General features: G+C 42.9%; 2 protein-coding genes across 4 annotated transcripts; both read left to right on the plus strand.

Annotated features, from left to right (window-relative positions):
• The first annotated feature begins 20747 nt into the window (after positions 1-20747).
• On the plus strand, positions 20748-26115 carry LOC139289416 (keratin, type II cytoskeletal 8-like). 2 transcript variants are annotated; one of them, XM_070911019.1, is made up of 9 exons: positions 20748-20983; positions 21083-21294; positions 22971-23179; positions 23794-23854; positions 23968-24063; positions 24195-24359; positions 24600-24725; positions 24860-25128; positions 25305-26115. In XM_070911019.1, the coding sequence occupies exons 1-9, from the start codon at positions 20878-20880 to the stop codon at positions 25516-25518; spliced, it is 1458 nt and encodes a 485-aa protein (XP_070767120.1). In that variant the 5' UTR covers positions 20748-20877; the 3' UTR covers positions 25519-26115. The 2 variants fall into 2 exon arrangements, with proteins under 2 accessions (XP_070767120.1, XP_070767119.1); XM_070911018.1 differs by having other exon boundaries at positions 20749-21294; positions 24860-25124; positions 25256-26115.
• A 16932-nt stretch (positions 26116-43047) lies between these two features.
• On the plus strand, positions 43048-48356 carry LOC139288608 (keratin, type II cytoskeletal cochleal-like). 2 transcript variants are annotated; one of them, XM_070909936.1, is made up of 10 exons: positions 43048-43311; positions 43366-43675; positions 45522-45730; positions 45840-45900; positions 46026-46121; positions 46280-46444; positions 46566-46691; positions 46827-47047; positions 47162-47220; positions 47414-48356. In XM_070909936.1, exons 1-10 carry the CDS (start codon positions 43163-43165, stop codon positions 47617-47619), a joined length of 1602 nt encoding a protein of 533 aa, XP_070766037.1. In that variant the 5' UTR covers positions 43048-43162; the 3' UTR covers positions 47620-48356. The 2 variants fall into 2 exon arrangements, with proteins under 2 accessions (XP_070766037.1, XP_070766036.1); XM_070909935.1 differs by having other exon boundaries at positions 43048-43675.
• The last annotated feature ends 3614 nt before the right edge of the window (positions 48357-51970 follow it).

Raw genomic sequence — 51970 nt, forward strand, 5'->3', positions numbered from 1 at the left:
GATTAGTTATGCAAATAAAATGAAATGAAATTAGTGCAAATTGTTGGACTGAAGGCAAATCAACTGTTCATCATGATTCAGTTTAAATGCAAAGTCCCGTATTGGATGAGCAACACTTTCAGCGTATAAAGGCAAAATGTAAAGTCATGAGAGTTACATAATTTTGTTACACAACGAAACCCAGCCTCTCAAACTCAAACCCAGCGTTAACAAACTCAAACCATGTGGAGACAGTGTGCGCGCTCATCTTGTCTTGTATGTCAGTTCTCTAAAGCATTGCTCGGTAGTCAACAATGAAAAAAAATATTATCTTCCTAAATCTAAACAGGAAAATGATCCTGGACGTTAACCTTTTTCCCTTTGACACACAAACACACATACACACACACTCACTCGACAATAAGCAAACCCAGTGTTGATCCAATTCAGACAGTTTGTTTAACCTGTTAGTTGACAAACTTAAATAGATTCACGTCTGTCATCGTCGCTACAACATCATCACCTGTGTGTGGGTGTGTTTCATATTAGCCTGTGTGACCGGATGTGACAGATTACACTCAGCACAGTTCAGTGTTTGTCTGCGTTGGACTAGTTTGGTCAAGCGCTCTTGTTATGTGTTTGTGTCTGCATGTGGTTTTTGGTTGTGAAAGAAAGTTAGTTCCTTGATGGACTGATGGCTTTACTTGTTGCTTAAGTAATAGGTAATTACTGGTAACTGTAGCTGCCGTTAGCTCAGTTAGCCGTGTAGCTAGCGTTCCTATTAGCTAGCTGACTCTAACCATGTGACTCTCTGTGCCTGGGCCTGAAAACTCCCCGGTGGTCCAAGCTCCCAGCCTGGGCAGAGTCAGCTAAGCTAATAGGACTGCTAGCTGCACGGCTAACTGAGCTAACGGCGGCTACAGTCAGCGGTTACTTTAAAGCTATCTGTCCATTAGGAAACTTGGCAGTGCGTGCTGGCCCTCCGTAGGCTTCAGGGAGCTGGCCAATCAGAAGAAAGTGGGCTGTTAGGGAGCGGGGCCTTAAAGTGCAACACATACATACATATACATTGTTATTGTATATATTTTTACCTCATTTCACTTAAATACTGTAAATGTGTATATTTTGTATTTTCATTTCATTTTTCATTTCACCTCATTTCACTTAAATACTGTAAATGTGTATTTTTTGTATTTTCATTTCATTTTTCATTTCACCTCATTTCACTTAAATACTGTAAATGTGTATATTTTGTATTTTGTATTTCTTATTTTTATATTTTGTACAAACTTTTAGTTCTAAATTATGCTACTTTCTACTCTTGAATGGGAGCACAGGTACTGTACAATTTCCCCCCGGGGATCAATAAAGTATTTCTGATTCTGATTCTGATTCTGATTCTGAAAGAGACAGGAGCTCAAACGGCTTGTTTCAGACAGAGGGTGAACTGAGGGGCAGCATGAAGGGCCACTATAAAATGGACTTTTTTTTTGAACTGTGAATCATGCAAAGCTACTCTAGTGGAGTCCCAGAATAAAAATGTAGAGCTGGAAATGAGCATAACAGGTCCCCTTTAAAAGAATGGGACAGACGATTCGCCAGAAATAGATTAGATAATGCCCATAGTCCAGCACAGGTTTCCCCTCTGAATGCGCCCCCCCCCACCCACACACACACACACTCACACACACAGGCCACTCCCTGACAGGCCCTCTTTGTGTGGGTCAGGCCATAATTCACTCCAAATGTCTGACTGAATTATTGAACCGGGTGTGGTAGTTCACTGAAAGTAAGCAGTTATGTAACAAATGATAAGATAAAATACAAAATAAGTAAGGAAAATTAAATAGAATAGAGCAGTGCCAATATGAAGATAATTCATAGAAGGACTGGTATTTTACTTATTATTTTACAGAATAAAGTAGATTAAATATTACAAAAGAAAAAAAATTGTAATAAAACAGTAAGAAAACAATATTTTGTTTAAGACTTGCACGTCTTTATTTGAAACATATTAAAGCAACACCAGATTTCACACACTATCCCGGGACTTATTTTCTTGATTGAAGTCCTCCAACAGTATGTTTCACCCTGGACCAACAGGAGTGAGAGTGCTGTTCCGGCAGCACAGACTTTCACCGGCAAACGTGCATCCAAAGAGGAGATTTTCTGTGTAGAAAAGTACTTTTTCCCTTTCCTTTAGATAAAGTGACCAGTGGCTTTGCGCACAAAGCTTTGGCACTGAAGATGAAAGGCCATATAGCAAGCAAGTCTGATCAGGTTAAAATACCTCCTTTTCAGCCAGCTTCTGAGAGCAGGATTATGGGTTGTGGACAGAAGACAAGTGAGGAATTGGACACCTCACATTCTTCCCCGAGACCCATAAATCTGACTCTCCCTCCACACTTAAGCTCTTGTTTGGCTCTGACTCTCGTTTTTTTTTTTTTTATTGCACTTTCACTTCATTCTACTCCTGCTGCTTAGCCCATAATCCACGTTTGTATTCCCTAACTCACTGTTTGCATGAGAGACAGTTTGTGAGGTTGTGAGAGCTCTCTCTCTCTCTCTCCACTCTCTCTCTCGCCTTGCAGTTTTCTCTCTGCTTATGGCGCTCTGTTGCACCCCCTATTGCCTGTGATTAACTGCTGTTGTCATGCTAAAACCTCTTGTCTTTAAAGGAATGGTTTTACACTTTGGGAGACGGGCTTAATCTACTTCTTGCTGAGTCAGATGAGACGATAAAACGGAAGGTATTTGAAGTGTAGAAATACTCTTCCGAGCACATTTAAACCTGTATAGTGCAACTGAAAAACGCTGCTGAAACCACTCGTATTGAGACGCTGTAACTCTCGGCTGCAAATGAGTGTATTTCCCAAAATGCTATAATACTTTAAATATGCTTTCATCATTTTTTTCCGAGTTATTTTTGTCTAACAGAACTTTTGCACCACCCCTTCACCTCCCCAGCTCTCCCACCACTCACCTATCACCACCACTGTCCTGTTGCCATGCCTCTCTCTCCTATTCACCCTGCAAACGCCCTCTCTTTCCCTATCTGCACGCCTCCACCCTTTTACAGTCACTCCCCTCCCGTTCCTTGTCTTTCTTTGCTCCATTTGCCCATTTTGGCGCATTCCAATCCTCTGCCATCATACCTGCTTTTCACAGGCCCTGCAGTCCACAAGTTTTCCTCTCTGCAGTAAACCAAGTTTTGGACAAAGACTCTTTGGTGTTACTCTGGACTCTTTGCCCACTGTTCCCAGCTACTGCACAGAGAGAAAGAGCATAAAAAGTGGGTGGACTTGCCAGTAAACGCAGTTTATTAGTACATTTAACATGTATTTTTTGGAAGGTTTTTGAGCATGCTCGTTGATCCATCGCGTTTATTCCAATGCTTGAGATTGTTAGGCTTGTGGGCTCATTTTCATTGGTTTTATTTTATTAAGCATCAGAGTCCAGCGCCTACAGAGAGCAGGCACCGAACGTTATCCTCTCCCCATGTAATAGCCTTTTGTGAGTCATTCGTGGTCAGGACAGGAAGCACAGATCCAGATTTGAGGCTTAGATTTGGAGATGTTCATATGATTTTTTCCCCCCCCGCCACTTCTTTTTTCTCTTCCTCACGAGGAGTAGCCAAGAGGGAGTGAGTCATGTCAGCTATACTTCCCTTTCGTGAGTGCCTGCTGTTTGGCTACACCATTGTGTTTGTCTTTTATTGTTCCCCTCTCATCATGCCAATGTACAATTTTGCTTACTTTGGAAGGTGTTAAAAGCATAAACCCATTTCAAGTTATGTTTTTTGGATGAATGTAGTGTTTGAGATGCCAACATCCAAGTTTTTTACGCTTGGGAAAGTGGTAACGTTTTGCAAATACAGACTGAATTGTGATGTTTGAACAACCAAGCTTGGGACCAAATGGGAATCAAAAGTGCTAAAAGTGCTTAAACACAGTGAACACGTCAAAGGCCAAATATTGGCTGTTTGATGCAGCTAGTGTTCCATCAACCGCTAAAAAAATACAGGTTATCAGTGTTACCTTACCGTACTGGTGCCAAAGTGACACACCTTGGCATGAGTACAATAGCAGTTGGATTACCCTATACCCCTCCGTTCATGTTAATTCTCTGATCTCCCTCGTTACACCAGATGGCATATATTACATATTACAAAGTGAAATTCAATCAACAGTTTCAAAAGAACCACAGGGAATTCAGCTCTAACTGGGACATCCCAATTTTCCCAACTTTCACCACAGATAGTCCATTAGTTTTCCACACAACCATGATACATTCCTGACACTGCAGTAAACAAACGCAACCACCGTCAGAGTCACGTATGTTTGGATTTAAATTTGGTGCACACTGCTGCTGACTTTGAAGCACATGTCCAAAATGAAGTCATACTCTCTTGTCTCCCCTCACTGGATTTCCAAAGTGGAGCTTTGTGCTTTTATGGTGAACAGACTGGGAGCCCGACTTGACCTTTTTGGCATTTTTCTCATATCTCTGTTATCCTCTTCGCTCAGTGAGGAGGGCTTGTAAGAAAGTATGCCTCTGCAACCCAACACTCAACCTTTATGGTTTGAGGGGGCTACACACAGAATTTTAACATCCATATCGTCACAATGGAACATCTTACCAGTTTTTGCGCGCCATACTCCTGTGTTTCATGGCTCAACATACTGCACAGTAGGGCATTACAAAGAATGCCAGAGCAATCCTGTTTATTAATCATTAGAAATCTCACACTGTCACACATTCACTGCAGCACTGGCATCGGAGTAGAGGTGCGGTTTAAGCAAAAGGAAATAAAGTTTAATGACACCGGTGGCGGTTAAGTAAACAGCAGGCAGCATCCTGTTGCCAAAACAGTGAAATGACACACACCAGACTGATTTACTGTGATTTATAATCATATTTAGAAGAACGTTACTTCCTGTATTCTATTTGGACCATTGGCTCCGAGATACAAACTAGCTTACCGTTTGCAAGTAACAAACTAAAACTCACCAAAACCCTCTTGGTAACTCTTTCCACTGTTCCAACAATCGCCAACTCCGTTTTGGTCGAAATAAATCCATAATCCACCGAGTTAGGTGTGAAAATATTCTGGCTGTAACGTTACACACCGTACGGATGTGATTTGGCGCTATATAAATTGCAGCGGCTCTCAATCAGCCAAATAAAATGACAAAAATCACTCCCAAAAAAACCAACCCTATAACGTTACTACACATTTGCTTTGCATCGTTTAATGTTGCCTAAAATCAATATCAATTTGTCAAAATACATAAGTTAGTATCATGGACGTTAACTAGTGGAGTAACTTGGCAAGCTAGCCAACTAACAGATCCACTCAGGTAGTCTTTTTCTAGCCATAACGTTAGCGAGCAAGCTAAGGTTAGCCAGCTAGCTGAAACTTAGCTACACTGCATAGATCTGGCGTTGGTTGCTTCGTATCATCTGCTGACGAAGTGATTTGCAAACGGTAAACTAGCCAATTTTTTTAGATTAGCCCAGGGAGTCTGGGTGAATTAGCTGACGTTATTCACTCAAAACAGTATTTTGCTAGTTAGCTAGCTAGCAATTTGTTCGTGTTAGCATGCAAGCTAAGTGGACTTTGTGTTGGGCTCTGTGTTTTAGTTGGTGCCGGCCGTTTGTTGACAGTAGCGGATTGAGCTGAATATGGAGCTGAAGAAAGGCTAAGCAATCACAACGTCACCTCCTTTGGATTTCCCGGGGAAAAAAGGCCCCAAGTTCTTTGTATAGAAATCAGTCCACAGGCAACCAAGGATGTGGGGGAGAGTCTCATTTTTTAAGTGATGTTACACTCCATTCACACGTTGGCAATAAAAAGCTATGAATTCATGTGAATTGTTGCTTACTGTTACATATATAAACTCACTGATAATGTCTATCTATTAAATATGACGCTGTAGTCTCCAGGAAGTCACTGCACCCAAACAACAAATACCAGCGCGTAGCTCTCCATTAAACCGCAGGTCTTGTTTTTACACTTTAGTTTTTGTAGAGACTAAACAATTAAGATTTGATGTGTTAATAATGAGCTTTAGAGGCCTTGGTTGGCAGATTTTGGCAAACTAGACTGAGCCAAGCTAGCTGATTGCCCTTGCTTCCAGTCATTATACAAAGCTAAGCTAACCAGCTGCTTACTCTATGGTTTCATATTTACAAAACAGACGTGAGAGTGCTATTGACCTTCTGATCTAACTCTCTACAAGAACGCGAACAAGACTATTCCCCAAAATACTGAACTGTTATTTTAAAAGCTTCAATAAGCTTTACGTATGCATTTTTTTTTTTTGCTTTATTTTCAACCAGAATATTTAAAACATGGGATATTTCACATAGACCAACTAACGGTGCCTACTGTACTTGTAAACATTATATAATCACTTCGCTCACGACCATAATTGTTGTGTAACTCTGTTCTTGCCCATGCCACCCACATTAAGTTGCCACTATTTTGTCTTTAAACCTAAATTACCCCACAGTACACCAGCATGAAGAGGGCCTCACTCATCAGTCCAACATTAGAGTAGGCCCAAGTTAAACACGACAACCAGGCATTGTATATCATACACTTTTGTGTGAGTTTAAACACAGACACACCCAGCTACATACAAAGGCCAAAGCACGAGCCAAGACCCAAGCTGGGACGTGAAAATATACTTATATTACTTTGGGTTACCAGAAAAAAAATGGTTTGTTTGATGAGAAGAGAAGAGGAAAAAAAAAGTTTTTGTATTTGCATTTTTGTCCACCCACTCATACAGCTTCCCTGTGACAGACCGACCCACCCCTCCAAGATCAGACAGTCATATAGTCCATGTACATATTGTGGTACTGAGATTGCACATGGGCTCCTATACTCTGCACAGTATTAACTTACTGCATGCTGGCTGACGGCTGCCTGCAGTATACTGTTACACAAAAATACCTGGCTGTTAGTGGCATATCCTTAACTCATACATGCCAATTCCTTTCTTTGCACCATACATGTACAAACATTCTTGTTGAATGGCATATTGTATTACTTTTAGGTTAAAAAAGGCTACAACTTGAACACCAGTTCACAAGACGGGTAGATTAATTTGTTGCATAACTACATGATGTAATAATTCCCTGTATAATGTATAAATATTTTGGGGGGATTTCGGAAAGTCTTGTTTCTTAGGAAGAGAGGGGCAGAGCTAGTTGATCACATGGACTGACAGGAGGAGACTCAGTCGTGTTGTGTTATAATAACTCTTGAGAATTATAAATCTACTAAAAAGCAATAACGGTGACCAAAGACAAGCAAGATGACATATGATATAATCCCCATAGACAGTGAAATCCCCACTGCCCTGTGATTCTTATTTCAAAGTGAAATATGCTGACTCCCATAATAGTATTGTGGAGAGTGAGGCAGAAGGTGAGACACCTTGTTAGGTACATGGTGAGGTGGAGCCACAGTAGAAGGAGGGGGAGGCATGTCACTCCCTGTGTTTGAGTGGCCAAAGATTTGATCTCCATAGCAACATACTGTGCCAGCTAATTTCCCTCTATCTGTCTCTATCTGACTGCAGCAGATAGTGAGCAAAATATATGATTCGAGGGGGAAATGCTGTCATGCTGTCATAAACTAATACATCTTTCTGTTGAACACTTGATTAATGAGGTCTTTTGTGAAGGCCAGCTCAAAGAAAGTGAATTACAACCACATTAGAGTAAACATCTACAGTACATGATGTCTCGAGGTGTATATACACAGGTGTATTCAGCATGTGCTGCTGTGTTGGCTTGTGTTTGACTGTCTCGGTGTATGTGATTGGATACTATGTATGTCAATGTGGATGCATGCAATTAGTTAGCATTTAGATATAGTAATTAGCAGTTCCTTTCAGTAGTAAGGTACATAGTACAGTACCACATGACGTACCTAAAAGCCTGCCTGAACAGATGGGTCCACAGAGTCCAAAGACCTCAAGCTTATTGGGAGACTATTCCAAAGCTTAGGGGCCTCCGACTGGAAAGCACAATCTCCTCGAGTCTTAAAACGTGTCCGAGGTACCCTTAGAAAACCCAGGGTAGAGGACCTAAGTGCTGGCAACATGGTGTGAGGTTGCAGAGGGTCCATGATATACTGTGGAGCCTGGCCACATAGCTTGTGTCCACATAGTGTTTTTCTCTGGCAGAAAAGAGCTGGCAGGGCGCTGGGGTGAACCGCTTGTGCGATGAGAGAAAAAAACGCTGCTTGGTTTTGTTTCTATGACAACAATATCTTAATGTTATGTTAAGGGGTTTACTAAACAGCTAACAACAAGCTAACAACAAGCTAACAATGTGTAGGGTGATAAAAGCACAACACTCACCAGCAACATTCAGTGTTCGGCTGATCTGCACCGACAAATGATTCTCACACAAAAAAAGACAGAGCGCACTGAAAAAAAGACACAGATTTATTAAGGCAGGTAAAAATAGAATGACGGTAGTCTAAACGTAATGAGATACAACAGAAGTTTGGCAATGTGAAGGAAACATAATCAAGTCAGTGTCCCAATGTGAGCATCGAAACTCATGGATTGGTCACACCAAAGAAAAAAAAAATATCACACCAGAATTACGCAGACTAGACCGAGAAGATGAGGATAAGGCACCAAGGTTCTGCCTGATCGCTGAGTGAAGGTTAACAGGAGCAGTCTTCAAGACTTACGTTTTATCTGCATTTAACTGCAGCAAATGATTCGCCATCCAGTTCCTAATTGCATTTAAATCAGTACAGAAAGTTAATGAGGCTCATCAGGTTTAAATGGAAAATACAACTGGATGTTATCAGCATACAAATGATAGGAAATGTTGCTTAAATTACTGAGAATCTGTGGCAGCATGTATAAGGAGAAAAAAAGTTCACCTGCAGATACTGACAAATTCAAATTTGTGAGGTAGGAGGGGAACCACTCCAATGCGGTCCCAGAAATGCCCACCAGGTGATTTAGCCTGTGGATTAGAACATGGTGGACAATAGTATCAAATGCTGCACTAAGGTCCAGTAAAACCAAAACTGAACAATCTCCAGCATTGAAACACCCTGTGAAGCTCCAGTATTGTTACAAGTATCAAGACTGTGTCGTCAGCATAAAAGAGAGTACTTAGTCGAGTTGGGGCCAAGTCAATAATAATAATTCTGCCAGAGAAGTGGTAAATATACATTAGAAAAAGTTGTCTTACTCTCTGCAACACATAACCCTGCTGAACATCACATGCTGTGGTATTCAATTAGGGATGTAAGCTATGCTTTGAAGATTTGGACTGGTAGATCTATAGCACATTATTTATGCCTCTATCAACAGAAAAAGTTTCAATCACAACATATAAGAAATATATGTTTTATCAAGATTACTGTAAATGAATGTGTTAGCTTTTGTTTATGTTCAAGTCCAGTGTCTGTGCTCATTATTATGATCGCTGCCATTTCATCAAAAATGTGTCTACAAAACAAGACAGTGGTCATTTTCTTTAACTTTTGACAGCAGATCAGTTTGAAATATTGCAGGGAGTAATGGAACAAGAAGGAGCAGCCACAGTGAGCTGTTAGATGAAGAGTTGCAGGTGACAGGCTGCACACCTCCAACTTCTCAGCAAGGTAACTCCTTTCACTATGCCCTGCTGTTTGCAGACTAACTAATGGTTAAAGGTCACTTATTGCCTGACTTATTTATTAAGGACAATAGTTAGTTTAGGACAGCCTGGAGACAGGACAGAGGCCGAGCAGGAGCCCTCAGGCGGATGGCCTGGGGGCTGGACAGATGGGTGGGGCAGCTCTGGATGATGGCCTGAATGCTGGCGACGTAGATGGAGCCACGCAGGAAGATGACCAGACAGGCTGTGCCGCTCTGGAAGCCGGTGACGTAGGCCGGCTGGAGCACAGGACCGGAGACTGGAGTGCAGGACTGAAGGTCGGTGGAGCCAGGGAAGCAGGAGAATGCTGCAACTGATTGTTGCAGCACAGAAACAGGAGTCCGCTGGGCCACCAACTGGGATGCAGGAAGAGGAGTCGGCCCGCCGCCGACAGGGAACCAGAAAGAGGAGTCAGCCGGGTTGCTGACTAGGAACCAGAGAGAAGAGTCGGCCAGGACGCCGGCTGGGAAGCAGGGAGAGGAGTTGGCCAGGCTGCCGACTGGGAGACAGAAGCTGGCGGAGCTGGTGTTGGCCGGACCACCGACTGGGAACCAGGCAGGACCGGTGGCATCTCTGAGGCGCTGGGCAGCGAGGAAACCAGGATGCTGGGCAGCTAAGTCTCTGGAACACTGGGCAGCTGAGTGTCGCAATGGTGTAAGGGTTCTGGGTAAGCTGGCTCAGGAAAGGCAGGTAGCAGACTAGCCGGCTCAGGAACGGCAGGCAGTGGATTAGCAGGCCGGGGTGAAGCAGGCTGGAAAGCAGGCTGGAGGTTAGCTGACTGGAGGCTAGGGGAATAGGACCCAAATGTAGACACAATAAAAACAGGAAACAAACATAAATGACTGAACTAAACACACATAGGAAGCACTGTGACATAAATATTAGTCGTCTGTTCTTGCGTCCGTTACTGTTTCATTGTTGCTGAGCAGCAGCTCGCTCATTCTGCAGCTCAGTGAGTGTGCTTTGCTACTGGGTTAGCTCACCGACCGTGAGTCTGTCGCTGAGCCGCTGCTCTTTGGTTCAGTGGGCATGTGCTCGTGAACGACTCGTTCTTCGGGCTCAGGGGGTCATGCTGGGTAGCTTGCTGAACGAGATTGTGTCACTGAGTCGTGGCTCTCACTCGTTCTTCGGCTTAGGGATTGTGTGCAGAACAAACAAGTCAAATCAAAGAGACTCCTTGCTCTTGTGCACAACTGCGTGTGCACCATACAGAAGCAGGATTTTGGATTTACTCTTGCTTGCGGAGTCGTTCAAAAAGAACACAGCTAACATCACTAGATCCTGGTGTACGCTTGTGTTGCATCAGCAGGGTGGAGTTGATTTTCACCGCGACAATATTAGTTAACGCATGGAGTGAAAGCATGTGAAAAATTGTAAATTGCGAGAGTTTCCAGCCTCTCCCACAAAAAAAAAGTCTTTATCTTTATCACATTTTATCTGCAGTGTAGCTAGACATTACCTCCATAAAGATGGCATAAGGATTGTTGAATGGATCTCTCACACATGTCAGTCAACAGCATCGTTGGACCATGAATCATGAGCATGCATGAGTGAACAACTGCACCAGATATGTTTATGCCTTTTACAGATTTAACCTGACACATGTAATTACAAATAGTCAAACACATAATTATTCAGACACACACTTGCAGAGGAAGAGAGAGAAACAGACACACACTATCCTCATAAAGCAACATAATATATGCCCATTATCCAAAGCCCCACATGCCCCCTTGTCCATCGCAGGCAGTGGTAGAGGAAATGTCCACATCCTCTTCTTAAAGGTTCTATTTGGAGTTTTCAGAAAGTCCTTGTTATTATTGACACTGGTGGCACGAGCAAGCATCCTGGGCATCAGCATGCTTCCATGCAGCGTAGCTAAGTTAGCTTAGTCTGTCCCAACTTCTTTACATAGAAATCAGTCTACAGGCTGACACAGGCATACCGAGAAAGTCGGAGGAATGTTGCATTGGCAATAAAAAACAATTAATATGTGTAAATTGTCACCTAGGTTTTAAGATTTTAAGATCTAAGTGCGAGTCTAAAAATGGCCTCCACCATAAGCCCTTTTGGAGAATGAGTTCATGCTGTATAAAGCATTAGTCAGCCTTTTGCTGAGTTGCATAACACTCAGTTATCCCTTCCATTATATATTTTCAGCATCTCTGGTTTAACTCAAACGTGAAAAGAAACCGTCACATAGGGAAACCACATTCCCCAACAGCTACCACCAGGGGAGCAGAATACACACAGTGGCACTCTGTCTTGTTGAAGTTAAAGCCTGAGGGAAGGGCTTTCGGCTATTTTCTGCCATAGTCTGTACAAAAGACAGACCATTCATCGATGTTGTTCTTTAGTCAATGAAGATGATCACGTTTGACCCACAAATCTATTTGTTACATTCCAGTCATTGAAACCACACACAAGCTAAAACAAGGGAGACTATTGTAAGCAGCACTTTTATTAGAAGCAGATTTGAACCACACAATTGTCTGTACTTGCACTCAGGTGAAAAAAAAGGAAAAAACCTAGGCAGACTCGAAATTGGCTGGGCACAAAAAAAAGCACAAATTCATAGACTTCCTCTTTCAGTTTCAAGCCTCTGCCGACGTTTATTTGTCTTTGTATTGTTCTACAGCCTGGAGGGACAGTTTGGGTTATCACATAGTCATTCCACTCCAAAAAAAAAGTGCCAAGGGAGCGCTCAGGCTTAGAGTATGAGCCTCAGAGCATTAACATGAATCTGTTTTACATGAGGACTACATCTGTGAATGAGTCTCCTTGTCCAGTCTATTGCCAGGAAGAGAGGCGACTTCAAATCTCCAGTGACACGCACGCTGCAGTGTTTCCACACATAACCACGCTCCATACAGTGCGTAATTACACATTGTATGGTTCCATGTGTCTCTGTATCCATGGCAACCACACTCAAAAGTATTTCCACGGCAGACACATATGCATCTGGCAAAGTCATCATTACGCTGTGGTAAACCCCGTTGCCATGGCGACCGTGGGTGTGGCAAAAGGGTAGAGTGACATGGGCGGTGGGCGGAGGAAAAACTGTTACAGAGAGATCACACAAGGACACACACATAGAGAAACATGAGAGGAACATGTGTGCGTGCGTGTGTGTGTGTTGATGGAAACGTGGTGTGTGTTGATAGAAACGGAGAAGACGGATAAAATGCATATGTGATCAATCTAAATAAGAGGGAAAGGTTCCCACATACACAAACACAGACACACACACGCTACAAATAAAGTCTTTGTTTTATAAATGAGGAAATGCTGCTGTTCAAAAGGAGAGCAGACAGAAAATCAAATAAGGAACCCAACTTTTTGTGGGCACTGGTAAACTGGGAACGGGGCCACCGAGCTGAGTAGGAGCAGTTTTTTCCATGGAACATGTTCATTTTCTCTCCTCCTCTTTTCCTTCTTTCTTTTTCTATTTTTTTGGTTGGTTTTTTTTGTTCAAGCTGCTGTGAGAGAGTTATAAATATCAAGCAGGAGGTACTGTAGTAGACAAATGGTTGACATCATAGTTGGTCGTTTGATCATTCTGCAGCATTGATATTGAAATATTGTCGTCTTTGGGTGAATTTCTAATGTTTCCAGATGACTAATCAAAACAAGAACCCTGTAAAAAAGGGGGTCTTAAATATGCTACATATCCCGTGCAAAAAGTCAGAGTCCTCGCCAGCTGACGATCCATGTATTCATGAAAAGTTAGTTCTAGCGAGTATGGGAGAAATGTAACATCACACTGTTATTTTGTTCTAAAATAACCCAGTTTGGCTGCTTAGCTTACAAACCATGTAATGTTAGAAGTGAAAACACAAACTGTTTGAAATTACAAACAAGAGAACAGACTTTTATAATGAGGAACCAATCAGTTTGGCAAATGTAACACTATCTCGCGTAATATTGGCTGGGGTTGAGTGTAAACTCAATCCAATAAAGGTCAAGACAGTGCTAACGTTAATCTGACCCTTATAAAACAAAGAGCTTAAACTTGATTGCATCCAGAAATGTTTTTTTAATTTTTTTTACGTAACCTGTAACCCCACAAACTAAGATGCCTATAGTTAGTTCATGATGTGCTCCTTTTCCTTGGAAATAATGCTAGTACTGTAAGTAGCATAGTAAGCTAAGTCATCCGGACATGCTAACAGTTGCCGCTTAAGTGGACAAACTGCACAGTCCATCCTTTGCACTCGCTCTTGTGTTTCAGAAAGATGCCACATTTTCCAACTCTCTCCGCATCGAGTGTCGCTCCTGCTTCGGGCCCCACGCACACCACTTTTCTAGTATTCCACACGTGCTGGTGATGACCTGCCTGAGAGTTAGAGCACAATGGGTAACCACATAGCTGTCATGTGGGAGCTATAACCAGAACCCAGTGTACCACCTAGGGCTTGGGCAGGAATGACAGGCATGCCTGAAATAATCGGTCAGAGCTTGGTGCAGAGGATGATTCTGGGCTTGTAGAAGAACTTGCTGCTGGGGGAAAGACTGGGGCTGGTGCTACACCTGTGCACGCTGGGAGCTTGTACTAAGGTGCTAGGTTTTAACTATTATTAGCTACAGGACAGATGGAGGTCACTGTAGTACTTGGACAACCAACTTGCTGGCAATGTTGCTACCAGTGTCTCCCACCTCATCATCAAATGGATGTACTGTTACTGTGATGTCTTCTTCTTTCGAGAACAGTTTCCACCATTTTATTATTAACTCTGAAAGGGGCACATTAAAATTGGACTAGATATATAAATAAGTAACACATTGGTCCAAGTTAGGCCCAATGTTGTGAATCCTGATCACATTCAATGCTGCTACAGTTGCTCACCATCTTATTTCACCACAGATTGATTGTAACCTGTAAAGTGATATTTCTTTTGTAAACTGACCATTGCCATGGACCAACGCACTGAACTGGCACTGGCCTCAGAACAGGACTTCAGGCATAGAATGATTTTTGTCAGACAGAATCAAGGACCTAGGTACCTACAGTGCTGTGAAAAAGTATTTGCCCCCTTCCTGATTTCTTATTTTTTTGCATATTTGTCACACTTAAATGTTTCAGATCATCTAACAAATTTTAATATTAGACAAAGATAACCAGAGTAAATACAAAATGCAGTTTTTAAATGACGATTTCATTTTATTAAGGGACAAAAGCTATCCAAATCTACCTGGCCCTATGTGAAAAAGTAATTGCCCCCTAGACCTAATAACTGGTTGTGCCATCCTTGGTGGCAACAACTGCAATCAAGCGTTTGTGATAACTGTCAGTGACTCTTTTACATCGCTGTGGAGGAATTTTGGCCCACTCTTCTTTGCAGAATTGTTTTCATTCAGCCACATTGGAGGGTTTTCGAGCATGAACAGCCTGTTTAAGGTCATGCCACAGCATCTCAATTGGATTTAAGTCTAGACTTTGACTAGGCCACTCCAAAACCTTCATTTTGTTTTTTTTAAGCCATTCAGAGGTGGACTTGCTGGTGTGTTTCAGATCATTGTCCTGCTGCATAACCCAAGTGCACTTGAGGTCTCGAACTGATGGCCGGATATTCTCCTTCAGGATTTTCTGGTAGAGAGCAGAATTCATGGTTCCATCAATTACAGCAAGTCATCCAGGTCCTGAAGCAGCAAAGCAGCCCCAGACCATCACACTACCACCACCATGTTTGACTGTTGGTATGATGATTTTTATGAAATGCTGTGTTACTTTTACACCAGATGTAACGGGACGCACACCTTCCAAAAAGTTCAACTTTTGTCTCGTCAGTCCACAGAATATTTTCCCAAAAGTCTTGGGGATCATCAAGATGTTTTTTGGCAAATGTGAGACGAGCCTTTGTGTTCTTTTTGGTCAGCAGTGGTTTTCGCCTTGGAACTCTCCCATGGATGCCATTTTTGCCCAGTCTCTTTCTTATTGTTGAATCATGGACACTGACCTTAACTGAGGCAAGTGAGGCCTGCAGTTCTTTAGATGTTGTTCTTGGTTCTTTTGTGACCTCCTGGATGAGTTGTCGATGCACTCTTGGAGTAATTTTGGTAGGCCGGCCACCCCTGGGAAGGTTCACCACTGTTCCAAGTTTTCTCCATTTGTGGATAATGGCTCTCACCGTGGTTCGCTGGAGTCCCAAAGCCTTAGAAATGGCTTTGTAACCCTTTCTAGACTGATAGATGTCAATGACTTTGTTTCTCATCTGTTCTTGAATTTCTTTAGACCTCGGCATGATGTTTTGCTTTTTGAGATCTTTCAGCCTGCTTCATTTTGTCAGACAGGTTCTATTTAAGTGATTTCTGGATTCAACCGGTCTGGCAGTAATCAGGCCTGGGTGTGGCTAGTGAAATTGAACTCAGCTTTCCAAAAATTGTTAATGGTTAATCACAGTTAATTCATGATTTAACAAGGGGGGGCAATTACTTTTTCACATAGGGCCAGGTAGGTTTGGATAGCTTTTTTCCCTTAATAAATGAAATCATCATTTAAAAACTGCATTTTGTATTTACTCGGGTTATCTTTGTCTGATATTAAAATGTGTTTGAACATTTAAGTGTGACAAATATGCAGAAATATAAGAAATCAGGAAGGGGGCAAATACTTTTTCACAGCACTGTATGGTCCCCCTATCACATATTGTGTCTGGTTAGACCTCTTCTCTGGACTGTGTGGGTATGTACAGACTGTGTTTGACATTTACCTCACACTCTTTGAGTTCTGTTGCACTTGTTAGACAGGGCAACTTACAACTCCTTCATTCATAATGGGTGCACTCTCATCAGCCTCACCAGCACAGTGCCAGTTTGAGCAGGGTGTGGTTTCCACTCCATTTTTACTTTGCACACATGCCGCAAACGCCAACCTGAATAGCTGGCTCTGCGTGGCAATTAACAAAATACCACGTGCATCAAGAGCATTGTAAACAACACAGACAGGTTTCACATGGCTTGAAGTGGTAAATGTAGTTTGATGAGTCCACCTGACCTCCACCTGTGCAGCGGTCTATTCAGTCTATTAATCCCATTTAGTGTAGTGAGTATCCATCAAGCTCTGATGGGAAAGAATCACATATATCACATCTGAGATGTCTAAACACTGAAAGCTGAGACAACACCATTAAAAATGTAATTTCTTTTCTTTTAGGTGTTTTCATAGTTATGGTGTTTGTTGATATCGATGATGATCATTTTACCATTTCACCTTTTCAAGTCCTGATAAAGTCATGAAGCAACAGTGCAAAAGTACTCAGTCTACAAGGTGCTCAAGTGTTCACCAGCCTCCTGCTAGGCTACTAGACGCTACTCTCTAATCCAATATTTATCCAGAAAATCCCACGGAACCTGCTGTTCCAAAGAAAAGTGAAGTATAACAGGTCCGTGCAATCTGAGAGGGAGGGTCGTCTTTCACTGCTTAATGCTATAGAAGATTCAGTTGCAACACAATGGGGCCTTAAAACAAAAAAGGCAGTTCAGTGTGCAGGGTGATTGTGCTGTATCCTGCCAGGAAGGGCTGCCGGACAGCTTGAAGTTGTTGTTAACGAAAGACACACTGCACTTTAAAACTACAGTGACAAAAACATCAAATCCACAAAAAAAAAAAGAAACACCCCAACATAATGACACATTTTAGAGATGGGTCACGACAGGTTCACCCTGCAAAATCCCGCGATTTTGACAAAGATTCCTTCACCCTGTGTGTCTTTCGTGGTCGAGTGTAGCACAGGGGTGAGAGAGAGAGAGTCACACCCATCAACGCACACCCTGCCCACACATACTCCACACCAGCTGCGAGACACTCGGACACGCCTTGTGACAGCGATAGGTCCTCTGAAATGTTTATAGAACATTACAGCACGCACGGTGTAAAGGTCCATCTCTGTTCACACTCATTTCTCCTGCCGTAAAACCCTGCTCAACGCTGCTCCGCCCCGGCCAAGCAAGAAATATCAGCTCAGCTTGTGATTAGCCAGCAGATAAGGTATCAACCTCATTCTGTTGATTGTAATTACAGATGGTGATTGTCACTTCAAGCATGTGACAGGTCCTGATGAAGGCCCCATTACCATTGATTGGGGTTGAATGGAATGAATGGCAGAGTAAATGAGTGAATTAAGACACCTCCAGACTCAGTCTCCCTCTTCACACAGAGATGTTGTTATCATTGCACATAATTATAGTTTTAATCAGGTTAAGAGTCCAAATATGATTGGAAGCCTGTTTTACCACTGTGACAGGAAGCTGAGTGAACCAGGGCCTTCAAGAAATGCCAGCTGTGAGCAGTTTTGATTTAATAGTTGTTTGCGTGGTATTGAGTGACATGGATTGGCTTGATCTCAAACATCTTTGGTATCTGCTGATACTGACATTTCATGCGTGCCTTTTATCTCCAGAGCGCACAATAAGGCCCCACGGATGGCAATAAGACAAATCAAATTTTATCAGAATCCTCTGGTTCCATGTCCAAGTGACACCTGAGCAGTGTTGAAACCAGGGTCTGTATTCATCAGACTTCTAAGACACTTAATAATGCTCTAAAGAGCTCAAATAAGTATAAAAATTAATTAATTTTATGAAATGAATTACTCCTACTTCCAGCTAAGGAGTAACATTAGGTTAGGCTAAAACTACGCTATTCTGAATGATACATAATGCCTATGATAACATACTCATCATGACCAACGGACATTTTCTCACAAGGTGTATGGTCACCTCTGTTTCTGAACTGCAGTCACTAACCAACTTCAGAGACCTGTTGAGCTCTCTCACATTTAAGAGCATCTTGATGAACAGCTTTTACTGCTTACGTTTGTGAGTGGGAACAAAAAAAAAGAAAAGGCTAATGGTTTTTAACTGTAATCTTTCACCGAAGTCCAGAATTGTGCTTTTAGCAGTTTGATAAAATGTGGCTCATTCGACTAAAAGCCAGCAGACTTTATTAGATTCATGGCGGAGTTACTCGAATTCAATTAACTTCCGAGCGCTCTGAGAGAGGTCTGATCCCACGTGATATTATATGATTACTGTGATTTCACTGCAGTCATGTGAACTTCACAAAGCAAAGCGGGAATTCCCCTTTGGCACTGTTTATTTTCTTTACTTACCATATTTTTCTTCTGTGGCGAAAGCTCAAACTCAAATTCACAACATCCCATCGCTGTTGCCACATGTTTTTTTTTTTATGATCGGGTCAGTCCCTCTGCGCTTTGCAATTCTGTGCACTGCCGTTGCTGATGCCTCGCTCTTGAGCTGGCATCCATTTCGGCTGAAAGAAGATGGGAGTCTATTTTATTTTCGGTGCGTTTCCATGGCGATAATGAGGCCAGGAGCAACTGGTGGGAAAAGAAGAAGGTTAAAGATGGAGGACAGAGGGTATGGTGGTGGGGACTGAATCGGCAACGCCAAGACTCATGACTCATCGTGGTGACTGGAGGAGGAAATGAACGAGGGAGGAGAGGAATGCACGGCCGGTATTGGGGGAAGGACAGTTGAAGGTTGAGCCGCCATGTTTCACTCTGCAGCATGGCGGGAAACATGGTTAAGTTACAGTACAAGTAGGAATGATAGGAGCAATAGTGGCTCTGTTCTCTGGTGTAAGAACTCTTTACTAATGTTCCCACACTAAGTAGTTCTCTTGGGAATGATCACAAGTGATGAATCATAGAAAGGTGTTTATAGAGAATGAAAATGCATCACAGCTGTCTGTTATCGTCCAGTGGACACACATACATAAGCACAGTTTACAGATGCAGCTTATATACGCATGAATAAACTTTGACTCGTGCCCATTGTTTTCAAAAGCCTCAGGCTCAATGGTGTTAACCTAACGTACATCTTTGTTTGACATTAACGAAGGCCAGCTGGTTAGTGCAGTTCAACCTGGTTTGCAGACACGAGCACCCATGTGGTGTGTGTTTGTATTCAGAACAAGACTAGGGTTTGCACACAGGCTACCTGCAGCCACCAAGGAATTTTGAGCCCTAAAGCATCCAAAAGCTGTTAACATTCCTCCAAAATGTCTTAATGTCGGGTGCCACTGTGGAGACAGTTATTCTCCTGTTTTAAGGGTGCGCGACTATTGAAATGTACTGTTGGATGTAAGTGCTTCTCAGCGTCTTAATGTCTTTTACTGGTGTTTTTAAGAGAATTTGTCTTGAGCAACATTACTTATAACTATATGACATCCAGCTTCTTTTCCGTGTTGTATTTATGACCACTCAAATACTCTGTTTTTGTTTGTGTTATGTGCCATGTAGTGACCTCCTGAATTTCTAGCGAAAAGCTGTTTGTGCTTTATGTGCAAACAGGCCACAAAATAATTGTCTTGTCAAACTATTAGAAAGGATGGCGAAGGGAAAGGAAATGGAAGCAGAATGAATGTGAAGTGTTGCCAAATCTGCTGTAATTATTTAACATCAATGCATAACACTCGACATTCCACGCTCATTGTTGTATGTTCCAAGATAAATAAGAGCAGCAAATAGCATACCTCCCTCCTTGCGCACACACACACACACACACACACACACACACACACATACACACACACACACACACATACACCTTATCACTGAATTATAGACACAGCTTAATTAAACCAGTTTAATTAAGCATTGAAGTGTAAGAACTACTGAACCAATAATCAACCGTCTACCAACCTGCGCTCACACACATACACACACACACACACACACACACACACACACACACACACAGCAGTTTTTGTGATACACAGCTGTTCTGCTGAACGTAAATGATTCTTTTTTAATTTGACCAGACTTCCAGATCTTACATGTTGAGTCAGCTGTGGTGTGTTTAAATACTTTTACCTGGAGAGGAGAATAAAGCAAAGAAATAAACCCCCTCCACAATCCTCTCAAAACACCAGGTTTTCTCTAACAACACAGAGAAGCTTGTAGAAAGGCCAGGTAATGGTTTTGAGTGACTGGACAATGTGTCATAGAAGTGTAATGTTACAGCCCTGCCTCCCTCTCTCACCCAGGCCTGCAGCCAATGGCAGCTCACCACAGTCTCCTCCCACAGCTACAGGCTTTAAAAGTCCTCAGTAGTTTCTTGTCTTTTCTATCCACTCTGGTCTCTCCCCTCTGCCTGCCTGCCTGCCCGCCTGCCTTACCAACCGAGCCCTTCGGTCCGACCTTGCCAGACTCATTTCATCCAAAAGAAAAAACAAATACCCAAGATTTCAGAATGACGAGTTACAGGAGCTCATACAGTGTGAGTTCTTCTGCCCCACGAAGCTTCAGCAGCAGTTCATATGCTGGACCGGGCAGTATCTCCTCCCGCAGGACCTACAGTGCCAAGAGTTCCTTTGGAGGAGGCAACAGGGGCTTTGGAGGAGCTGGCATCACTAGCTCCACCGCCTATGGCGTGAGCTCAAGCATGGGTGGTTCAGGCATGGGAATGGGCATGAGCTACGGTGGAGGCTTGGGTATGGGCTTTGGTGGGGGCATGGGTGCTCAGGCCCCTATCACTGCTGTGACTGTGAACAAGAGCCTGCTGGCCCCCCTGAACCTCGAGATTGACCCTACCATCCAAGCTGTCCGCACCCAGGAGAAGGAGCAGATCAAGACCCTCAACAACCGCTTTGCTTCCTTCATTGACAAGGTAAGAGCTGGTGACGGTGGGCAGATACAGACGTTTCTGGTTCTTCTCTTTGAACAGACAGAAAGTGCTTTAGGTGGGTGGAAAGTTCAGTCACGGTGTAGCCATGAAGCTGAGCGTTTCTCTACGGTGCCGTGACATTTCTTATGCAATATTTGAGGTCCATATGTTTGCCACATGTCCCTCAAATGCTGCCTTCCTCGCTTTTGCGTGGAGAAAGTTGATTTAGCCCCCGCGTTGCTTTCATCGCCTCCCACAAATGCAATCAAGGCAGAAATGAAAATGAGAAATGGATGTGCTGCAGCTCAAACTCAGGGTGAGGCTGTCAATCTTTTGGCTCAGGCAGCCCTTTTATAGTGATGAAAAACAGACTTCGATAGGAGAGCCTGAGGAAGACAAAGAGAGAGAGAGAGAGAGAGAGAGAGAGAGAGAGAGAGAGCAAAGGGTGTGTCAGGGCAGAGCTCAGGGCTTGTGATACAAGTTACCTTGGGAATGGTCCCTCCCTTAGCTGGGGTGTGGCTCTTTCTGCTGCCCTGGTGGCCCCCACCCCTCCCAAACACACACACACACACACACAGTCAGTACTGAGTGCTATTGTTACCTTAATGACAAAACCTTCTTTCACAGTGACACATTTTAAAAGGAGTGTCCATGGGGGGAACGAATAGAATAGACTTTTAATCATTCAAATCAGCATCTATGTAATACTCAGGGGTGAATCCGTCCTCTGAGGCCTCAGCAGTGGGTTAATATTTAACAAGGCCTGTTGGTTTCATGTTCTGATCACTGCGAGCTGACTGGCTATATATATATCAACTCCACCTTCTCCCGGCGCAATGATTAAAAGAAGATAAAGCACATTTTGCATGCAGCAAAGCAGATAAACCTCCACCCTATCATCCGTTATCTTTTGATGGCAGTCCATCTGGTGGCACTCATCCGTATTTGCTCCAGTTCAAATGAAGAGCATAAAAAGTTCTTAGTTAGATCTCACCTGTAAAGTGCAATGTGTCACGGAGATATGCCATATATCTTGCTTTTACTGTTCACAAATATAATCTGATATTATTATGATGTGATATGACTGTCTACTCTCATCATATTCTACAACACAGTAAAATATTTGCCTATAGATGTAACTTGTGACTGCTTCACTCCCCTCTCTCTCTCTATTTGTCTTCTTTGGCTGCGAGCCTTGCTGTACAAAAACAGGAAGAGAACACAGGAGAAGGGTTTCTAACTAGCTCTATTTCTCTATCACTGGCTTTTTCCAACCCCCGTCTTGCTCTCCCTGCCTCCTGTCAGGATGCGCGCACGTCAGGCCTTCCTTTGGAAAAGCACGGCCGGTCTGGAAACACAGCCAACAGCAGCTCACAAAGCTCCAAAGATAGATAAGAATAACAAAGACTGTAGACGGTGAATAGGAGGCATGGCCACGTTGGTCCTGATGACTGATTATTAGGATGTTAACCCAGAGGCGATGTTGTCAGGGCAGAGCTGACTGCAGTTACATCATACTTTTAAAGGGAATATAATAATAACTCATAACTTATGACAAGGAATACGTCTTCACATATTCATTACAGTAAACAGACATGTAAGTGGCGGATTCTTTGTGATGTCTTTTTGATCGGTTGCTTACGAATAATTCTAATAAATATACCTAATTTTACCACAAGGTTCGCTTCCTGGAGCAGCAGAACAAAATGCTGGAAACCAAGTGGAACCTGCTTCAGGGACAGACCACCACCCGCTCCAACATCGACGCCATGTTCGAGGCCTACATTGCCAACCTGCGCAGACAGCTGGATAGCCTGGGCAACGACAAGATGAAGCTGGAGGCCGACCTGCACAACATGCAGGGCCTGGTGGAGGACTTCAAGAACAAGTGAGTGCGGAGGGGGCAAGGAGGGCTAAAAATGAACTGTTCTGTGCGGCGTCATGTGGTTGATCTTTTTCATGTAGGATGCACTGGACGATTTTCAAAATGCATGCATTTTTTTTAACAGTTCAAGTTTGAGCCCCAAGACTAACCTTTCAGTACACTGAGTTCATCTTTTTGTGGACTACTCCCTACATCTGTCCATTGTCTTGCGTCATACAAAGTCTAGGGAATTACAACACTGAGGAAGCATGTTTCAAACACCCATTACATTACATATAACTGGAGGCAAAAATCATCTCACCAAGTTGGCTGTCAGCGAGGCTGACTAGGCACATGCTGACACACACACACACACACACTCACACACACACAGCAGGTTAAATAGTGCTGCACATATGGAACAGAGTTCAGAGGCACCCCGAGGGAGAAATATCAGTAAAACCGCGAGGCAAATGTCCCAAAGGAGTCCAAGAGTTAGGGATGGACTACTTGCACCCCCTAGTGTTACATTAGTGTATAAACTCTCAAAACTGAACAGAGCAGGAGATGAGACTCTTAATGAATATTCAACATCTAACCATGAACTGTGCCCCCCCCCCCCCCCCCCCCCCCCCCAGATATGAAGATGAGATCAACAAGCGCACAGAGTGTGAGAATGACTTTGTCCTCATCAAGAAGGTCAGCATCATCATCTACTCAACTTGTCTGCAATTCCTTTTAGCTCTTATTCCTGGGGACAGTGTCAGTTCTTTGTCATGCCTCGTTCTCACAAACATTTCTATTGGTTCCAGGATGTCGATGAGGCCTACATGAACAAGGTGGAGCTGGAGGCCAAGCTGGAGAGTCTGACAGACGAGATCAACTTCCTCAGGTCAATCTATGAGGAGGTACGGTACAAAATCACCTCAACTGTTTGTTTCCTTCTTCCCCTCCTGGCTTTAAAACCGAAGAAGTACATTAGCTGGATGGGTTTCCTCAATGAGGTATTCTGTATTTTTTTTTTTTTGTACTTCTGCAGGAACTGCGTGAGCTCCAGGGACAGATCAAGGACACTTCAGTCGTTGTGGAGATGGACAACAGCCGCAACCTGGACATGGACGCCATTGTGGCTGAAGTCAAGGCTCAGTATGAGGACATCGCCAACCGCAGCCGTGCAGAGGCAGAGACATGGTACAAGACCAAGGTGATGGAGAACTCCTTTTGAATTTTTATTATATTCTGGTTTCTGTCATTTTTTTTATACCCTTACATTATCTTCTTACATTTAGAAAGGTAGATGTGGTGTGTGTTGGCCATGGTTATGGGTTAAATGAATATTTAAAGAAAGGTGAAAACATTCTTCAGTTCATGAGTCAGTGCGTTCAGTGCTCTCACCAATAGGGTTTCCAGTCTGTAATGTCTTGTTTTGTTGATATTCATTTAGTATGAGGAGATGCAGACATCTGCCAGCAAATACGGAGATGACCTGAGGTCTACCAGGACGGAGATCGCAGACCTCAATCGCATGATCCAGAGACTGACATCAGAGATTGATGCCGTCAAGGGACAGGTATGGAAAAGTGTTTTGGTGCCATGGTATGGCATGTTTGAGCCATGATCAGATATAGTCAGATATAGTTTTTATTGTCATTTAGCAATCAGGAGAGTGGACAAAGCCTAATTAAAGAAACAATCTTCTCCCAGCGTGCCAACCTTGAGGCCCAGATCGCCGAGGCTGAAGAGCGCGGTGAGATCGCAGTGAAGGACGCCAAGGCACGCATTAGGGACCTAGAAGATGCCCTGCAGAGAGCCAAACAAGACATGGCCCGCCAGATCAGAGAATACCAGGACCTGATGAACGTCAAGCTGGCTCTGGACATTGAGATCGCCACCTACAGGAAACTGCTGGAGGGAGAGGAGGACAGGCTGGCAAACGGCATCAAGGCCATCAACATCTCCCAACAGAGCAGTAAGTCTTCGTCGACCTCACCGTCATTGTCTTTGTGTTGACTGGAGTCATCCCAAACGGTCGTCATCGACTGGATCCTGTTACATTCTCCGGGTTTAACTGTTTTCTCCCACCTCCCTTTTTCTCAACAGCAAGCTACGGTGGTTTCCCCATGGATACCATGAAGAGCAGCTACTCAAGTGGCTACTCCAGCGGTTTCAGTAGCGGATATGGCAGTGGATATGGCAGCGGCATGGGCAGCATGGGCAGCATGGGCGGCATGGGTGGCTTCAGCGGCGGCAGCAGCGGCGGTGGCTACAGCACCACCCAAAGCAAGAAGAACGTTGTTATCAAGATGATTGAGACCAAGGACGGCAGAGTGGTGTCCGAGTCCTCTGAGGTCATTGAGGATTGAGCTATCTAGTTCAGGGGTGTAGCTACCTGTCTGCTATGATCTCTCCTGCCTCTTAGATAGTTTTGTACTTACAGTTCATCCCCCAACTACATGTCTGAAGTAAAATGCTTGCCAGCCACTCTCAACTAGAGCCTAAACATGAAGCAATAAATAATCCTAACACTACCAAAGATCTGAAAGGGACCAAAGAATTTATTTTGTATGTCTAATATCTGACTGTCTGTACTAAAAAAGTAGTTTTATCTCAGAAACTGGGATGAAAACTGGGCAAATTGCAGTATGAAAGAAAATATATATGTAACACTCCCTTGAAATCTATGCAACAGCTATTCCATACACAAAAGGCTGTTTCCTTCAAAGCTGTTGCATCAAATGGACAGTGGTGTTGTCAAAGGAACGTGAATGTAATGAAATGAGGGCTTCAGTGTTGTTGGGAAACAAATGTCTTAAAATTGCCTGCTGCAGTAGGTAGTGCATGTCTTCCCCTGTGCGTGTCCTGTACCTGAAACTTTTTGACCCCTTAGGAGGCTGCCCACATCATACTGTTGTCCTGAGGTGTGTTTTGCTACCAAATAAAAATGTGTTTACTGAAACAAATGATGTGCTTGTTTTTATCTATGATGATGACTCAAAGAGAAAGAAAGAAACGTAGTAGTAAATTAACTTGAATCCCAAGAAATCTGACCGGAATCTTTTTTTTTTTTGTAGTTTGAGGTCTTGGTCACTCTTTTAAGTAACAAGGAAAATGATAAATTACTTTTACTCAATCATGATTTATATGTTTCAACACATATTGAACACTGAAGTAACAAAACACCTGTTTTACATTTTTACATTAAAGTCCCATTACTTTACATGTTCAGTGGTTGAAGGAGTGATGGCGAGTCACATAGCATATTTGTCAGTGGCTGAAAACTGAGCAATAGCTAATCAGGATTAAGGTTACTCTCAAGAGCTATCTAGTTTTGTTTGTGATGATGTAGAAAGACAGTAGAAAAGTGGTAAAGATCCATTGCTTTCTTAACCTACAGTATACCTACGGTACTGCACATGTAATCAAATGTAAGCAACAACCTCCCCTTACATGTTCACAGACTTTTAAATCTTTTTTTTTTTTTAATTGTGCATGAATTTCAAAGAATTCTTTTACTTCTTTTCTTTCACTCTGGAAATACAGCAGCACAAGCCAGGCGCGTAGCCAGTAATGGGCCTGGGCGGCACTGGCCCACCTAGCCCAGTTTGATCAAAATACAAGTTTGTAACAAATAAATAAATAAATACAAACTTCATTTCATGTTGAATGATTACAATGGAACTGTTTAAATACTTTGTAGGAAGTCTCTGCAGCCCGGCCGCTTGCTTGCTGGCGGTGTGGTGCTTTCTCCCGGTCAGTCTTATGCGGGTCCACCTGTAGCCACAGGTGCTGGGTGTGTGCTGGGTGCTGGGTGTGTGCAGCAGCTCCAGGTGGCTGCCCCTGCACGTAAAGATAGTGGAATGGGGAAAAGAGAAGTGCGTCCCACAGACCCGGGTGACACATGGCGGTAAGAATTGTCTCCGGTCTACTAAAAACCGTATTGACAGAACAGAGACTCTCCAGAGGAAACTTTTAGCTTCTGAAATATTTTTTTAAGACAGCTGGAGATGGAGACGGATGGAACAGAACAGAGCTCAGGATTTGTCAGGAGGAAGGCTGCTTTACTCTAAACAATGTCCCTGTATGAACCTGGAACAGAACATTAATTAACATTAGATCCTGACCGGTCGTGTCAGCATGTCTGGAGATTCAAATAATCAATGAAGTGATGCTGCTGTGACTCCAAGAGTCAGATGGTTAGAGTCAGCTAACTAAGAGTGTAGATATAGATATATATCTATGGCTAAGAGGACTGCTAGATGCACAGCTAACTAGCAAACGGCAGCTAAAGTTAGCAGTAGTTAACGATGACAAGTAAAGCCATCTGTCCATCAAGAAACTACCTACCTACTTTCCTTCACAACAGAAAAAGCACTTTCTGTGAGACTTACTGAACAACCTGAGTAGTAGTAAGCCAGAAGAGCCTCATCAGTTAGCTAAGCTCCAAGCATGCCTTAAGGATATGAAGACCTGGATGATCTGCAATCATCTGATGTTGAACTCGAGACAAGACAAGACAGAAGTTATTGTTCTTGGCCCTGAACACCTCAGAAACACAGTATCTAAGGATATTGTTACCCTAGATGGCATTGCCCTGGCCTCCAGCGCCACCTTGAGGAATCTCTGAGTTGTCTTTGATCAGGACATGTCCTTCAACTCACATGAAACAAACCTCAAGGACTGCCTTCTTTCACCTCCGTAACATTGCAAAAAATCAGGAAGATCCTGTCTCAAACAGATGCAGAAAAATTAGTCCATGTATTTGTCACGTCTAGGCTGGATTATTGCAATTCCTTATTATCAGGCTGTCCCAATAAGTCCCTTAAGACTCTCCAGTTGATCCAGAAAGCTGCGGCAGGTGTACTGACAACAACCAGGAAAAGAGATCATATTTCTCCAGTATTAGCTTCTCTGCACTGACTCCCTGTAAAATCTAGAATAGAGATTAAAATCCTTCTCCTGATTTACGAAGCTCTTACTGGTCAGGCACCATCATATCTTAGCCCACTAGAGCACTAGTCGGTCAAAGCAGCTCCCAGAATGCAGGGTTGCTTGTGGTTCCTAGAGTCTCCAAAAGCAGGACAGGAGCCAGAGCCTTCAGCTATCAAGCTCCTCTCCTGTGGAACCGGCTTCCAGTTTGGGTCCGGGAGGCAGACACACTCTCTACTTTTAAGAGTAGGCTTAAAACTTTGCTTTTTTGATAACGCTTATAGTTAGGCCTGGCTCAGGCCTGCCTGGACCAGCCCCCTAGTTATGCTGCTATAGGCCTAGACTGCTGGGGGACTTCCCATGATGCACTGAGCTTTCCTCCTCTCCCTCTCCATCTTTACACATTCATCACAGTCCAATGCATGTTACTAACTTTATATCTTCCCCGGAGTTTCTCTGTGCTTTCTCTTCTCGCAGGTTCCTGTGGATCGTGGTCCTGGTACGCCTGGCTGCTGCCGCCATGGGCCTGCTTGACTCTCATCACTACAGTTATTATGTTTAGTCGTAGTTCTGTTACTATTAAAGCTGTTATTGCTATTATTAATCTCAGCTATTATTACAGCTGTAACTACTATTATCAGTCATATTTCCAGTATTATTATAATTATAGCTGCTATTTCTATTGCTAGTGCTGCCATACATCTCTGCCTGTCTGCTTGTCTGCCTGTCTGTCTGTCTGTCTGTCTCTCTCCCTCCCTCTTTCTCCCTCTCTCTATGTCTCTCTCTCTCTCTCCAACCCAACCGGTCAAAGCAGATGACCCCCCCCCCCCCACCTAGAGTCTGGTTCTGCTCGAGGTTTCTGCCTCTTAAAAGGAAGTTTTTCCTTGCCACTGTCGTCAAAGTACTTGCTCATGGTGGGAACTGTTGGGTCTCTGTAATAACATTATAAAGAGTCGGTCTAGACCTGCTCTATTTGTAAAGTAAAGAGTAATCCTGAGCAGAGCCGCCAAACAACTCAGTCTGTCTTTTTAAATGTATTTGCGTCTAATAGAAACGTCCCTAACACCCTGGCGTCTGGATTTTTAACTGTTGTTTGATATTATGAGTAACTGAAGGGATTTGGCGAAAGACGCATAATTATAAATTACTCTAAATTAGGTTTCCTGCCCTGTCCTGTGGTATGCAGCTCCAGTGTATCTATATGAATAGCATTCAGGTTTCACTTACTTAACACTTACTTAATGTAAAGGGACACAGGCTGGAGTGTATGGAGAAAATATTATTAGCAATTGACCACCAGGGGGCAACATCTTACTACTAGAACAGGGTATGTTACCCTGCAGGTCAGGATGAGCCCTGGGGGTTAATGCTGGGCACGCCCTGTGTGTGTGTGTGTGTGTGAGTCTGTCTATGTAACATAAACTGAGCTGTTAAAACAACACAAAGCCTGACTGGTTTTCTACACTGAAAAGTAAAGCTCTCTTCAGGGTTTCATTCTGAGAAGGAGCAATTGTAAAAACATGGCGAGCCTGTGCGTCTCAAACAAAGTCAGCCATAACAGTTCCAGCAATGTGAAAATGTAAGAGATTCCATATGCTGCATGTTGATGCCATTGCATCAGACTTTAATAGCATGCCACTGCAGTGAGACATGATGGGTGTGTTTGGTTATTTACCATGCTGTCTCTCAGTGGCCCCCTGCAGCGCAGCTTCTCTCTGCAAGTACGTCTTAATCCACGGTTGAAACAGAGTGCAAATGAACGAAGAGGAATATTTGTCTCACATCAGTCGTCCTGTAGTTCAATTGCACAATATGGCACCAAGAAAAAAGGCATGTGGCAACCTGAGCTGGTCCATTGTACTCTTTCCCACAAGGAGGCAGTATTGTGTTGTTAGTCTCACCAGCACCCTGGACAGCATGACCCTTTTTCATCTCTAACCCCCTCACATTTTGGTGAATTATTTGATTCAGTATTAATAACAAATTTTGCCTAATAGATGTTATAGGTACGTACTGTATTGCTACTAACCGCTGTTTCAAGATGTGCATCAAGACAGTTTTCTAAAAAAAACCAGAAGTCTGTCGACAAACAGTTCAAATCATTTTTGAAAAGGCACATTTTGCGGGGACACACATTTCAGTGTATGTGCTACAGCTTATGAAGTGTGCATCAGACGCAGCGGTTCCACCCAAAGTGTCATCTTTGATGTCATAAAAGTCTGATTCACAATCATTTACGGGCACAAAGAGCGGGCGAGGTACGAGAAAGGAGGGAGGAGAAAGTGTGTCACAGTGTCTCTGAACGTGAACAGATGTGCAGATGCAAAATAAATCAGGCGACAGTATGAATGGTTATAAATGATTTTCTTTCCTTTGACCAGCATTTGTTTGATGCACAGGAGAAATGCGTGATGTGGAGCTGTGATTTTGGAGGTGTGCATGTTGGAGAGCCAAAGTAAACTGTGATTTTCCAGAAAGCCCCACCCTGCCTCTTCATACAAACATGTACTGTGGTTAACTTCTCTTCAAAGTTCACTTGTTTTGTCAATGAAAGCCTGGAGCCAAACAAGTCGCATCCTTTGTTACACGAAGACCTACACAATACTGGTGTGTTTAATATAGGAGCAATATGATTTATCATTACCTCATCTTACATAATCTACTTTTCAAAGGAGTACCACAAAAAGGACAAACTAAATAGCCACCTCCTATTATTTCTACTCTGCTACAACAGTTTGCAGTTGAAGTTATCAAGTTGAGATGTTGCATAATTGTGGTAAGGCCTATGGGATTTTACTACACATTGTAGTTATAGTGTAACAACTAGAATCTGTGCTATAATTCTTGCACGTATACTTATTGTTCTTTACAGAGTATTTCAGAGTCACCTGTCAGCCCTGGAGCTTCCATGTAGGTGCAACCCCAACAGTTTATCTGGATGCACCAGTGGGCGTGTTGGCTGCGTGGACTAAATAAGAGCACCCAGTCAACTTCCAACAAGTTTTGGACGAGGATGAGGGTGTAGGCCTTATAGTATCAACCCAAAAAAAAAAAAAAAAAAAAAAGATCCATGCAGGATTAACAACCTCTGAGGTTTCTCTCAGGTTATATAGTAAAACGTGATCTGTATGTTCAATGAATGACCTCTCACGCTCGACTTATCGGGACCTTTATGTCTCTCCACTCATTTTAAAGCACAGGTATTTCCCACATATTCCAACATTGCTGGGGATTTGCATATTCACTCACAGAAACTGGGGTAGCAGCCAAGATGCTATTCTCCAAGTGTGTATGAAAAGCAGATTGTATTCACTTCACATATTGTTATGACAGATGATGACAGGTGCTTTTTATGCATCAGCCGGCTGTTCCAACAATAGCAGTCCAACAACTCTTCAACTTACAAACTCATTGTGTTGCATAAAACTTTTTCCTGAGTCTAATTTCTTTGGTTTGGCCTACAACCAACAATTTTGGTCTAAAACCGAAGGAGCTGATTGGCCTCTAGGTGGTCAACTAGCTGTGCTGCCACAACCTTCTCAAGTACCTTTGACAGGACGCAAAAGCTGTAAAAAGTAGTTGGATAAACTTAACCTTGAGTCCTCATCTGTGGAAGCATGTGCAGCTGGAATTCTATATGGGGTGTGTTACATAATAATCTCTCCAGGTGTATTTCCTGGCCTCTACCCCAATACAAGCTTTCATAGTCGCCCCCTGTGACCCAGAGTCCAAAAAATTTGGTGTAAAAAATTGCCAATAAGAAGCTGTAAGGGGCTAAGTTGCTTCACTAGTGTGTGGGGGGGCGCAGGCCAATAACCATCTCAGTACTCAGTCATTTTTAATCAGACTCACCCAACACAGTTTTATACCTTGCGTTCTTTACCGACTGGTGCCTGTGGGCAAGGCTTGTTTTTACCATTGCCAGCAGAAAACGTGTTCAGGCAAAGGCATCGGCATAACTCACAAAGTATGAAACCAGTCAGATTTGCCTCCCAATGAGAAAAAAGGAAAGTGGCTCTTAAAGGGGTTACAGGCAGATTTCATTCTTGTCAGAGCCTGTTTTCATGCAGGAGGCTCTTGGGGCTGTAAGGAGTGGTACAAAAAACCAAAGGTGATCAAAGACTGATTGAAAAAGTCATCAATGAAAATCTCAGCTGATCTACTACAAGGAGTGAATGTTAGAACACATAAACCATCGTTAGCCAACTTTAATAGTGCTTCTTTTCCAATCAAAGGAGAAAAATATTGTGCAGAATACTCTGAGCGTGTAGTAAGACACTGATTCCAAACCACCATGACTGTGGACAAAAGCTACAAAAGGGCCTCTATTCTAGGGTTGGCCGATATGTCAAAATGTTCCAACTGGCCACCGCCACACCAACAACCGGCAATTGCAGATATATTTGTCCAGATGTGTGCGTGTGTGTGTGTGCGGTGACACCAACCCCCGCCCCCCCAAGCTGTCTTAGCTCTTTAGTCTTGTAAATAATCAAAATAAAGCCTCAAAATGTCAAGAAAGCACCAACATCCGGGTCTGAACAGTGAAGCCAATTCAGAAGTGCCTTAAACCTGCATTCTTTCTAATGGTCAGCAGGGGGCGAGTCCACTGGTTGCAAAAAAAGAAGTTAAGAAGATAGCATAGAAGTCTATAAGAAAATTAGGTTGGCAGCGTTCGGTTGTACTAAAAGACACTCTCGGACTCCGCTGTTAATTTTTTCTGATAAGTACATTTACAGGCTAACTTTGTTAGCAGCTACTTCGCACGGTGTACACGGTATAGGTAGGATATTGCGCTCCACCCTCTCATCCAAACATGGTCACTTCTGGTTCCAAAAATCCAAGATGGCGACGGCCAAAATGCCAAACTCGAGGCTTCAAAAACGGTAGTCCACAAACTAATGGGTGACGCCGCGGTGGCTACGTCCACTTCTTTCATACAGCCTATGCTTTCACTGAACTAAGACTAGCTTGATTACCTTGTTCGCTCGTCGAAAAAAACACACTTCACTCAAACTCAACAGAAACAAACATTGCTCTGTTCCAACAAATCACCAACTCTGTTTTGGTCGAAATCAACCCTGAATGCGCCGAGTTAGATGTGAAACAATTCTGGCGCTAAAGTTACACGCTATCTTCCCCCGCTGCCTGTCTCTGTCATTGCCGGCCTCTTTGTGCTGCTGGGTTAGCTCGCCGGATGAGAGTCTGTCGCCGAGCAGCGGCTCTCCGGACGCAGAACATTAAATTAGCCAAATAAAATGACTGTGAAATGAGAAGTTCGGCATTTTAATGCGACCGGTACCTCCCATCTGATGGGAGTTAACTGCAGACAGGGAACACTGGATGAGAGTGATCGGTGGCTTTTCTTTTTGCCCTTCTTGTTTGTCTTGCCTTGTAAAACAATAGAAGATAATCCTGATCATCTTTGTTTTGCGGTGTATATCATTTTATTTGGCTGGGCACCTGTCTGTGAAAACACTATCAGCTCTGTCAGGGTTTTATGACTAACATAAAAACTTTGTCAGCTGCCAAAGAAATTAGTTGACTAAAAGGCTTTAGTGGTGTTCAGTTCCCATGAGAAGGACTGACTGGGAGAACAAGGAAGGATACCTGTTCTGCATCCTTTATAAAATCAACAACTTCAGATATCATATGTTAAGTACCAACCGTCCCCACCTTAGTTCAATTCATCATCGTCAGTGGCTAAACCCACCACAGCAGTATAATCTGCAAATGTACCCAGCATAACAGAGTTTGAGTGTGAGTTAGATTAATTGAATCCTTATAGCATACACGGATTAGGGAACACAACCTCTGGGGTGCCAGTCCCAGGTTGTGGTCCTTCCCACTGACTTAAGTTAAGGCAGGAAACACGTAGTCATTGAAACAGGTGAGACTACAATGTAGAATTCTACATTTGATGCAACTATGCCGTGCTAAAATGATATCTTGGGTTTAAATATTTTACTCAACACAAACCTAATAGTGAGCGTCACCTTTGGCATTTAAACAGAAGACACAAACGCCAAGTACAACTGACAGACAGGCTTCCTGGCTGTGAAAGTGACTCCAGTGGCATGCAGTTAATTTCTCACTACCTGTAGTTAAATCTTGCTGACCTTTTGGAACATGAGAGGAACGAGCCCTGATTGGACGAGAAAGGGAGAGAGTTAAAAATCAAATGTGCTCATTTCAGATATGCTGAAGAGGTGTGGTTTTACCTTGAGGTGGTTGGCATTCTTTTCTGACAGACCTGGCCCATGCGTCGCCCCAGGGAACCAAGCCTTAAACAAGAGGTGGGGCGGAGAAAGCAGAAATAAAAACTGACCATAAATCAGTCAACCAGCACCATTTGAAGGCATGCGACAAGGTGACGGGCCGAGATAACAAGACGTAAAAAAAGACTGAGATAAAGTGTGTACAGTAGGATGCGACTTAGCTTGAGTTGGTTTATGTTGCAGCACATTTACTTATTATTTTTTACACCCCCTTTTATACTTTCCAAAATGATTCATAAAAAAAAACCTGTCTTTCATAAGTTGTTGTGCAACATCGATTCAAGTATTTTCGGTTACAGAGACTGCAGGTTGAGGTCCCGGGAGGCGTGGGACATGGGGAGGTGTTAAGTGTGCGTGCCACCTTGGCTAAAAAAAGCATTCTCAGCAATTAGAGCGCTCACACTGTTTATTTCATCTTTCTGAACTGAACTCCTCAACGAAACAGACGGATAAAGGGACGCATAAGCAGTGTGTCAATGTGAACGGAAGAATTGGTCACCAAGAGAGCACTTTAACGGGCACGGCATGATACTGATATTCCAGCAATTTGCACTATCTAGTGTGTAAATATAGTAAGATACCCGTTAGGGTGTTATGACCTGAAATTATAGCCCGGCCAACACTGGATTTTTGAGGTCGATACTGATATCAGTATTTTGAAGTTTAAGAAATCTGATAACGGAATTTTCTTTTAACATACACACATAACATGACCAAACAATCTTGATATACATCCCTTAGATTTTTTATTTATTTTTAAAAAATTTTAATTTTGACCAAGATGCAGGACATTTAAAATCTTGTCAGTGCTCTCTAAGAGACAAACTATGTAATGTAATGGTTACACTATTTCTATATGACCTCAAACCTAGTTTGGCATTTCGGTGCTGCAATTTGTCGTTATTTACTGGCTGAAAAAAAAAAAAATATGTATGATGTGTGCTAATATCAGCCGATATATGGCCCTGGATGATCTATCTGTCTAGTTCTACCTGAAATGTGCAGCATATCAGAATAAATGATCAAATTTCATGATAATCAGACTTCAATCACCTTCACTTAGGGTGTCACAAAAAAAAAAGCCAATGTAATCTGGTGCACAATTTCATTTTTTCATTTGCACGCAACTCACATAAAGCTGCATTTGTTTTTGTTTTTCCAGATTTCAAGCAAGTGTTGCTTTAATGGAACAAATATGTCGCCACATTCATCCATAGCAGACTATAAGCTGATTTAGCGCTCAGGTTAAAGTGCTGTTAAGTGCATGCGTGCATACTGTACCTTTGTCACATTAACTACTCTCAGCTATTTCAGGGTGTGACTCAGTGACAGCCTTGATTTAAAACAGTAAGCCGCTGCAATGCACTGATAAAACAACCCAAGTGTAGCAGAAAACACTGAGATTGCCACATACTGATACTGAAAGATTACCCTCTGAAATGATCTCTGTCAGGTGTCACAGTGTGTGGACCTTCACAGTGAACGTAGATCCACTCTCATGGGTGAAGCACAGCCCCAGGGCAGCAGGATTATTACATATAATATATGAATATAATTATGCAGCTGCCAATGATGAGAAAAAGTGTTATATAACAGCAGTGAGTGAGCAGGCAGACAGAAGGTGAGTCCTTCTCCAACTCATCTCTGGGGTACATGTCACTCATACACGCACAGCACTGCCTGAAATTAATGTTTTCATAAATCATCTCCATCTGTAGTGTGTGGGTTCATTTCAAATGTCACGTGGTGTCAGGACGTATACAGTGTGATTTATGATATGGCCCAAACTCATCAGAATGCCTGAGGTGATCATGGTTATATAAGCTTGTACATTTGCGTTGTGGTCCAGCAAGTTCGCTTGCCATCATTCCCTTCATGACAGTTTGTAAGACATCTCTAAATCTGTTGTTGACGTTTCACTTTCCCACGCCTGCAATTAGAAGTCAATTCAATTTGACAATCTGAGGCATTCTCTTCATTGTCTTACTTGAATTTTGTAATTTGTGCTCATCATTCACATGCTGTGATGTTGCTGCGCTGTCACCTGTCTAGATATCTTAACAAGTACTGGTGGGAATATCTTCAAATGTGGTGTAAATATTTATGGTATCCATAGGATTGTTCCTGGTGATTTAGGTAATCCTCTGACTCCATCAGGTGTAGCACCATCATTAGGTCAATGTTTCCCATTGGGCAATACTTTAGTCTATGACGAGGTATCTCGAAAATGCAATGACCGGATTTCCATTCTTAGTGGCTATGATTGACATTTTCATGATAACAATGTATCAGATGAAAATGGGAAAAACAGCAACGTGACGACGTGAAAGGGGTCACTCGTAGTGACGAACCTACCGAGAATGGGGAAAAACCCCACCGTACACTAACTGCCAGGCAGCAAACAGCAGGCAGACCCAGTCAGAGACTCCGGAGCCGGATGTTTCCCTCAGGAGTTTGTAGAGGCCTCGTCCGACTCACTGGATGTAGGCTGCTGGGATAAGTGTCCTCCCCTTCCGCTATAAGAGCGTGGTTTTAACGGGTCCGGTGAGCTCTTACGTCTTTTAAGTTACTATTTTATGTTGCCGTTTAATTCAGCAGGAGTTTAATCATTTTAATGCTAGGGGCTCGCCAAAACAAGTCGCCCCCCCCCCCCCCTGCACTATTTTGCAAGTGCAAAATGATGGGTTCTCCAAAGTGTGGAGATCTGGCTATGCGAGACTAGTAGAGACCAACAGAGCTAAAATGGAGTGAATGTTGGCCTTGCATTCAACACCACGATCTTCTCTCTAATTTTCAGTTCTCCATAACTGCTGGACGTGTGAGTGAGTAACAACTTCACCATATCAACTTAAAAGGCAATAATATGTCAGTGTTGTTCACACCGTGTTTCTTGCTGCCCCCCCAAGTGACAAAAAAATTGTATTGCAGGTTTAAGGGGCCAGTATGAATATAAATGCTTGATGGATGGTTGACCAGGTCCTTTTGGACATTGTTGCAATCAAGTGCAACGCCATGAAAGCCTCAAACAAAAATGTCCCCTCTTTATGGCGGGCGGCTTTTCACTCCACCTTCGCACATGGCCCGACCTCTAAACCACAGACGATGTGTACTAATGTTTATAGGTGACCCCCCGTCCCCCAACAACAAAGCGACCAGGCATCTTAGCCACTGACGTGATGTCATAGCATAGATGTCATCATCAAAATTGTGAGGTTTTCAAATTTTACTCAATATCATCATTAATTGCCACATTTACCTTGGTAAAGATTAATAAACCATTCTTAATGAATGGACAAGATTCTCTGTCGTCACAGCGGAGCTCTTATTAATTCTTCGTACAGAACAGTAAACAACTTTTTTTTAAGTTATGACTCATGGGCAGTATCTATGCAACATGTGCAGTAGTCAAGAACACTTTCAGGTAAATGTTTGCTGAAACGGGAGAGTCAAGGTACAACACTTTACACCTCTTGCGACTTTCCAAATAATAGCACTATTAAGGTTATTTCATCCCATCCAGTGAAAATATGAAACAAATGCATGTGAGTAACAGACTCCTGTGGTTGACATGAGCAGACAGACTGTGGTTTTGGAGCACTCCCCTTCACTCCTCTTCACTCCTCTTCACTTCACGGTCAACCCTGTCAACCACACTCAGAGATAGTCAGTATACGGGGGAGTGACCGTAGCAGGGCTTGCAGATTTGGCTACTTCAAAGTTAAAGCTCTATTTTGATGGAGCGCCTACATTATTTTGACTACCGATGTACATTCAGGATGCAGGTATTGTTGCCAGGGTGTGGTTCATCTTTCCCAGATCTCAAAGCCACAGTCACTGCTTTGATGCTGGTCTCATGTACTAATCATTCACACACACACACACACACACGTGCGCACATTCAAATAGATGCAATTCAGATGAAACACTAAAATGTGTGTTGTTGTGCAAATACACACATACATATGCACAGAAATTATAATTTTTTTTGCTTGTCAATGAAGGCAGTAAGGAAATATGCGAGGCTCTTGTGCCAAACTGTGCCAGTTTACCCTCTGGCTGTTGAAGTACTGGGTGTGGCTGCACAAGATTAGAGCTGCAGAAAGGTGTATCCCAAATGAATGGCAGATGACTGGCTGACAGATGCCTCTTGTGCCACATTCACGGCTTACAGGAGAAGCAGTAAGGTGCTGGGTTATCTCAGGTAATTCTGTCTGTCACTATATACAGTGCAGTCTGTAATCAGCAGCACAGGCTATGCACCCTATGCGTTGGTGTCGAAATGAAACAATGACTATGAGGTTAAAGCTTTCAGATTTAATTTGACCTCAGATGTTCAGGAGCTCCCCCGAGCTTCACTTCTTGCTTGTTTCTGGGATTCTTTTGCCTTTAGTTTGGTCTTAAACAAGTGAAATGCACGACATGACATGACAGACACGACCCATAATCCGTCTAAAAAACCCTTGGGCTGCTTGTTTAGGTTAACGTTCACTACCTGCTGCATTTAAAAAATTATAATATAAAGGGCTATGAGGCCTTCACAGTGGGAACACTGCGCTCATGGTAGTTAACCTCGCACTGAATCCTCCTAATTCTTCTGAAGGTGTGGCAACCATCATAATCTTCCTTTCTTACAGTCTAGTAGAATTCCCCTCTGGCTTGATGGACTCGGTCCACTAACACTCCCTTGTAGTGGCTTTTACAGAACAACGTAATTTAGCTTGTGTGTATGTGAGAGGAGTAGAGTAGAAGTGTGAGCAGATGTAGTGAGCGCCACACCTTAATCACAGAAATGTACTATAGCACTGACTGCAAGGACGAATCGAGAGCTCAGTAAGGACATAACAGCTTTAAAAAGTGGAGGAACACAGCTCAGTCTGTGTTTAAAAATGAAGCAGTTGAAAGGACAAAAAGTATATTAACACTGAAAAGCATTTATTTATTTGAAAAAAACAAACAAGATTAACTCCACTTTATTCTTGTACTACAGTCTAAAACGTCAAAACAAAGGTAGAGACAGAGAACTTTTTGTTAAATTCACTTTCAAATACTAATGAATAATTTCACTTTTACACGTATTGCCATTGTATTTTTTATTTATTTTTTTGGCAGTGTTACAACATTTCGTACTTTTTAGAAGCTGCTGTAAACCATGTTTAGTGTTTTACCTTCAGTGCTTTGCCTGGAGGAGACTTGTGCAAATAAACAACTAAATAAATAAGCCAACATATCCCTACAGGAATAACTTGGCAAGACCAACCACATGACAGTGGCACTATATAAATATTAACAATTGGGAGAATGAAATACTCTATCTTCATTTATTTGCAGTGTCTGTTGATTAAAACGTGAACGCACTATAGGAAAACAGCAGGTCTGAGATCAGTGTTCTTTACCCCACGTAGAGTGACGTTGAAAAATAGGAGCGGGTGAGATTCATCGACCTGCAGAGCCCGAGAACCCCAGCAGAAACCCGCTGTTTCAGACACGCGCATGGTGCAAATGCAACAATACAGTTGTGATTTAAAAGCTAAAAGTTAATGCTGTAACAGTCAATCCCAAAGGTACTAACAACTGAATGTGAAATGCATGTGCTTGCCTTATGTTAACAGAGTGCCCGTCCTGCTGAGAGCGCATGTAAAAAGTGTGCACGTGCATTTAAAAGATGCACCAGTGTATCTCAATGGGTTTGACTCACCTGACTTGGCCACTGAGGTGTGGCACACAGTGCATGACTAAATAGATGTCTTTGCCCAAGACAAGACAAACAGCAAAAATGATTTGAAATTGCTTCTGCAGCATAGTACTGGAGCTTGCTGTCAAATCCGACGCCAGAAACAGTGAACTTTCACATTGTACAACACTGTGTGATACAAACGCTGCCCTAATTGGCACTAGAAAATAGCAAATACTGCATGTCAGAGTCAACTCATCCTTATTTAATTACTCTTTCTTTTTCTCAGCAGCTCCTCTTGCCAAGTTTCAGTAGCGTAAACTCCCATCTCAAGGTTGGTTCTCACAGAGAAAATGAGCTTGAGAACATTCCACTACATGCTCTGACTGGAAATCCTGAAATGTCACCGCCACTACCATGCGAGATCAAATACAATCCTGTACCAATTTTGTGGGTGCCACTGCCTTTAAGGAAAGATGAAAAGATGAAAAGCTTTCATTTTATAATCCGACGTCTTTCAGTGAAAAGTAATATTTATCGTGACGATTGTGATTTTCTGTAATTGGACGAGGCCCTCGTTTTTTGACACGTCAATTATTGTATTTGTCGCAGGGATCTGTTCCTCATAAAGTTACTGTACCACTTTTCTAGCTTTTCAATAGAGTTGATCTTATTATTTACACTTATAATACTAAGTGCATACATACATACGTCTTTACTGTCTAAGTCTTGCAGAACAGCATTAACATGATGGCTGTTCAAGGCTTCTATGTAAGTTGAGGTAGCTGCAGCTACAAAAACCCTGAATATATTTTATGGCATGTTTCCCCCAACACATGTTTAACTACTGCAAAGACGCACGGACATACACTGCGTTGCATATAAATGTAGCTCTTAGATGAGGGAATTTGGCAGTGAGAGTGAAGTACGGGCATTTTCTTTTGGGGTGTGACCTGCAGCTCATTCTGATGCTACAACATCACAAAGACTGGGAAGCCAACACCTATATGAGAGTTGTTGCGATGGGTTTCAACAGGTATCAACAGTTTCAATTCTGTCAGAGCAAGAAATCTAGCCTACTTTCGACTCCTTTTAGCTGCAACCTGAGATTAATGCAATAGAGAGCCAAGTTGTAAATGGCTTTTTCTAAAGTTGAAACATCTAAAAAGGTAAAAAGGTGCAACAGGTGTTTATAATGTATATATATATATATATATATATATATATATATATATATATATATATATATATATATAACCTCCCCTGTAACAAAAACCAGACATATGGAAGACTGTTAGAGATTATGTTAATAGATGGCTGTCTCTTCCCCTCTCTTTGTGGGGTAGATTCAAAATATTAGAAATGTAATGTGTTACGTAATCTTTTTATTAAATTTGAAAAAAAGAGAATTGCCTTCAAAATATGAATGACACCTAGAGTGAAAGTGAAAGTGGCCTGATATCTATAATCATTATCTAGCATTTATTCAAGGTATCTGCTTTCTTGGGCATATAAAAACAATTACCATTACAATTAATGTGCAATGCTGTCTCAAGATGATAATAACTCCCTAACAACCACCTGCTGCTTTGGATAATCATTTCAGAACTAGAATCAGAATCAGAAATACTTGATTGATGAGAAGTGAGAAGTATGTAAAAATACAAGATAAAAAATATTAAAAAATACATTAAGAATATATACATTTACAATATTTAAGTGAAAATATATATATAATAACAATGTATATGTATGCATATATATGTATGTATTGCACTGGTAAATATGCATTGCACTGTTTGTTTTATAAACAGAGAATAAATAATGGGGTTATAGTTGCTGACAGAGGTGAAATAGTCCAGATATTCTGTCTGACACTCAGGGAGGTGTTGAACAGTTTGATGGCCACAGGCAGGAATGATTCCCTGTGGCGCTCTGAAGACTATCCAAAAAGGACTTTTGGTCAGGTCAGGTTTGCTCTTCCCTCCTGGTATATGCCCCATCTGTTATATACAGATGTTTACGGCAGGTGGGCATGTTTTGTACAACAGGCAGTGGCAGTATAAGGGTATTAAGACCATTGGACCATCTGACAGGACAATTATCCTGGCCAATTTTGCCATGGCTGTGGGAGTAGGGGTTCTTTGTTAGATTTGGGGAGTGGGAGTGCCCAGGAAAAAATGTTCTTTGGTCCAAGTTAGTTTCAGTTATGAATGTAAGCCTACATGCTAATTTTGTCCTATACTATGTTTGCTGGACCGGACACTTAAAGCGGTTCGGTTCTGTGTTGGGCTGTGGCCGTCCCTGATATTTCCTAAGCGCTGGTTTATCATATACATCAAACTGTTTGATGTCCATTGCTAATTGTAATGTATCAGGTCAGAGAAAGGGAAACAGATAATAACAGGTTAATAACAAGCAGCTGATTCATCAACAGCTGCAGCTCGGCTGCCATCTCCCCGTGCTAGCTTACTTATTATACCCTTTCACACCGCGAGACCGTGACAGAAGCAACGACCCAGAAGCAAGTCTAATCGGTTCTGGGGAGTCTATATTCGATTATCCAACTTGTTACATAACAATCATGCTTTTGACCTGGGCCGAGGCAGGCATCTGCTCTGCTGAGGTGGGGAAACAAGGTCACTCGGCCACCCACGATATGAAATGCTTAATGCCGGCCCTGACTCCACCCCACCCTCCCATTCCTCCAACCACCCACACCTCTCAGAGAGCCGCCAGCTAATCAAGTAAAAATGTCTCTGCCAGCATGACCCCCCCCCCCCTCGGGATTTGATGCCATTCCTCTGCGAGCACCTGGGTGTGTCGAGCCCCAATCACATTACAGGGGTGTTACCTGTCTGACAGGCTGAGCTGCTCCAAGCCAATCTACCTGCCTGCCAGTGCACCTTCCAGGATCCAGGTAATTGGAGGAGGGTTGAGGGGGAGGTGCAGAGGAGGTGGAGCTCACTGGGACCTCCTCTGTAGTTGGAGGCAAATAAAAATCGACCATGGACAGGAAGAAGGTACTTAGAGGGACTTGACTCTCCTCTTAGTGTGCTCCACTGCTCTGCCAAACCTCTCTCTCTCTCTCTGCTCCCCCTTTTCTCTGTGAATCCTGAGGAAAAAAAAACAGCCATGTCGTCCATAAGAACCACAAGCGTGAAAACTATCAGGTCCAGTGGAGGCGGTGGTGGTTTCAGCAGCGGTGGTTTCAGCGGTGGCAGTTTCAGCAGTAGCAGCCGTGGAGCAGGAGGAGGAGGATTTTCCTCAAGATCTGCCATCACGTACAGGCCGTCAATAGCAGCCAGCACTGCAGGAGGCTCAATGCTTAGGTCAAGCATGGGTGGTTCTTATGGTGCTGCCAGTGCTTATGGTTCTGGTGGTGGTTTCGGTGGTGGTGGTGGTGGTGGTGGTTTCGGTGGTGGTAGTTTCGGTGTTGTTGGTAGTGGTGGTTACAGTGCTGGTTTAGGTGGTGGTTTCGGTGGTGGCGGTGGTTTTGCACCGCTTCCGATCACAAACGTCCAAGTCAACCAGAGCCTGCTGGCCCCCCTGAACCTTGAAATCGACCCCAACATCCAGACTGTCCGTACGCAAGAGAAAGACCAGATCAAGTCTCTGAACAACCGCTTTGCTAGCTTCATTGACAAGGTGAGTGGCCCTTATCTGTCGGTTAGATATGACGTTAGATGATATGTTAGCTCTAAAGTTAATTTGATATGAATTAAGCGAGGAACATGAAATATTAGTAACAGACGGTGGATGCACTGCACACAGTAGAGTTAATTGTTTTGTGCAAGAATGAATAGCTGCAACAAACTGTCTCTAAAGGGCCACCTGGGCTCATTAAATATTACACAGCAACTGATCCGAATAATGTGCACACCAAGGGCCTAGCTAGCGCTAACTAAAAACTGCAGTGTAGGCACCTCTCCTCTCAAAGCAATAATGTGCATCACCACTGAAACTGGAGGCAGACCACTGCTACTTTAACTTCTCTTTGACCATAACCGGCCCCTTGCCAGCTGTCTCTGTGCAGAGTGAGAGGCAGGAAACACTAGCGTGGTCGTATCCAGTGACTATCCGGTGGCTCTCCGGTGGCTCTCAGTGTGAGGGAATAAAGGGATCGGGTTATCACCTATTCCCATGGCAGCAAGGACTCGCAAGCTTACAATGGTGCTGCAGAAAGTGGATGCCATCTTAATTATTTGCAATGCATTGCTTAATACTTACAATTTGAAGTCAAGGTCCGTACCAGAGGTCTTTGCATGCAAGGGACAATACAATACAATAAGTGCGTTTTTTTAATTCACCCATCTACACTTTCCTTTACGATTGGGGATCTCGTAAAGTAGATGAGGGACGTTTTCTCTCAGGCAGAAATGAAAAACAAGTCAAGAGAAAATGCACAGTCAGCTGCGTGTGCGTACCACACCTCATCTGTCTTCACACAGGAGATCTGATCCCATCCTGGTCATTCAAAGTAGATTTCTTACCGTTAAATGATTCAAAGTTGAATGTAATGCAATGAAGCATTCAAATGATCACAGGTAGTAGTAGTAGTAGTAGTAGTAGTACAAAAGTAAGGATCAAGTGTTTATTGAATATTTGAATTTGATATTTCTATGAAATAGGATTATTACATGAATGGCATGTCTTTAAAGCACAAGCACTCAATCGATGTGACAGTTAATAGCTTCAGGCGTGTTGCATTAATTACTGAGGGCTGTGGCAGGCAAGTTCACTCAGTGAAAGTATGCATCCTGGAGGCAAGGGAGCGGCCCTGTCAGGGGTTTAAAAGGGGAGGAGCTTGGCTGAGGTGTGGCACTGTACACCTCGCATTGCCTTAAAAAAAAAAAAAAAAAAAGCTTAGAGGCACACATACACACCCAAAATGGAGGGATGGGCTCTACCTTCTCTAGGGTTCAAAACCAGATGGCAGAGCACTGTACTCTGCCTTGCATGCAGCTTCTGTCTCCTAGGAACAGGCTTTGAAACAGGTTTCTCAGGATCACATCAGATATTCCCAAACAATGATCTCATCAAAGCAAGCACAGTTCAGCTATACTGTGCAGAGAGACTCCGCCGTGGATCGCGTCGAGAACGCCCCTGCCCAGAGGGGCATTTTAATACAGCAGCTGCCAATATTGGTGTATACAAGAGCTTTTTTTTGTGGGAAAGTCACACACAGGTGTGGCTCGATGGATCACCTGAGGAAAGTAAAACAAAGAAGACAAACATCTGTGTTACCTGAGAGTGAGCATGTCTAATCATGAAGAAAACGGACAGTAAAATAATGTACTTATTTGCCTTTGTGATAAAATGAAAACAGACATTGCGAAGGACACAAATCTATAGATTATTTCTAGTGTATTATGCAGTTCTATTGTTGCCCAATTACATGATCTGATTAATATGGTTTTGCAGCCAGATTCAAATGAATACCTTTCCCCAAGTGACAGCGGATCTTAACTGGGCAAATGATTTTACTTTTTAGGTTCGCTTCCTGGAGCAGCAGAACAAAATGCTGGAGACCAAGTGGAGCCTGCTGCAGGACCAGACCACCACCCGCTCCAACATCGACGCCATGTTTGAGGCCTACATTGCCAACCTGCGCAGACAGCTCGATGGGCTCGGAAATGAGAAGATCAAGCTGGAGGGAGAGCTCAGGAACATGCAGGGACTGGTGGAGGATTTCAAGAACAAGTGAGTTAATAGCAGCACAGGAAAGCAAGCGTGTCATGTTGTTGAACCTACAGTAGTTGACGCCCACGGTTATTTTCCATCAGCTAATTTTTTCCACCGTTTGTGTCAGGTATGAAGATGAAATCAACAAGCGGGCTTCTGTGGAGAACGAGTTTGTGCTACTCAAGAAGGTGAGAGTGGACCTGCGATTATAAAGCCTGTCACGGCACCATGTCATTAACAACAGTGAAATGAATCATTGCTTTCCCTCTGACCCGTCACCAACGCAGACCACTTCCTTCTTCTCTACTTACAGGATGTAGATGGCGCGTACATGAACAAGGTTGAGCTGGAGGCCAAGGTTGATGCCCTTCAGGATGAGATCAACTTCCTCAGAGCTGTCTTTGAGGCGGTAAGACAAACGAACCACACCTCAGTCCTATTATGTGTTCCTTTGCTCTCATTTTTTGGAAACACTTCTTCATTTACGAACATTAAAGGGAGCATTAAATGCCACTGGCTGGAATGGATAAAGAATAGAAATATATCTTTTAATTTCTTCTTCTGCAGGAACTGCGTGAGCTCCAGGGACAGATCAAGGACACCTCAGTCATTGTGGAGATGGACAACAGCCGCAACCTGGACATGGACGCCATTGTGGCTGAAGTCAAGGCCCAGTATGAGGACATCGCCAACCGCAGCCGTGCAGAGGCAGAGTCATGGTATCAGCAGAAGGTAGGCAGAGAGAGAAAGTAAACCCATTAAGTCAAATATGTAACACACATCCTGAAATCTCAAGTGAAAGTGGAGAGGAAGGTCTGTGGAATCTTTAATAACAGTTATTCTGAATCTTCAGTTCCAGGAGATGCAGAGCAGTGCAGGTCAGGCTGGAGATGACCTTCGCAGCTCCAAGAGTGAGATTGCTGAGCTCAACCGCATGATTAGTCGCCTCCAGAATGAGATTGAGGCAGTCAAGGGACAGGTAAGCTCACAGTTACTGCTGTGATTACCTGAATAACCTTCAGTGAATGTTAAAAACCACGTGCTGAATGTGTAGAAGGCATTTTGAATGAGAAACATCACACCTGAAGCTTCTGCTAACTTTCCCACCTCACAGCGTGCCAACTTGGAGGCCCAGATCGCTGAGGCTGAGGAGCGTGGTGAACTGGCAGTGAAGGACGCCAAGGCCCGTATCAGGGACCTGGAGGAAGCCCTGCAGAGAGCTAAGCAGGACATGGCCCGCCAGGTCCGCGAGTATCAGGAACTCATGAACGTCAAGTTGGCCCTGGACATTGAGATCGCCACCTACAAGAAGCTTCTGGAAGGAGAGGAATCCAGGTAAAAGTTTAGCTCCTACTTTGGACTCACGTGACACTCCTGAGTGCATTGCATCACATTGTGCAGGCGGAAATATCAGCAGCTAAAGTTGCTCATTCATGTACCTCTCTACAGGATCGCCTCTGGTGGTGGATCTGCAACCATCCACGTACAGAGCTCAAGCAACAGCTACGGTATGTGTCGACAATATATCCATACATCAAGTCATTTCTAAGCCAGTTCTGAGGTATTCATGAAAATATAACAAGTGAAAATAAAACCTTCAGTAAAGCTATTGGTTGATACGTTTTAATGAAGAGCATACAATATAATTTGTTATTCAAATCTCTGTCATCTCATCTGAAAACATCTTGTTCTCATTACCAGGTGGTGGAGCAGGAGGCATGGGCATGGGCATGGGCATGGGTATGGGCGGTGGCAGCGGCGGCGGCGGCGGCGGCATGGGCATGTCCAGTGGCTTCAGCAGCAGCATGAGTGGCGGCTATGGAGGCGGCATGAGCATTGGCGGCGGCGGCGGCGGCGGCATGAGCTCAAGAGTGTCCAGCAGCAGCAGCAGCTTCCGGCGTTTCTAAAAACAGCAATTGTCCTTGTCTCAATTCTTCTTCTTCCCTCATTTTGTTCTCCTCCTCTTGCCCCCCCCACCGCCCACCTCTTCCTGACAACCACTCATAAAACAGCTGGCAGATCCATGTAATGGTACAGTTCTATTTGGCATTTACTTCCTGTGTTGCTACTCCCTCTTTGGCACCACATACCTACAGAGAGTCAAAGATTACATCAAAATACAAGTAGAGGCAGAGAGATTATTAGACCGAAAACAAAGAGCAGCAGAGATGTGAGTCAGCCCTCCCTTTCATCAGTCAGCCTGGCTGTCTTTTGGTTGCTGGATGTGCTGTCGTGCAGACATGAGGATACTTGTAGTGTCACGACAGAGAATCCTTACAAGGCAACAATCATTGCACGCAAAATGACAGCAGCAGTTCTGATTTGCACAGAAGGAGGCCCAGGTGTAGTGGTTCTTCTTCTGTTGTCTCCAATCTGTCATCTTGTTGTGCATTTTGACATCATCAAAAGCAGCCACATGTAACACGTTCATATTTCTTTTTTTTTTTGGGATCCTCTTTTTCTTCTCCTGTTCTGAAAGAAAATGAGCTCTTTACTACAGTATATAAACGGTGTTTTGATCCTGCATTACTTCCATTTCCACTCTGAATAAAAAAAAGAAACATTGATAAGGCTGACTGGGACAACCAGATTTATTGTGAACATGTACCACCAAAATGTCTGGAATAAATCTGATTTCATATTCCTTTTGGCAGTTTCTCATTCATTTCTCATAGATTTTTGGTGTACTGTAACTTTTGAGCAATGCATATAATTTGGGTTTACAATTGACGGCCCTCTTAGTGACTACGGCTGTCAAGATTTCCACTCTACCACGGCACATAATGCAGTCTACAAGGATAACGGTGGACAGTGGCAGAGTTACTATTGAAATTCGCGATATATTTTCAAACAATGGGGTTTGGATTTCACATAGAAGTGAACAAAACTTTTCATTGATTGCCGAATGTGGATTTTGTTGGCTGAAATGACAACTGTAGCTAGCTAGCATAAGCTTATGCACTTAAACGCTGTGAGTTGGTCGAAAACTCCAGTGGGCTTTTAAACGTTTGCAGCGGATTCATTTTAAAACTAGAACCCTGTAAAATGGTCTGAAATATGCATTTGATAGCCACATACATGAAATACACTGTAGTGCTAAATGACTGAGGCTTAATATACGTGTCCCAGGCAAAAAGTCAACGTCCTCACTTGAAAATGAGGAGACAGCATGGTTCTTGTAACCAGCCGCGAGTCTGTGTGTGTGTGTCATCATGGCAAAATGTGGTCCTGGAGACACCTACGGTAGCGGGTTTTGAGTACTTTGCCAGGTGATTACACGTCTGTCTGTGGACAGATGCCATCAACGCGACAGCATCACAATTGTACAAGATGCAGTCACAAAACTTTACAGGCGTGCAGTTGAGATCAAAATTAAGGCAGAGTTCGAAGATGGGTGTGGTCGGAGCGAGGGCGCTAGAAGTAGGGTGTACGCCCCTGGCTCACATCTATTTTAAGTCACGGATCACTGTCACCACGAGTACTCACGTAATAATGCAGTGTGCACTGGCGGTTAGATTTTTGCTTTAATGAGATTTTCAAACATTATGCTTCGCTTTTACAAGAGAAAAGGATTTCATTTTTTTTTTGGAGGATGAGATATAAGTGAAGTTTTGGCAAATATACAACAAGTAACCCTATCTAATACCCTGTCTAAGTTTGCAGGGACACTGAGAGTCAGTCAGAGTTGGGGGTGCAGTCTATATAATGACGTCACACTAAATGCTGGACGACATACAGGCTTTTTGCTTTAATTTGAATGGCCGGGATAATTTATATCTAATAGTTATTAGCAGACCTGAACACCAACGTACTGCAGGGGTGTAACGGCACTCAAAATTCACGGTTCATTATGTACCTTGGATGTGGGCTCACGGTTCGGTAAGTTTTCAGTGCAGCAAAATAACATTTTTGTCATTTATTTTGAAAAACTTAAAGTGGCTCATTGGCCATATTGTCATACTGTTCTCCTAACAGTTAAGGTGCATTGGGCGCTAATTGCTGTGACACCTTTTGTTCGCAGAAACCTTTATAAATGAGGCCCCTGAATTGGAAACTCACTGCATTGGTCGTATTGGGGGTCACTGGTGTCACATGATATACACTGCTGTATGCAGTTGGCCAATGTAGCCAATGGCAGACCCATCCCAACATACGGTCAGTCAGACTATTTCAGTGCGGAACCGCTGTGACCCTCCTCCACCCCCTCACCTCCAGTCATCACTATTCAGTGTCCGGGTTGAGCTCATCAGAAGCCCACCCCTCATCTCGTCCAGATCTTCAACCATCCCGTGGCGCACTGGAGTAACAGCCTCATTATGGCACCCATATTCTTTTATCATTATTTTCATTAACATAGCATTGGCTTAAGTGAATGCTAGCATTTGCCACATTTATCAATTTAATGATGCATAGAAGGTTTAAATCACAGGTTTGTTGGTTTGCCAATCTCAAAGTTAATTTCAACAAGCGGATGATCTGAGACACAAGGAGGGAAGAACATACCGAGAGTGGTAAACATGTGAAGTGTTAAGTACTGTGCTTCACATTAAGTGTGACTCAACTTTTTGTGTAATCAAAAATGTAAATACAAAAAAATAAGAATAAATAAATATATAACGTTGTGCGTTTAATCCTGGTAAGCACAGAGATAATCAAACATGCTAACAGGTCAAATAAATGAACCAAAATGATTGAAATTCAGGAGCACCACAAGATTCTTCTTCCATTCATCTCCGTTTCTCATCAGTTTGGTGTTCAACGGTTTCTTTTCCTCGGCTGAACGGCTCTTTTGACTGAAACAGAGGGTTCGACTCTACCTGAGGTGGGATCAAATTCTCTGAACCCTGGAGTGACCCGAGAGAGAAATCAGGTGCACAGCCTCTTTCATCGTCTTCTCTTTGACATGAAATGGCCCACAAGCCGTGCAGACAGAATAAAAATAAAAATATTTTTAGTCATGATAGGTCGTTCTAACATTATTTCAGTCTTGTTATTACTTCATTTTTCTCATGAGAAAATGAACACGCTATTAATCTTAAGTCGGACTTTTCTCTTTGGTAACAGTCAATATTTGTTTACGATGACTTTTTCTTGGGATAAAATACATTAAAAATATTAATAGGAGGACTGACAATATTTCATAGCTTAAACTATAAGCTATGTATATCTATAATATAAGCAATGTGCATTGTTTATAAACACTGGAGCGACACTGGATATTATTCGGATATCTTTTCTTTTAGTGCCAGTAAAGGGCTCCTAAGTGTCATTAAAATCAAAGCCAAGAGATTCATTCTTATTGTCACTCCGGTTATGATATACATGTGCAATTGTGTGAATGTAGATATAAAGAGTGTCCTCGAGCAAGACACTGAGGTTAGACGGCACGTTGGATGAGGCTATAAACACACAATACATCAATATTATGCTTATTTTAAAGACGGCATTACTTCTGGATTAAAGGTCAGACCTTTAACGACAGTATGAATCATATTACTTAAAGAAATATAATTTAAATTGGCAATAACACAACATTTTTTGGGGGTTTTTTTGTTTGCAAAATGCTCTATCACTCAAAAAACATTAAAAAAAACATGCAACAAAAGCCAAATATTTCCATCAGACGACACAACTTGTGGTCAAATGATTATGTTCTTTCAATCAATCATGACACAATGGACAATAAATACAAAATACAGCTATCAACATGAACCAGTTTAACCTTCATTTGTGCTACAATGCCCGTGCCATTTGTGTGCCACAAGAAGGTTTTCATCATTCATTTGAACATCTCCTGCCCTCAGGTGGTACCTCACCTTCAAACACAGGACGACCTCCACCAAAGAACTAAAACCATCTCTTCATCTGAGCCATCAACTTGTCTCTTAGACCCCATCCCAACCTGGCTGCTCAAAGAGGTTTTACCTTTAGTCAGCACTTGTTTACTAGACATGATCAATCTGTCTTTATTAACAGGCTACGTACCACAGTCCTTTAAAGTAGCTGTAATTAAACCTCTTCTTAAAAAGCCCACTCTTGATCCAGAGGTTTTAGCCAACTATAGACCTATATCTAACCCCCCCACTTTCTCTCTAAGATCCTGGAGTCGCCAACCAGCTGTGTGACTTTCCACATGACAATAAGTCATTTGAGGACTTTCAGACTCGTCTCTGTACTTGTTTTGTTTTGTTAGACGCCGCATTCGACACCATTGGCTGTCACGTCCTATTACAGAGACTGGAAGATTGAATTGGCATC

Source organism: Enoplosus armatus, chromosome 8 (assembly GCF_043641665.1).
Source record: "Enoplosus armatus isolate fEnoArm2 chromosome 8, fEnoArm2.hap1, whole genome shotgun sequence".
Classification (NCBI taxonomy): Eukaryota; Metazoa; Chordata; class Actinopteri; order Centrarchiformes; family Enoplosidae; genus Enoplosus; species Enoplosus armatus.

Bases quoted from the DNA above. Each gene is read 5' to 3' on its own strand.
- LOC139289416 (XM_070911018.1), top strand. From the start codon at position 20,878: ATGACGAGTTACAGGAGCTCATACAGTGTGAGTTCTTCTGCCCCACGA. The intron at 23,180-23,793 runs GTGAGTGCGGAG...CCCCCCCCCCAG, and splicing joins GTGGAGGACTTCAAGAACAA to ATATGAAGATGAGATCAACA. The intron at 24,726-24,859 runs GTATGGAAAAGT...ATCTTCTCCCAG, and splicing joins TTGATGCCGTCAAGGGACAG to CGTGCCAACCTTGAGGCCCA.
- LOC139288608 (XM_070909935.1), top strand. From the start codon at position 43,163: ATGTCGTCCATAAGAACCACAAGCGTGAAAACTATCAGGTCCAGTGGA. The intron at 45,731-45,839 runs GTGAGTTAATAG...CGTTTGTGTCAG, and splicing joins GTGGAGGATTTCAAGAACAA to GTATGAAGATGAAATCAACA. The intron at 47,221-47,413 runs GTATGTGTCGAC...TCTCATTACCAG, and splicing joins GAGCTCAAGCAACAGCTACG to GTGGTGGAGCAGGAGGCATG.